This window comes from Archocentrus centrarchus, chromosome 20, assembly GCF_007364275.1.
Source record: "Archocentrus centrarchus isolate MPI-CPG fArcCen1 chromosome 20, fArcCen1, whole genome shotgun sequence".
Classification (NCBI taxonomy): Eukaryota; Metazoa; Chordata; class Actinopteri; order Cichliformes; family Cichlidae; genus Archocentrus; species Archocentrus centrarchus.
The window spans coordinates 27,207,674-27,259,362 of NC_044365.1; the positions used below are offsets into that span (position 1 = coordinate 27,207,674).

The 51,689-nt window shown below is 40.3% G+C and overlaps 2 protein-coding genes across 3 annotated transcripts; both read right to left on the minus strand.

The window, feature by feature from the left end:
• Positions 1–32,183: 32,183 nt before the first annotated feature.
• On the minus strand, positions 32,184–33,737 carry msc (musculin (activated B-cell factor-1)). 2 transcript variants are annotated; one of them, XM_030757146.1, is made up of 3 exons: positions 33,619–33,737; positions 32,647–33,086; positions 32,184–32,396 (listed from the first exon to the last, which is right to left on the minus strand). In XM_030757146.1, exons 2-3 carry the CDS (start codon positions 33,067–33,069, stop codon positions 32,319–32,321), a joined length of 501 nt encoding a protein of 166 aa, XP_030613006.1. In that variant the 5' UTR covers positions 33,070–33,086; positions 33,619–33,737; the 3' UTR covers positions 32,184–32,318. The 2 variants fall into 2 exon arrangements, with proteins under 2 accessions (XP_030613006.1, XP_030613005.1); XM_030757145.1 differs by lacking the exon at positions 33,619–33,737 and having other exon boundaries at positions 32,647–33,263.
• A 2,705-nt stretch (positions 33,738–36,442) lies between these two features.
• trpa1b (transient receptor potential cation channel, subfamily A, member 1b) lies at positions 36,443–50,551 on the minus strand. Its single transcript, XM_030757020.1, is given in 29 exon segments — positions 36,443–36,683; positions 37,033–37,151; positions 37,244–37,345; positions 37,568–37,636; positions 37,829–38,011; positions 38,223–38,352; positions 38,447–38,616; positions 38,933–39,022; positions 39,195–39,351; positions 39,508–39,578; positions 40,751–40,843; positions 40,951–41,010; positions 41,162–41,252; positions 42,250–42,416; positions 42,643–42,757; positions 42,872–43,036; positions 43,847–44,022; positions 45,065–45,165; positions 45,249–45,348; positions 45,841–45,889; positions 47,218–47,354; positions 48,081–48,226; positions 48,703–48,811; positions 48,965–49,072; positions 49,575–49,649; positions 49,652–49,752; positions 49,883–49,978; positions 49,981–50,044; positions 50,456–50,551. Coding segments are annotated over 29 exon segments (3,354 nt in total). The 3' UTR covers positions 36,443–36,469.
• Positions 50,552–51,689: the final 1,138 nt, after the last annotated feature.

Genomic DNA, 51,689 nt, shown 5'->3' on the forward strand with positions numbered 1-51,689 from the left:
AAGACGTGGGTCTGTTGAGGAAATGATTGAAATGGATCAGGAGTACATGTAAAAATCATTGTCACTGGATCCACAATTGCAAGTTAAAACTGTGCAATGCAAAGAAAAAATAACAACATAGAAATAAGATCAAGAAACGTTGCTGGCTTCTACAGATCTGACCTCATTAGAGATGGACTAAGGCAAAGTGAAAACACATCCTAAAGAGCAGAGGGAACATCTGGCTAGTTAGAAATGTAAGACTTTATAACCATCACTGCTCCCAACAAAAACCACAATAGCCTACACAATGTAGGATAATATATAATATACTGTAAATAGTCCGGCACATCATGCACATTGTATATAGTGTTATTATTATTAGTAGTATTAAGGTTAATATTGTTTGTTGATTTTATATATATTCTTTTCTTAATAGTGTGAATTATTATATCTTTATTTATATTTATAATAACTGCGGCTGCTGTTACACCCAAATTTCCCCTCTGTGGGACAATAAAGGCTGTTTCTTCTTCTTCTTCTTCTTCAAAGTATCCATAGTGGTGCATTAGTGCATGTGAGTAACCACATATCTGTGAAGGCACCATTAATACAACACAGAATGGTTTTGGCACAACATGTGGGGTCATCCAAACAACACCTTATTTATGGAAGGCCTTACTTATTTTAGCAAGACACTGACAAATCACATCCCATACATATTAAAAACAGCACGGCTCCATTTTAAAACAGTTTGGGTTAAGTCTAAATTGGCCTGCCTGAAGTCCAGACCTGTAATCTACTGAAAACACTGGCTAGATTATGAAATAAATAAAATACAACAAACGAGGCCGCTGAGCAGCTGAAACCCTATACGAAGCAAGAATATATTTAATCTTCAAAACTATACTAATTGCTCTGCTGAGCTCTTGAATACTTAGAATAGATATTGTGGAAAGATGAAGTGATGCAACACAAAATGTGCCTTTTCTGAAATGCAGGCTTTACACAAGTGCATTACAAGCCCAGCAACACCTGTTAAGCTCAGGAAGATTTAGTGTTTTCTTCAGATAAAAGCAACAACTGTTAAATTAGCTAATGTATTTTATTGGTCTACTGTTCCTGTTAATTACACATAGAGGAGCTCAAGAATATAAAAAAAAAGTTTAAAAAAGGATTGACTGACCAGGCCAGTGTAAGACCTTAATACTGTTTTTACCTGTTCAGGCATTAATTACAGTGAATTAAACATTCATCGCTGTGTGTGAACTGGATTAATGTCACTTAGTCCTCTCGCTGTCTCTCCATGATGAAAGAGGGAAATAAACTTCTCAATCTCCCACTTTCTCTCTCTCTCTTGCACCACTGTGTCTGCATAGAAGTGGTGAGGGCTGCACCTATACGCACTATTATTCAAGTCGCACATATTTTTCATTAAAAAAAAAAACTCAGTTTCAGTATTTGATACATAGTTTTTTACAATGAATTAAAAACAGGTTTAAATGATTTGCAAATCATTACTTTGTGTTTATTTCTGTGTACATTTTACACACCATCTCAACTTCTTGAGAAACAGAGTTGCATTTATAATATGTGCTGTAATTCATATATTTTACCTAAATAGTTAATTGCCCCTGATGTTCTTGAAGGAGCGGATTACAGTAATTGAAAGTCCATACTGCGACAGAAATAACTGTTCTCACACAGGGGCTAGACCCACTGGTGCCTTTTGCTGTCTGTTGGCAAGAACTAAATATATTTTCTGCATTCTGAATGGCATTCCACTCTAACGCATATGTGCCAGTAGTTAACAGTGGATGAGAATAAATAGCTGTCTTAGCCAAGCCTTGAGACATGTCAAAGATGAGTGTGAATGTTTGACATGTACACAAATTGTTTGTAGGCTTATTTAATGTATTTAAGTCTATTAGCAAAATATACAAGTATTTTGTGTCAGTATTTTTGCATGTATATATTTTTCCATTAATAACAAGTCAGATACACTAAAACTTATACAATATGACAGCATAATAAGCCTTCTGGCAGAATATCAGGGCCTAATTTCTAAGGATCATAACAGTAAGCCAGAATTATGTCACCCGGACCACCTGTTCCCTGAAAACGTCACTGGTTTTAAGTAGTTCCGGCATGCATCCAAAATGTGAACTTCTGAACCACAGTGCTTACTTCTCATTTGTGCAGAAGCAGGAGGCAGCAGTGTGTAGCAACAGGCACTCTAATTTCGTGGCAGTAGAGGGAAGGTTTACATAAGAGATGTGCTGTTCTGTGGCTGTCACTCAACCTGCGTCTGAATGGCAAACACAAGAATGAGGCCGATGCTGTTTCATGTCACCTGAAGGCTAATGAGAGATTAAACATCAGCAGCCAAAATGCTAATTATTGTTCAGTAGCCCAGTAACATATCCTACAAACCCATATCCTTGGGGACACTCTATTACAAGTTTAATGGAAAGAGCAATTATGATAATAGGACTATTCAATAATTTTATTTTTGCCTTATACAAAGAAAAAATGCAAATTAAAAAAAATCATCTGATGCTCACTTACATGACGAATGCTCCATATCAATATTAAAGAAAAATATAGAAATAAAATAATTTCTCTGCTAGGAGAAAAAAGTGTTCTGAACTGCACTGCAAGTGAAGTATAAACACTGTATATTTCTTTTGGACTGAGGTTCTAAAATAGCTGTGCAAGCATTTGTGGACCACACACAGCTGTTGGTGGTGTGGTTCTGCGCACATCATTGGAGTTTATGCCAATTAGCTGTTAAGACTATTTGCAGGGTGCTGGTCATAAATGAAAATAGATGGACCATCCTCCAAAGACATGTACCAAGCACTGTGCTTGGTATGACCGGCAATAAATGTGTGAATTTATTTATAAAGGTTTAGGCAGAGGCAACAAATTTACAGTTTTGTAAATTTTTTTTTTTCTTTTTAATTACTGCTTCTGACCAAAAATACAACTAAACAAACTGACAGTAGGGATCAAGGCAAAGTTATTCCAAGGCTCCTGCCACTCTACAGCCCAGTCATGACCTGTACTAAAGGTTGATAAGCCACAGACACAGTGCCACACAGACGGCCTCTCCACACTGTGGAATATGGCAAGTCATTTAGTTTGTGGACAAACAGCACAGACACTGGCAAGCAGGCAGAAGAGGGCACTGTTTTCAACACTGTCACACCGAGTGCACAGAGTACAGTACAATGATAAAGGTCTCACTCAACCAACACTCTCAAAATTCACCTAGAGAATAACAAATAACGCATATTTATATTACTTTTTTAAGGATAAGAGACAAGTCTTTCTGCAGTCGTAAATTTGATGCATTCAAGTGTGCTTTTCTTATCAAGGCAATCACTGTCTGTCCTGCAACCATAAAGAGAAGTAGCCCTATATGCGCTCCATTTGCTCCACGTGTTAAGGTGTCTATTATGTGTGAAACAAGCTATTTTTCTTTAGCTGTGCCTTTTTGACTCTGATGACATAATGCTGTGAGGAGAGCTGGTACTCGGGGAAACTCTCCGCTCTTACTTTTATACACCTATTTAAGAACAGCAGCCTTTCACACCAAGTTCAGCAGGAAGAAGCAGTAAAATTAAATGGGAAAGGCCTACAGTATTTCATAATTAATAGGCAGCAGTGAGAGAAGAACAGTCCACGCTGACGTAAAAAGATCAACAACATATAAAAGTGATCATTCATTCTCCAGAAAATCAGACAAAAAAACCTCCAGTGCCTTCTGTTGTTCCTTTAAAAAAAAAACAACCAAAATCATAACAAATTTGAAATACGTGCCAAGCTTTTTATAATCTTTGATTGCTTTACTTTATTTGGAAGTCCTGTTGAGCCTCTACCCTCCTTGCCTATATGATCTAATTTGTTACTGAGGTGGTCCACAGCTCATACCAGGTCACCACCTGCAAGCAGTACTGTAAATTACTTGGTGGGCCTAATTGCCCATGTCCGCTATGTTACTATAAACTACTAGTGCTGTGCTAACTCTATTGTCAGGTACTTAATCAAGGCCACCAGATTTATTTCCATGCACTAACTCTGGGGACAACTGCATGCAGGTCTGAGTAATTGGATCTTTTTTTGCATCTAAAATTAACCACCTATTCTTGGTGAGAACTGGAGTTTGGAAATGATAACAATAATGACATCAACCAAAACCATATGAGGCCTTGCCTTTCATACTGGGAGCTGCATTATGCACAATAGACCCAGATGTTGCTCGGACTGACCTTACCTGGGGGGGTATGGTGCCATTATGCCAATCACACACTGCAGCACTTTAAGTCACAGACCTAAGGCGGACTGGAGAAACTCAATTATTCAGGTTCTTACCTCACACATACAAAGCAGTAGCAACGAGTTTAGCTTAGTTCTTCCTGCACCTGAAGCAGCAAAGTACAAGAGAGAAATGAATAACTGCACATGAACTCAGAAGAGAATATGCAGTACATTTGAAGAGAGAACCTTTCCAAGTAAAACTGCTGTTTTTACTACTATCTTTACAACCATTTGACTGTATTTGAGACAAACTACTTCAGAAGGAATCTAGAGACTGATATATTGATTCTACAAACACACTTTATCTAATTCCTAGCAGCAGCTAAAGAAGACATGCATAAAAAGATTAGCATTTAGTATATATTAGTACATACATATATAGATTTAATTGGATCATCTGCCAGTTAACAGATTACTTTATACTTCAAGAACTTTTTAAGTGACATATCATCTATTATATGGAAAAAAAACATTTCAAAATAAAGTAAAACTAATAAAATGTGAACAATTTCATTAAGATGAGCTGTATGGAATAAATACATTTAGCCTCTAATAACAGAGTCTTATATGTTTTCCCATTTCAGTTTCTTTCATTAAGTGACTGCATATAGTACTGTGTAATATAACTCCTTTCAGTCAGTGCAGCAGGCGAAGAAGCAGAGGGTGAGAGAAGAGTGAGCACTGGGCAAGCAGAGGGGATGTGGTCTGTGTAGGGATGTCAGAAGCATAATGGGCAGCTGAGTCATAGGTTATAAAAAGCTGTCATTAGGGATTTCTGTCCTCAGCAGCTCATCACACAGGACCTGTGAATTATTTATTACTCTGGAAACTCAAGTGCCCCGTTACTCCACACCGCCTGGTTTACTGCACTTCCCTTTTCTTGGGCTTGTTAAATAAAAGCATACCATTCAGGTGCTGTTATTAAAGTCTTTAATAGGATCTAATATAAAACAAATTAATTTTATTAATGTGACTATTTTGCTGATTTTTATATAATGGATATAATAAATTACCACCAGTGATTGCTCCTAATGAGAGCATTTATTTACAATTAAACTGTTTGGATTATTAGGATGTGCCCTGTATTTGTTCTGCCCTCAGTCCAAATGACCACCTAATTAGCACTAATGCAATGCATTAATAAGAGTGATTGTTATGATGTCTGTTTTTTTTTTAATAAATCAAAGAAAAATCCCACTAGCAAAAGTCTGCAGTCTTGAAAAGAAACGGAACAAATGGAAACATGACAACCACATTAAGTTACAATTCCATTTTTTTTTTTTTAATATGTCAAACTTTTTAAGCCATGAAGTAACATACACCATCACCTACATATTCCAGAAATTGCTAAAAATCTACTACCCCGCTAAATCAGTCTCACTTAATTTTTTTTCCCCTTGGTTTTTGATAGCAAAGTCAATGCAAATCAGCTCAGGCATTTTTCCTCACTTTGTTTTGTTCTCGGTATATGAAAATGGTTAAAAATCCCATGGGTCAGTGAAAACGATCCCTCCACTCCAGTCGCCTGCTCTAAGTCAGCCAAAACATTCCAGACTTCAAAAGACGGCTTTGCCTACCAGGGCCATTTCAGTGTCCCAACCTCCACGGCCCAGGAGGACTTGGTTATTTGGATAAATTAATTTCTGGAGTCTGACTGAGTTGCAAAAACAACCTCCTGCCTGACAGCAAATTAGTCTAACTGAAAAAACTAGAAAATATATAAGGTTAAAGAGAACACCCACCTTTTTTTCTTTTTTTTGCATGTTTACTGACAGCTCTGCTGTGCTCGTGATTTTACATGTTTCTGGAAATTTTAATAAAAGAATACAAAATACTGTTGAATACATCTGTAAACCTATCTGTTGGCAGGTGAAGAGTTTCAACAGTCAGCATCAGCACAGAGGCTGTAAACCATACTGTGTACTGTGTACAGTCAGTACACAGCTGACAGGCTGTATACCATAAAACAGGCTCGTGTAAAAGTTTAACAACTGTCAGTGGTATTGAAAAATGATATAAAACTGAAATCTGCTGAAGACTCAAACATTTGTAAAAGAGAATAATATAAACCTGAGAGCACAGACTGTGAAAATGGGGGAGGAAAGCGGTTACGGAGGAAAAATTATGCAAACAGATGAAGACAATCCAGAATTAATGGTCCGCAACATTTTCAGGCACTCAAAGAGCTGTCCAAGGACACCATGGGGGAGACTGCATGGCCCCAGTAATAGGAGGAGCATGTAACTTCAAAAGTAAGGAGAACAGACTGAAGAACTTTCCTCTGAAGTCAAGTCTTAAAGAAAACGTGAAGCACATGTACAGTACAGTGGGGAATCTAGTACATGTGTGAATGAAAATTGTTCTACTCATTGCTGCAGACATGATACATTGCAGTATTTCTACTGCAGTGTCACACTTTAAAAAAGTGATGGATGTCTGAATTCAGATCTTTGGGTTGCAGCTGTTCCACCTCAGGCCACTGATAATACATAATCCACCCCACCGAAAAAAGAAAAAAGAAAGAAAAGAAAGAAAAGAAACTGGGTCAAAACAAAACAAGATATTCCACAATGTCAATAAATGTGTCCATAAAATACAGTATTCAGAGGATGTGAGATCACCCTATGAAATATAAAAAGCTATAAAAAGTATTGACCGCAAGTCACAATAAATATGTCATTTACCATGTTGTGGATTTTGACCATCTTCCAGATTCTTCTTATAAGAGATGATATTTTTGAAGGGCAGTCCAAGGAAGTTAACATCAAACTGTGGCTTTGACTAATGATGTAACCAGAATATGAGAAGAATATTACAGAATAAGGATAAGACAATTAATCAGTTAATAAAATGAAATTTCAGTTATTTTGATAAGGGGCTGATTGTTTTAATGATTTAGTATATTTTGAAGCAAAAATACCAAACGCTGCCTCTTTTTACCCTTTTCATATGTGAGAATTTGCAGCCTTTCTTTAACTGAACATTGGGTGTTTAATTGTGCGTTGATTTAAAGAATTTTATATGATCTTAATTTGGTGTGAAAAAAAAAACAGTAGGTTGATATCAAGGTTGAATGTCTGTACACTGAAGGCAAAAATACAACAAAACGACAGGATTCAGGACATGTGTGAAGAAATTCAGTTTGATTATGAACGTCATGCGGCTGCAAGCCTGACGCTGATTGCTGGGTAGATTGTGTGGAGCAATATTTATGACTGCATTAGAAAGATGCATGCAAACATCTGTGGCTGTTTGAATTCTCTACATTGGAACTGCAGCTCCTTGTCTAACCATGGGCCCATGCACGTATCAAGGCAATACTCAGCAGTATATGGTAGCTACCTGAAGTGATGCACAGATGCTTAAAGACTACTGATATTTGACCACCTTTGTTCTGCATCACAAAGTCAACCACTGAGTCGGGGAACAGCCATCTTTGCACAGTTGGGTCAAGAGAGATGCTTGTTTAGCAGGGCAGGACTAGCAGAGGGCCTACCTCTGCAAAGACTGGAGTCATGATGGCATAACGTTGACATAACCTACACTTCTGTCTTGCTGATGTGATTCAGCCATATATCACAAAAACTCCAAGGCAGAAGAAAATGAAGACAAACTGTAGCATACAGGAATGGGGAAAACAGAGGGGAACACAATCTTTCCAAGAACACCATGCATGCTTCAGCCAATCCAACATACACTACATGAGGAGAAAATGTCCATTTTTAACCTGTTATCCATCATTGTCAAATGTGGTGCATGGTTTAAAAAAAAAAAAGGAGGAGGAAATAATTAAACAGAAAAATGACTGCAGTCTGGGGCAGAATGGATGAGAGCAAAACCTAAGTACAGCTTCTGTCAATTTAAGCAAATGATATTTTAACAAATGTCTCTTGAGCAACTGGTACGTAAAAACATGTTTTTTTCATATGTTACTGAGGTGAGTTGACAAATGCAATAAATCACTACACAACGCAGGGGCTGACACAGGTCTTCTTTACTGCAAACTGTGGCTTGGTGCAGCTATTGATATATTCAGTTAAAAATGTTCAAGAGTGTTCATACTGCTTGAGACTATTTTAGAATAACAATTACCCTAATGTTTTACAGAAGGATAAACGCTTTAATTAAAAGAAAACTTTAAAACGCTAAATTGCAATTCAAATATTTAAAATACATAACTAAAATAAACAAACTGAATTAGTTACCCGAAACTAGCCGCAGTTAAGGGAGCTTTAATTTTGCACCGAGCACCGATCCTTCCGCAGCTCATACTAGAGGACTGAAGCTGCCTTACTCAAAGTAACTCTGCTGTCCCCGCCCATTCTGGAAATGCCTCAATATCACGCTGTCAAATTCGCCACACAAGTCAAACGGATACAGAGCAATTGCGAAGAAATGGCCAACAGAACACAGACAAAACGCGAAACGAGGGGGTCTGGCTGCTGCCTACCTTGCTTGTTATGTATCTCCGCTGTCACCACATGCAACAAGTCCCCATGTCCATAAACATAACGCCAGAGTCGACTGGCCCGTCAACTTTTTTTTTTTCTTCCCCCCCGCTTTGCTGGCTGGAAAATGTGTGTATGAGAAAGCAGAAAAAATGGTAAGGGAGTTTCAGTCACGTAAAAATGCTTATCATTGTCCGTCATTAAGGCTAAACGTTTTCATGGCAGCGGAGTCGGACGGTTCCAGGGAATTGACGAGATATCCGCACGCGTCTGTGCGCGCGCGCTGCTCGCTGGTATCAAATGTAGCAGGCACGAGGAAAGCTTACGCAGGGTATAATTCACTTCATTTTTGCCTTCAGCAAGAGGCTCTTACTTGTCGGTGCCATATAATTTCATATTTTTTAACCTCAGTTAATATGAGTAAGTTTGGCCATCACTATTTGGTTTGATAGTCTAGTTTTAAAATAAGACAGAAAAAATACTCAAATGTATTTTATACATGCAGTTTTTAAAAAAAAATTACCTTGCTCCGGTGAGTCATAACGCGATTCTTAGTAGTTTACAGTAATCGTTATGTCTTCCACACTTTTTGGATATGAATTAGAGCGCCACCTACGGGAACTATATAACCACCAGTATTCGCTTTTAATGTGCGTAATTTTTTTTTTTCCCTTTTCCTTTTTTTTTTTTAAATATATTGAGTCGATCCGGAAGTATCCAGAGTTTTACACTGTAATGATTTTACAAGAAGAGAAAATAAGTAGAACAAACATAACTGTTTATGCTCTTTTCTTCTGATGTTATATTGTTCCTTTCGAGCCTTGTAAAATAAGTCGCACTGAATAATCTATAAGGGATGTATACACTACAGTTTATAAGGCATCATAAGGATACATATCAGGGGGCCATAGGTTTTTTTTTTTTAAACTATTGTATAAACTATTAGAGTGGGGCCTTCATCTTTCATCTTAAGACTTCCAAAATCATCTGTAATATAAGGAAATAATAAGAAAGCTGCTCTTAATCCAGCATGTGTTGGTGGAGTTTTCACCTTTAACTGAGTGTTGCAAAATTCCAGTTCACTGAAGTACACAGCTGGTGATATAAGGAATATGTTTTTCCTGCACTGTAAAAACAGTTTCTGTTTGAAACTGTAGCTGAATGAATGCAGCATTCATTCTTGAGTGAAAAGCCTCCATATAGTAAAGCAATTGTCATTCTGCTACTTTGATGATATCAAGTAATTGAGCTGGATGATTGGATGGACAGCCTGTAACAGCCTTCAGCAATACATCACAAGACAATTCTGATGATTTGTTGCATCAATTGACTGTTCACATAATCTCATTTGGGTCTGAAAATGCACTCATCCAAAGGTTCCAGTCCAAGCCTTCATTTCAGCACAGCAGCCAACACACCTTCAGATAAAGGGATGCGAGTGGATGGAGAGTGCCACATATCCTTGAGAGCATTTTTTAATTTCTTGGTGCTCCATCTGTTGAAATGATAAAGTGCAGCTATAATGGAGTGCAACAAGATTAAATTAATCAGGTTTGTCCATTATACCGCCGCAGGCTCTTCACAGATGATTGCAATTTTCTCTGTCAGGCCCATTATTGTAAGATCTGTTTAGTGGGTTGATGCAATTAAAATGGACTTAATGTAAATTTAACAATACAAATAACACTTCTGTCTGTGTATGTTTAAGAGGGGTGCGGCTGGAGGGTCCTGAAGTGCAATGGTAAACACCCACTGTAACCATTTTTAACTTCAAACAAACTGAGGTGCTATTTGATTAGTGTGGACTCTGTGATCAATAACTATGTTTCATGTTTTCATGTTCTCTGTGATGTCAAAGGATCCGGTTGCACAGACCACCCTTGTCTGGACATCAACTGTAAGGAACACAACACCTTCCAGAGGCATATCATGATGCCCATAGATCATTAGAACCTGGAGAGAGGGGAGTTTAATGGAGTCGCTCTGATGAAAGCATATAAAGTGAACGCCTTTAGTCTTGCATATGAATCTCATGGCTCAGTACAGTAGGTGAGGCCGACTTGAGAGAATTTTATTAATTTTTCCCGGAGCTGATCTAATATCTTCCTGATTGGTTGTTTCCTCCTGCTGGATCAGGTCACTGCCATGGGACAAAGCCTACAGGATGTGTACTTAACAGGAGGAGATCTCGGCCTAGCGCCACAAAGCTCCTCACCACCACTTAAACGCGGGAATGGCGGAACTGTCACGCTAAAAATGTCAGATGCTTTTATTCTCAGCACTTCTATAATTTTTGATTTATGCAAGACAGTAAAACATAACAACACACCCGTGCTTTGTCTTCACCGGGATACTCTCCCGCACATTTGAGGACCAGGTTTTTGGTGGTACCTCTTTTTGCGAGACGCAGTTTTCAGGGATCCATCTAGAACCTCACGTCAACCACATCTGTTTTAAGTGATTTCACTGGATTCGTGGTGGTTGAGGTTGGGGTTATTGTGACTAAATGAAGAATTACCATAACCAATCAGACAATGCACTTTATTACATTATATGCAGCATTTCATTTTGAGGTCAGGTGTTTTGTATTATTCTCCTATCACATTACAGGCAGGGTGAAATAACCTACACCTGAAGAAAAGCACATATTTTCTTGATTTTTTTCTTCTTGATTTTTTTTTTTTTTTTGTCTTCATTACCCTTCCTTAAGCACACAATGAAATTTATAATACTCAGAGTGCCAGGCAGGTAACCTGAGGAGGTATGCACCAGTGTGTTTGTTGGAGGCACCTTTCACACGAGATGCATTCCAGTGGTCATGGCAGGCCGACAACAAGTCAATCAATCACATAGTGTGCACCAGTAATTCAGTAGGTGTCACATTATCTCTTTTGTTAGCCACAGGACAGCAGGGTGAGTCACAGAAGGAAGAAACAACAAAATGCCTTTTTGGAAGTCTCTCAAAATCAGATTATGAAGCAAACCCTGCAGTTTGATTAAATAACTGAACACAGTAAAAAAAAAAATTATGCACAATTTAGGACAGTGACATATTTTCATAGTTGCTATTTAAGTTAAAGATCCAATCACTGATTTTCATTTTTTGACTCTGTGCGCTCTGGCTTCACCTTATAAATGGTGCCTTTGAAGGAGAGTTTTTTTTCTTCAGAAAGAGTAATTAATTGCCATCGGTAAATTTCTATATTTCGGGTTTGACTGACCTCCAAATATAAAAAATATAAACAACCAGAATACTTTGATTCATTGCTTTGGTGTCTGATATGGCCTTGATGTAAAAGCTGTTCGTTTGCCAAATCAAATAACCCCGCTGGTGTGCAAAATGCTGAAAAACGCAGTTCAATCTGCCTTCTCTCAGAGGTTTTATTTGAGAAGACGTGTGGCCGGTGTTTGAAAGCACGGTGCTAAATAATGAGCTGTTCAACCCAAACCTATGAGCACTGGCATCAAATGCCAGAATCTTCCACAGAAAGAGCTCACAAAGCAGCGGTCCAATGGAAGAACATAAAGTATGGGAAATTTGTAGTCAGGGGAAATCCTCCAAAACTGCTCAGTACAAATATTTGGTATGTGTGGATTCCTTTTAATAACTCATAAAGTAAACTAGCAGTGAATGCCAAATTTCTTGATTATTTGTGAGACATCTTTTTTAAATCAAACAAGGATCTCCTAAACTTTGACAAAGATGGCTAACTTTTATCATACAGAGCCTTTTCACCAGTACAGGGAGATATGTTACCTGTTTGAATTACCGTCCTTGCCAGAGTCTTTCTGGCTTCTAGGAGAAACCACATTTGGAAGAAATAATGTACTTGAAGGTTAAAAAACGTCATGAGGAATTCCAGAGAGGGGTTACCTTATTGACTCTTCTTGGGTATAATACGATTCCACTGATGCTTAAATTCTTAAATCTCACTCCTTTCCTTTATATAGACACCATTTTCCTCCAGGTTTGCCTTACATATGCGTGCTTCTAATACAATAACTGGTAAATTCCAAGAATAGCCACTTATTGGTTCTAGCATGGCAGTTTGCACCAGAAGGTTGTATTTCATGATGATGTTATAATTTTCTTTTTAGTGGGAAATACATCTTCTGTCTTTTTTTAATGAAAAAAAAAAAATAAAACTCAGAGACATATGGTGGGATTGACTTAATCGTATCTACTTTTACTTGGGTGTGCTGAAAACATCTATATCCTAAAGTGGGAAAAATACTGGATAGAAATGTGCCTCATAGCAATAGGTCAGCAATAGGTGTGGCTGAGTCCTGCAGACGGATAGTGATCATGTGGATTAAACTGCATTTAGCCACACTTGTCTCATGGGATTTTCCTTGGCTACATGCAAGCAGACACTGAGCCAAAGCCCAGCTCAGTATTTTGACAGCAGAGCCAGAAAAAACAAAAGTGTTTTGCTTTTCCGTTGAAAAAAAAAGTGAGAGAGAAAGAAAGGAAGATGTAGTGGAGAGAAACGGTAGTCCCTCAGCCACTGCCTTACTCAATCCATATGCAAGGCTTAGAGGCAGGAAATACCCACAATTCAGTGTAATCAGGGCAGAGGCCGCCTACCCCATTGGAACGGACCTGGTGGAACTGATTGGGCACCATTAAGGCAAGCAAGGGCTGAATATGCATCACTCCGAAATGTTTCATTTTCATGCACAGTCTTAAGTAAAGGAAGGGAACATTTTCTATCTCCCACAAAAATTAAAGCAGAAATGGACCGGTGAAAGCTTTGGCCGTATGAATTTTTAGGTCCACCTCTAATGTAACAGCTGCCAAATATCTATGACTCTCTTTTTTTTGGTTTAGAATGACAAATTTCCAAGTTACAAATGCTTAACATGAGCACATTATGCAAAAAAAAAAAAAAAACTTGATTTCAAATACTGCTGCCTCCTCTCTTTGAATCGCAAAGGCGCATTTGTATTTTGCTCACTTGCATTGATTATTCACCAAAGTGATTCTTTTCCACTGACCACAAGTAGGACTTCAACAGTAAATGATAATGTGCTTTCCTAGGAAGTCAACAGTTATTTGACAGAGGGGTTGGTTTGTTTCATGATGAGGGTGAACTTCTGGCATGTTAAAACCATAACAAGAATCCCCTCCGCAAACTCGCATGCTAGACACAGCCCTAAGACGTAACCAGAACGGAGTTTCCCAGTTATACAAACAGAGGCTGGCTGACTTGTTGCCTGTGCAGCTTGACATTTATGGAATTTGAGGAGTCTGCATGTTTACTGATAGTTGGTTTTGGTTTGTCCCTTTTGAGAAATAATTGAGGAGGCTGGAGGAAACAAGGAAAGCGACAGCTGATGTGGTTAGGTCAAAGGGAATGAACATCTGCCTTTGATTTAATGAGTGGGCCCAATAAAGAGCCGTGGTGCTGGTGCAGAATCTGCCTTTCTCTGTGTCTCCTCTTAGATTCTCACTCAGACTTTTTCCTCACTCTTTCTTTTGCATGTGATTCAAAGAGCGTCATAGCCACCACATGGCTCAGTGCTTGAGTTCTTGATTCTTTTCCTCACTGTTAGTGTCAGTAATTTGCGAACCACTGGCAGCCCAGTCAAAAAGCACAATCAAACACTGGCCTATACCATTCTAAGTTGGACAGAGCAGGAGTAGTTAAATCCTTGATTTGTACCTCTCAAAACTCTCACAAGTCCCCCGTGCCCCTCCACCCCCACTCTCCACCTCCCACACAATTCCCAGTTCAACAGAGCTCTCAATATGAGGCGCGTCTGGTCTACTGTGACAGCATATGGTTATCCACTCAAGGTGTCCGGAGGCACTCATTCTTCATACACTGAGTGCTGGGCTTATTCAATCAAAGCGGGTACTGCATTCAAAAAACAAAGAACCTGTCCGGCTTTGCAACACTTTAAAAAACATGTTCATGGTATAGCAAAAATCTTGCTCGCAATCTGGCAAGAAACGGTGTATTTCTCATTTGTTATGCTGATATGGTAAATTGGATTTAACAATTTCAGTCTCTCTCGTTTTCTCTCTCGCTCTCTGTGCAATCAAAGTAGCCCCCACCCCCGCCCCGTCATTTAAAAAAAAAAAAAAAAAAAAAAAGCAGTTTGGTTTGTCTGGCAGAAAAAAAGAGCCGTGCTGAATGCTAGCGAAGAGTAAACACACCAAATTGGACACTGATTACATCATATTTTAAAATGGGGGCTTCAGTGGCATCACATGAATTTTTATGAACACTGTCAGTTACCTTAAAAAAATACAGTCACCATGGAGATGATGTTTACTTTACGAAAACATTTTGCCTGTTAACGGCACAATTCCTTAAGTGCTCAGCAGCTCTGCACAGATGCTTGTACTGTAAACACATAGTGAGTATTAGAATGGCATAAACCCAGATATGAAAAGATGTCTGCAGCCACTTACCACCTCCACTACTCTGCTTCTTCATTTGTAATATCTAAGATTTACAGTAAAGCTAATTTTACTCCATTACAGTGTGTTCCCTTTAGCAGATTTGACATACACCATATGTTCTCTGATTGAAAGATAGATACACATTGCATTGCTTGCATTGCACGGCGACACTGGCAGGCATGATGGAGACATGGGCTTTGAGTGATAGCATCTCTGAAAGGCAGCTCCCCTGCGTTAATGGGGGAGTTATCCTATTAGAGCCCCTCCTGTGCTCCACTCCTTTCTACAGGAGAGCGCCCATCACTGCCTGGTCTGTCCTGCACAGGGGAAGAGGCTAATGGCCTCAGCTGCACACAGTGCTGCCCTCTCCTCCCTCTCTTTATCAGCCTCCTGTCTAAAAGTCTCTGTCTCTCGCTTTCTTTCTTCATCTCTTCTTCCTCACTCATGATTCCCAGGATCAATATTTCTCGACGGGTGCCCTTACACTTCCCTCTCAACATGTTGGTTCATAAATCACCCATCGCTCTTCTCCGGAAGGAAGGATGCCTCGGCTAGAAAGCATCTCAGGCAAGCTCGGGTCAGGCGAAGAGGCGAGGACAGCTTAACGGACTGTCCCCAGTAATATGCCATCTTCTATTGCTTTCACAAAAGAGGGTTTTTTGGGGTTTTTTTCCCCTTTGGTCCTGAGTCACAGGATGGGTGGGGAAATAAATTAGGAAGCCACATTAAGCTGTTACCCAAGACTCTGAACCCATACAGACTTTTCACATATGAATGGGCTTTTCAGAAATACAAGTGAGCTACTTGTACAGCTTGAATTCATATTGGGGAATAAAAAGCCTGAAGCAAAACTAATGGACACACTGAGATTTCTTGGTTTTAGAAGTTGTGGTGCTTTTCTTTATTTGTACAAAAATTCCTTAATAGCCTGAGAATTGAGTCTGTCAAATGTGATTTTTTTTACTATTATTATTGTATGCAGCTACTTTATTCACAAGAGGTTGCCACAGCAGGTACGTCCACATGTTTGCTTTGGCAGGGTTTTTAGCTCAGATGCAACCCCAAAGGGATTTGTGGCTCCTTCCAGGATTGAACGAGAGAGCGTTCACTTGTTAAGGCGAGCGTGTAAACCACTACACTATGGAGCTTTTACTGTACAGTGGTGCTAATGAATACACATTAACGCATTAACAACAGCCTATAAGGCGCCTGAAATGCAAGAAACAACAAAGATGGCACACTTTAAAATCGCCTCTTCCGCATTCCGTGAGACATATTCAAAAAGGATCATCCTCTAATTTAAAGATAACCACTGTGTGAATCACACTGTCACCAAATCAGACCCGTCAAAACATTCTTACCACAATCAGTGGCAAAAAAAAATCTTTAAAGATTTCAGGAGTCTGCATCTTTGTTCCTCAGGCTATTCACTTCCTTCACCAGAGCTGCTTGCTGTTTTTTCTCCCCATGGCCCCTGAAGGCAGCAGAAAGACATTGACCTGGGCCTCTGTTATAGCCCCTTGGTGGCCATCCAGTCTTCTAGGGTCCATCTTCAACATATTTGAGTACTGAGGCACATGACATTTTTATGCAATTGAAGCATATCAGCGGGGTACCCTAAGATATTACGGAAGTGAGAGGGGAAAAAAAAACATAAAAACATAAAGCACGGTCGACTGGGGCCTGCCTGAGGTTGCTGCGTTGAAGCTTGGTTCAACAGTAATTACAAATTGCACTCCAGTATCTCATGACATCAAAGGGGGTATGGGGAAGGTGACACAAGCTCAGTGGGAAAGGTTGATGATATATGGTGTGGGGAGAGAGGCAGTATGAGCCTCATTGAGGGGCTCATGCGGAAACATCTTGGACAAACTCTCACTGGAATGTGTTTGCCCTTGTGACCCATATGTTTCTGACAACATTCAGTCAAGACAAAAAGAGAGATGCTGTTGCTTTTCTTTGTAAAAGATGCTCAGAAGCCATAGAACAAAGTCAGGAAATGGCAATGGGCTTAGTTTATACTGTAGCCATGAGGGATTTAAAAAAAAACAAAAAAAAAAAAAAACAGATCACGTTCATCTTTAAGTCTTCCACCGTTTTTACCACATGTTTTAAAAGTTATCATATTCAATGGGCCATGCATGAGTTTTTGGGTCTCAAGTCAACCTCTGTGCTTTTTTGTTTCTATAGGAGCTCAATGGTGGCAGAGTGGAGCCAAAAACACACAAATAGTTCAAAGAGCGTAAAGTTTGATGGGCTTTTTGTGCCAACAATTTATGATTTAGAGTCAAAGGTATTTCTAGAAGAGGCCAATGTTTTTTCCTACCAGACTATAACTGTGCTGATTTACACCAGCCGCCACAGACACATTAAATTTCACCTCCTCCCTTTTGCACTAAACTTTGTCCTTTACTGCAGCACAGGTAGGCTATTATTCCCTTTGCATTACGATAAAGAATAGATAAGTGGGGACTCATACCAGACAAAGGCTTTTCTATTGCAAGTGTGGGTAATCGTCTTGGGGAAGGAGGCACTGTGTTTTGGCAAATTGCACCAGCTCACCATTCATCTGGCTATAGGCATCCCCTTTCCTGCTCTCTCCTCAGGTTTCCTCCACCCCATCACAGTGCGAGGGCCTTATCACACTGCCCACTCTCAATAGGCAGGGCCGACACTAAGATTTCAGATGCCGGCCAACCACTCTGAGGAAACAGGTGTCCCCTCTGTCTGCCTGTGGTTAAGGTCCTGCAGTGGAAGCATGGGAAAGGGCAGCCACCGCAGAGGTTCTACCCCAGCGGACAGGTAACAGTGCGCCTTTCAATTCAGCCTGATTTCAGCTAAATTGGCATCCTTTTAGGAACTCCGGGAAGCAGTTGGAAGTAGAAAATAAAGAGCGGAAATTCGCCCAACGATTCCCAGTTGACTTGAGGAGTATGGTTTTCTCACAATGGGAAAGGAGAGAAACTATTTTGATGTGTAAATGAGATAAGAAATAAAGGAGGAGTTAGCAGGGATTGCTTTACTTTGTTGCATACCTTAGAAGAGACGTGACTAATGTGTTCGTCGCATTCAAAAACATAATGCAATTAAACATTTCTGGTTAATGTGTGGATTTGTTTGACCAGCTGTGCTACGTCTCTGTGTGGGCAAATTAGTGAGCAGAGATTTCAGCACTGGGTGTCATTTCCCCAGGACAAACTCTTATTTTTAGTCTATATGAGTCAAGAGGGATTTCGAGCCTTGAACGGGTCATTTTGAAAAGAGATCAAAAGAGCTGCAGCGAGAGCAGCCCTGAAGCATCCAGCTCATCACGGTGACCTTTGATCAACAATGCAGGTGTGGAACTTTAACTGATGTGTTTATTACTACTCCAATTCTTCTTCTTCTTTTTATTATTCATAGTTTTGGGAAAATACTAATTTATTACTTAGTAATTAAGGGAAATCACCTTTGGTAATGTCTACTCTCACTGACAGCACATTCACCCATCATTCATACATGCAGCATACCACAAACAGTTAGATCATCAAAGTCAAGCATAGCCTCAAGGAAGCTCTGGGGTTGAAGGTACAAAGACATTTGCAAATGTCATTTTAGGACCTCTACGCCCAAATTCAGCAGAGTGATAATATATCGATGGGAATGCCATTAAAAACAGTTTCAGGCTCCTCCTGGATTCATTTGCGCTGACCCAGAATGCAGTATTTTCTTAACACAAGCAGCAGGCTGCTTTGATGTTATCTCCCTATCCAAACAGTGAAGGGCCGGCTGCCCCTGCCCCGCCTGTGGCCGCGGAGGACGGCGTCGATTAATCACAGTGAAGCCTGCAAGAGCGCGCTCATAAATCGCCTCGGCGCTCCTTAAACAGGAGAGTCCCAGGGCGCAGCGCCGTCATTTATCAACACTCTCCCCTCCGGATGAGGAGTAAATAAAACTCTGAATATGTAACGGAGGGGAAATGGAGGGGGGGGGTGTGATCCTGGGATGTTGAGCATATGCACTGGTGTAATGGTAAATAAAGAAGTGGCTAAACTTTGACCTCAGAGCAGTCATCAGTGTATTGTGTTTATTTGTTGAATATTTTCTCCTAAATCACGTGCTTCCTGGTTACTTTTATGTGGACTGTACGGTAAATTAACATCACTTTTGCCACATCAAAGTTTCATCAGAGTTTCATAAAGCCCATAATGTGTGGCAGTTCTGATCAAAGGGATAAACTAGCAAATGGACTAACAATCATTTCTCTGGGTTTTAATGGCTTTCTGAGGCCCGTTTGAATACATTTCTTTAATCTGATTCATCCACCTGCCAAGTGGCAATTAAACAATTAATAAATTATTAATTTATTAGCCGAGAAAAATCAAACAAACCAGAATGGCTGTACATAAAACTTTACAAATCTTTTTCTCATCAGCTGGATTCTTATTCTGTGCTGTTATGTAGAGAAAGAGAGAGAAAAAAATGGGCGCCATGGCTGAATCATGTTTCTCTCAGTTGGAAATTAAGAAAATTGCATTAGCCTGGTAAAGCACATTACAGCTTGTGTTTCTGATGCTGTGTTATTTTAGTACCTGTATACAAGAGTTATGGAAAGGCAATGGCTGAGAAAGCTTATGAGTCAGATTTTCTTTATTTCTTTTTCTTTCTTTTTTTTCATTTCACAACAGAGAACAAAAAACACACAGATGCAGTTATGTCAAATTTAAATGTGCAAACTTGCGACTCCATTCCTTGGCCGAACATCATAATTTAGACTTATCCCTTACAATGTACAAGGAAGAAGACAAGTCAGACATTTTCCCAGGATTTCTCTTTGGTATTGGCTGGGGGTGTAAACATTGCTCCTTGTGTCCAGCAACACTGGAGTCCTGTGAGAATCTGGGAGAAGCAGCGGCAGAAAGAACTATCTCCATCATCGGTGCTCACCAGGCCTGTCCTCACACTGGCAATCCCACAAAGCCTGCCCGGAGACAGATGACAGGGCCACAAAGACAACACAGGTGGCTGGCTGTAGACCACCTGGAGCAAAAAGGCCTAGCCACACTAAGAACTCTGGGAGACGCCACATAGAGGGGAGTCTGGAAACAGGGGAATCAGAGGGACTAAATATTGAGGGGGATGAGGGGGACTTTAGAGAGCAAAGGATGAAGAAACAGATTTTTAAAAAGGTATTATTCTGAGAGAGACAAAAGGACTGGACAGAAATGGCAGGTGATGCAAGGTTACAGGCCACATTTCACCTTTTCTTACTGAGCGTCTGAAAAACTCAACATATTTTGTAAAATTTGCTTTCTTGGACTTGCTCTTAAGAGTTAATAAGAGAAATAATAGCAGCGCAGTATTGATACAATAGCGTATGCATGAAAAAATGGGTTTTACAAGAAGCTGATAGGCTATACGGAGATATTGGCTAAGAGCAGCGACCTCTTTGAATTGACAGTTGTTAGTTATACACTTCAGTTTTATATGGAGTAAAACAATGTGTATTTATATGCTGTAAAGGTGCTGGTTGATGGATTTAAAAAAAAAACATTTGGTCAGATCTGTGCGACCTCAAAAGTTTTAATTGTTATGGTATGATTAGGGAAATCCTGTTGTAATAAAACAGCTGTATTTGTCTGAAATTGTTTTCAGACCTTTCTCCTCTGCAATAACACATAAATTACATAAAATACCTCCTTCCCCAAAATGACATCCAGCTCCATGCTGTTTTTTTTTTTTTTTTAAAAATGATTGATAAGCTCATCAAAGCTAAACCTAAATCTATCTCCAGCATCTGTGACAGGCTCGTATCAAATGTCACAATAAAGTGACTTACATCAAAATTGACCTCTTTCTCCTATTTCCTTTAACAATACCGTTTAATAACGATATGGTCCGTCACGCCCCATAGTGCAATTACATGCCCTGCTTTCAAGAGGTTTTCTCCTAACCAAGATGAATCTCTCTTCTGGACTCACGTTCGTGCGCACCTTTGAACTGAGGGAGATACTTTAATGCCACAACCTCAATCCACCCCCCCTTAGAGAACACAGGGAACTTTTATCCAGATGGCACAATCCCCTCGATTAAATTCTTCACCGTGGTGGAGAATTTCTTGAGCCACCATTCCTTCAAAGCAAAGATGGACTTCCGAAGAGCTAGAGTGGACTTTGTAGAACGTAGGTCAAGCTGTCCTGTGCTTGGCATGACAGAGACAGGAGGTGAAAATATGAAGCAGTATAAAGTATAAGCCAAAGGTCTGCTATTCTAAAATCTGTATTTTCTTTGGAAAATAATAATTACCCTAGTTCATGTGCCAATGCCTTTGCAATCCAACTTTTTCTTAATATCTTCTTAATATCTTCCTTTTTGTCTTTGTTGTATGTTTTCTCTCCATTGTCAGCTTTAGTCTTCTACCTCCCAGACTTCATTTTCAACCTCTTTATCTCAATACTTTCCTGCTTTTTATGCTCCACTCTCACCTCATCAGTAGCGCTTCCCTGTGTGCAGCCTCCTGTGTATCTGAATGTCTTACATCTGGGTCCAGACCTGCTTGCTGGGAGCCCTTCACCTCCAGTGAAAAGGCCTGCCTGTCTTCAAGTCTCCTCAACAGCTGTCATGAAAACCAAACAGACACTCTTAATTGGTGTTCCAGACTCAAGGAAACTGGACTAAAATATTTGCATAATTTTGCAGAGAATGGAGGAAATTGTTAAAACATGTGAGCCAAGGCCCTGGTTGTTGTAATCCTACCCCTTCAGGCCAAGCAGCTCTTGGGTGCCACCCAGCGCCGGCGGTGCCAAGAGGGAAAGGGGTGGGGGGGTGGGGCGGGTTTTGAGGAAAGAGAGGAGGGGAGTGAAAAGGTCATTCGAGCCGATCCTATCAATGTCTCGGCTTCTCGCACTGCTTAGAGCCAGAGAATCCTGACACAGTCAGAGCCAAGCGGGCAGTATCATATGAACGCAACACTGGGTAGTTCTTGTAAGGGCAAATGACATTATTTTTTATAAGGCATAGACATGGGTGTTGAATTATTGGAATAACCTCTCTGGGCCCCTAAAAGTTATTCAAATTAAACTCAATCAAATCAGAATTTATTTGCTTGGGTTTAGATCTCCTCTGTGCATGTATGCCCACAGTATGCATCTAACGTTTCCAGTAAAACTTATGTTTAGATCATAGATTATACAGTAGCTAGAATAATACGAGAATTATAATTTTATTCCTATTATAGGAAGATAAAGTCTATGGAAAGCTAATCCAAGTACTTGTACTCTTAAGAGAAGAGAAATAAGGGGAAAACAACTGTAAAGTGTCTTAGTAACATGTTGGGCCAACACTGCATCTTCACATTGATTCTTGGAGTCTCAGGGAGTCTGCTGGAGAGATGGAAGGCTGCTCTCTCCAAATATTCTCCAAAAACTTCATTTAGTGTTTTGGCTGTGGTGGTGGAAAGTGCACTGCCCCATCTGCTTACTGTGAAGGCCATACCAAATTATTTACATCATTTTTAAACTCATCAAACCATTCAGTAACCCCTTGTGACCTATGGATTGAAACACTGTCATGCCAGAAGACACCATGCCCACCAGGACAGAAATCATCATGTGTGATCACTCTGAACAAATTTGAACAAAATGCCAGCAAATCCCACACACACTGTCGACAGAGCCACAGGATTCCTTCATTATAGTGTTCAACTTGATGCCTTTTTGTTAACATACTATATGACTACATACAGTGTTACGCAGCTTTGCTCTAGACCCTGTCCACCTCCGTTCTAGTTCCCACATAGTCAGACAGAGAGGTGGGCGTGCAACAGTTACAGCTGAGGCAAAGCTGAGTAATTAAACTAGTCTGGGCCATGTGGAAAAGACATAGAGCTTTAAATGCCCCCGCTGGAGATAACATGAGCACCATGCAGATAGATCGCATGGGAGCTCCCCGTTTACTGGAGATGCCAGCTGCACAGAGACACTGCAGCGAGCTTTGTCACCTTGTAAATGAAAGGGGAGAGACAGAGAAGCGTGAGGGAGTCAGTGAACGGCAATGCGGTGTGTCTTTTTGTTGCACACCAGAGGCAGAGGAAGCAGAGAGGAGAACATAGGGTCTGAAATTGCAGGGTGCTTAATAAAAATGTGGAGAAGGCTAGTATGAGACTCATGAAGTAGCTCAAACAAGCATCAGGTGTCTCTGGGATTTCAAAGGAAATTTCATGCTGCAAAACTGTATTTTACGGTCCTCAGCTATGAGAGATTGTGAAACTCAAGCCTGTGATTGTTGACATTAGATATCATTAAGTTTTCTTGTTTGCAATATAGATGCAAATGAGCCATCACCGTTTGTACATTTCAGTGTGCCAAAAAAAAGGGCCAATTAGTAATCGACTAGAGTTGCAAGTAATTATTATTTTTTTTTTAAAAAACAAACTCTCTATTACTGAGGTGTTATTAGATCTAATCAAGTGGGGATAAAGTGAGTAAACACATCATTAAACATCCACTCCTTATGAATACAACATAATTATTAAATGATTATGGTGATTACACACCCACCAGGGTTTGCGGCGTGTCTTCATTATCACACAGATTAATCAAAACCACAGGCTGAGGCAGCAAAGAAAGAAAGATTCATAACGATATTAAAAACTAGAGCATGCATGACTGTCTTTACAAAATCTGAACATTTAGTCAGAACTACTGCAGGAGCGTGGCACATACACCTCTCACTATTTAATGTTAGGGATGCAATGATGTATTCTTTTCCATAGATACAGTTTAATCACTTTTGCCGGACTGCATCTGAGTTTTGATACAGATCAGAGAATTAGAAAATGACAAGTGCTCATGTAATGTTCTTTCATGGCATCCCAATGTGCCTCCATTATTCAGCACCAATTAATCAGAGTCACAGGCCCAGAATATAGGAGGACAAAAAGATACCTGCATGCGCAGATAGAGGACGAGAGAAAGCCGAGATACAGAGTGTGTGTGAGAGCATCTGAGTGAGTGTCTTTCCATTGTCGCGAGGGAGGAAGAGATAGTGAGAGAAACACTGATCGTGTGTCTTTTCAAGTCTGTGAGCATGTCTCTCTATGACGACAGAACAAACGGGCTCCTCTGTCATGCGTGGCCTTGAAAAACCTCTATGGATTTAGGGCTCCATCAGACCCAGGGGGGAGGGGGTCTCTGGCTGTCCTTGAAGCTGACTGTTTGTCTCTTTCCACACCGCCGACTAGCCAAACAGCAGGATCCTCCACCTCTCCCATGGGTCAGGTCCCTCTCAACTCCCGGCGTCTTTGATCTGGCCGACAGAAGAAGGGGGGCTGAGAGGGCTTTGGGAACTATAAGCTCTGTCTATGTGTGTGATGGGGTGGTAGACTGAAAGCCAGGGGGATGGTTAGGGTCAGGTGGGGTCAAAGGCCGGTGTCCATCGCCACTGTCCTCCTGTTTGTTGGCTATGGCCTGCTCTCTCTCTCTCTCACACACACACAAACACACACACACACACACACGCTCACACACTCAAGAGCAACAACACATGCTTAAAAATTTATAAAGAAAAACAGAAGTTAAAACTGCTAAAATCAACATTTTTACCAAAAAGGTAAAGGTTTCTGCTTATGCTGAAAACCACTGAAAGAATTATCACCTGTTTCCAGGAGCTCCTCACAGCATCTTTCAGCTAACTGCTTTGGCTTTCCAACCTTTCATTGTGTTGGTTTACACTCTTATCATCTGATTGCCCTCAGAGGCCCATCTCTAAAGCTAATAAATAGCATTTATGTATTACATAAATGCTAAAGTGGTGGCTATTTAAAATAGCCACCACTTTACACATCATATGGAATTATCGTGGGATTATGTGAGCCACAGAAATCTTGTTCTCTCTATAAACTGCATTGTGTTAGTCACAGAAATTGCCACAGCTCAGTCACATTCCCAGAAGAAACAGCACAGAGAGGAGAGCCGTGGCAGTTTTTCACATCTGTCTTCTCGTTATGATAACCTCGCTGCTCACCTGTGCGAGCACTCACCCATCTGCACGATGAGGCGATACACATGTATATCTCCACATGTGCCCCTCATCTCCACACCTTTTCCCCACGGGCAGCCTCTCCTGACCACCGCACAGCCATCAGTCCTCTACTCACTTCTACCCAGGACAGCCCCCTTTTGAAGGCTGAGTAATTAACGTGCCATCTGATACACCATCCGGCCACAGAGGCTCTCTTGGGGAGGGGGGGTGCAGAAACACACACATTCACATAGACACACGTACATCTCATACACACACACACACACACACACACACACACACACACACACACACACACACACACACACACACACACACACGTGCACTTGCGAGCTTACATGCACAGGTAATCAATCACACAGTGTTAACTGGGCAAGTGTCACTGTCAGCTGTGTCTTATGTATGATGGGGTTCACCCATAGAGACCGTTTTGTGCAGTAATGATGATCCCCACTCCAGCAATTTGGATGTGGCTGTATAATAAAACTAATCCTAAATGTATGGTGCCTAATTGAAGGTCTCTAACATTTATTCATTGTGAACACTTTGGTTATAGGGAACACGAACCTCTGATTTTTTCCTTTGAAAAACTTGCCACAAATACACAGAAATCCAAACAACTGCATCCTCTGTGACATATCTGTGACAGTGTGCCTGTTAACATGAGCATGGTAAGTGGTTTGTTAGTTTCCCAATTTTCTAGGTTAAATCAATGAAAGCATGCTGTAACTTTATTTTCTCAAAAAGTATCAAAAATGTTTCTAAAAAGGCATTCGCAAAGTTAAAAAGAGTGTAAAAAAATCCCTCAGACCTGAGTAACATGTGGCCGATGATGCGGTTCGCACAGATGGAGGTCTGCCTGTGCTACATAACTCCATATTAACAAAGGAAAAACTTTTACCAGCATTTAAATGAGTAATAGATGTAAATACTTTACTGTTCTGTTAATGTACTACTACAGTAACATAAAATTCAGATATTAATCTCTCTTTTTTTGAACTTTGGCGTTGCACCTGTGCAGGCTAAGCCCTCCTCAGAAGCATTAAACAAGAAAATATTGCAATAAATGTCTCCTTTCTATTTCATTCCATTCCCATTTTTTTTAGGACATCACGTTCCGCATGATGACCATGAAATCGCTTTGATTTCTGATGTGGTCATGAAAAGTTCAAGGCTCTTAGGGAAAAAAAAAAAAAGGTTGGATTTGGGATTTAGTTGCTGGGATGTGGCAGTCAAAGACGCTTGACAGAATATTTTCTCCTTGAGGTTAAAGGTGATGCAGGGATGTCAAAATAAGACTGATGCCTGAAAAAGATAGCCTTCCTGACATTTATTTGATCTCGTAAAAACACTCAATGCACGTAAATGGTTTAATTAGAGTCGTTTTTTGAAAGAATATAAATTATTTTAAGATTTCAATATCTACTAAAATTATGTTTGTTTTTTGGGGGGTTTTTTTGTAATTTCACATAAAATAAGTTTGCCTGTATTCTCTGCTGTGCCACAGTGAATTAAGGATTTTGTTTTCTTGTCTCTTAAAGATGCCTTTTGATCTGGACAGCACAGCCATGGGCAATGTGCCCGGAAACAAAAAAAAAGAAGAAGAAGAAGAAAAGACAAGAGAAAACAAGAGGAGAGGAATGTGAAAAAAAAAAAGTTCTAATCCATAGTTGCAGGTGTGTTACATTTTTGTTGCCCCAGCAAAGGTTCACAACAGAGTTGATGACAAAGGGTCGGGCCCCATGCAGCCTATTGTGGCCTCGAGAACAATATGAAGGTTGTGAATGGCTAATCCCTCTGGACTGCTGACAGGTTGGGCCTTTAAGCAACCTGGGGACTCATTTCTCCACTGGGCTGGGCCTCTGTCTGACAGGGATGGGAAAACCCGGGCTACTTACTGAGCCCTCGCCCTGAGCAGATAGTGGGAGCCATTGTAAAGGAAAATATTATCTCCATTGTCAGGTTGTGGCCATCTTTGTAATATCAGAAGATGAACTCTGGGAGAATATGCCACCAGGGGGGAACTGGAATGGCGATGGAACCAGCTCAGACTGTGTGAAAGCTACTCAGACAAGTGAAGAGGTTTTTAGTGTGAATCCTTGTTTCAAAAGAAAAACTTCTGACCTCGTTAGAATTACGCATTAATGCCAGTGATGGAAATGAATCAGTTCTTTAAAAGGAGCTTTTCCTGGTCATTAGTTTAAGTTACAGTCCTTTAAATTATTTATATATTTTTTCAATATTATTTTATTTCTTAAAAACAGAGCATTCAATGCAATGTTTGCATGTGGGATTGTTTTATTTATTTATTGTATTTACACCTATTATTGGGCACAAGTGACATGATTTTTCCCTTAGTTTTTATGGCCCATACTAGTGTACATGTCTGCAGAGCAAACCACGGAGTGCACCTCACCAGAAACTCAGAGACAATAGCAGAAAATGTGCAGTCAGTGTGGACATAAAACAAGCACAATGGAAAAAAACCCTGGTGGTGTTAATCTCTTTGTCAGAGAGAAAGGTGAGGACAAGATAATACGCCTGGGGGGCACCGCCCAGTCCTTGTAAACAGGGCCTGGACTGCTTCACATGCCCCGAGAGCAAACACAAATATCTGTTTCTTCTGGGCTCCTGTTTGCAGGAACACTGGAACCAGGACACCACCCAAGAAGCTCAGCAACTCTCCCAGTCAACAGGCAGGAGTGCCGGACTGATATTCCTGTCCTGTCACCCAGTTAGGAAGACAATGGTGAATGAGGCCAAGAGAGGGCCGCGAGGCTTGCGTGGATGTTGTTTTGTCAATCCACCTTGAGCTCTCTTTACCCTTCCTTGTTTACGCATCTTTTCTGTCATCTTGTTCTACTCTTTTATTATTTGCTTGCATCGACCTTCCCTTTCAGAGCGTCCACTTCATCCTGCCGCACAGAGCCTCAATTCTCTCCTGAGAGGAGTCTACCGGCCCTGCGCTGTAACCCAATCATCTGACAGAAGAGTGTGCCATCTCCACAGAGTAACAGGAAGTCTTGTGCACCAGACAGATTGCCTCGCTCTACGTCCGCCTCTATCTCCACTTCACACTTACACACCAGAGAAAACAAGTACCCCCCCCCCAGTTCAGAAAATGCCAGTGATATTTTATATTTTTCTTTCAGTTAAAAAGAGGAAAATGAAAGAAGAAATTCACTGAAATGACACGAAATGACAACAAACAAAAGTTTAGTATGCTTTTATGTGAAACAGCTCCAAAATTACCACAAATATCTTTTAAAAACGTAACAATAAAGTGTGCTGTTGCACAGTGTGACATGCTTCTCAATAATGAAGAAGCTGGGCACTTTAGTAAAGTGTGCCAGCCTCATGTTAAACATTCACTGCATGTCCACCTTGAGAGTCCCCAACAAAGCCCGTGCGTACTCCTGATTAACATTTGCTAAAACTTACACTGAATGGCCCAGCCATACTGTATATGCAGTTTATGGATCCTGCAAAAATATGCATAGAGACACACAAACATCCGTCACAAAGACACTCCAGCAAAAGCACCATCCTTGACTTACTGCTAGTGTCTATAAACTTGTGATTCTTGAGATGTGCATATTCATGGAGCTGTTCAGTAGAGGCATACTATCAAAGCTAATGAGAATACAGCTGTTATCTTAAAAACTAATAAATTATAATATTAATTATTAATAATACTGCAATTTTTAGAAAAGAAATCACCTCAAATTGCTTTTTTTAGGCTGACAATTGTAGGTTCAAGTATCAGAATTTTCATATCTGGAAAGAATTTGTTTTCTAAACAAAGCTTGGACACAGGAGAGGAACTGATCTCCCCACGGAGAAGCATTAGGCATGATTTAAACCGTTGGGGATTAGCATATCCCTGTTCTCATTAGCAGGACTGACCAACTCGATGCTGCCCAACAAACATGCTGTAAGTGGTTATGAAAAGCTCAAAGCATGTAGATTGGGATCCTGCAGCCTCTAAGACCTAAATAGTGTTTTGGGGGGCAGCTACAAAGACACCCTCACTGAACCCCCTTATGTTGGCTTTGGACTTATAGTTCCTTCCTGTTCATGGAAATTCTTCTACAAAAAAAAAAAGCTGGACTGTGTTGAGCTTTGATGGCTGATGAAGCAATTTTATATCAGAACAGCGTGTTCAGCCTGAATTCATTTAAGACTGAATTAAAAAATTAGATTAGAAAAAATATAAGGACAAAGAAGAAACACATTTCAGTGTGGAACGCATACAAGAAGCAAGAGGGCAAATGTGCTGCTTATGTGTTCTCATTCAAATAAGTGTTTTTGTTGTAAAATTTAAGTATGGAGATCATGCGAGTAGGAAAAATATCAAAATATCACTGAAAAAAAATTTAATGTCATTCTAAAAACACTGCACAGGAGCGCAGTCAGAGGTTCAGTCCGTTGTCACCATGTTGCCTTATGTGAAGATGTGCTGACCTCTGCTGGACATAAATATTCACGATTGTTAAAAAAAAAAGAAGTGATCTAAAGTTGACTCATATCAATCCATAGTTTACCTTAAATCCATGGATTTTTAACCATGAATGACTTTATATTGCAAAGCCTGATTTGCAATACAACAAGGAAAATTTGTGGGGGAAAATTTCGCAAAAGAAGAAGTTTTTTAATATCCACGAGAACACTTAGGTTTGAAAGTATTTAAGTGAGTACCCTATAGAGGGTTAAAGCGGAGGTTTATTACATTAGAGACAGTTGAAAATCAGGTAGTTTTTATTGACTTCTACACACTTGGATTTAGTTTTAGAAATATATTTTCTGTGTTGCCCTATTTTGAACTTTAACACCTTTTTCTGATCTAAAAGGATTTTTTTTTTTCACAGCAGATATTTTGGCTCCTTTAAAACAGCTAAACCGCAGATGTTACGATATTAACAGTGGCTTTTTAAAGTCCACGTGTCCCACTGTGCCAGCGTGAACAAAATTAGCACGCAGAAACTGAAGCAGCTGATCCCAATGACTGTTAATGTTCCAACTGACAGGCCTGGTTTTACTCTGTGACATACAGAAATGCTCTCTGATGTTTGGGACCTAAAGAAGCAAACTGTGGTGACAACCCTACATTGTCCTTATACCTAGAAATGATTATGGCTCAGTGTTGCGCCGGCAAGGTTGTAAATTTAAATAAATAAATAAATTGGGTTATTACACAGAAATTATGGATTTTTCTGTACACGAGTGAAGCTTATTCCAGTCTACAAAGTTATGGAAATGGACTATATCTAAAATATACATTTAAATCTTTTTTTTCTATCACAAATATGATTAAATTAAACTCATGAACGCGTTAGTAACATGGTTTCCTCAAACTTTGTTCACATTCCTCGCCACTAGATGTCACTCATGTAACATTTACAAAATGCATGAGCTCAAACGTGGCTTGCGTCTGATTAGCAGCAGAGTCATCACTTACTCTAGCCAATGTTGCCATAAACTGAGAGAAATTATTAGGTCTGTGGAAAACAAAAAGCTTCAGTCCCAGGAAACGAACTGCTCACTACATGCAGACCAATCCCAAATCAGCATTTTGTTGACGTGCCATGCTTTGATTAATGGCACCTCATTTGCAGTTCAGTCAAGTTGCGCAACAGACATTTACAAGATGCTCTCCTCTGGTGCCACATTTTAAGTAGATGGTACGAGAACAGAGGCAGAGTGAGTGTGAGAAGGCAGCTCATTAGCTGCCCGGGTCCAAGAGAGCGGTCGGTTTCTCCCAGGAGAGCAGTTCAGAGTTCTGGGAAACTCACCAACGCAGCAACAGCTGCAACTCTACATGAACCTGATGAAAACTCATCCTCGCCTCTCTCTTTCATTTAAACCGTTTTGTCAGTCTGCCCCACCAGACTGTCTTGGCTTGGATCTCAGCCCATCTGTACTCACATCATTTTAAGGGGTTTAACTGGATAAAAGGACTCCCGGATCAAGAGATCACTGTTATCCAGTCTCTCTCTGCCAACTAAGCATGAGTGCGTGTTTGTGCGAGAGGGATGTGGAATGAATAGTGGGGTGCAGAAGGTTACTGGGGAACTCTGCTAGTGACCTTTAGTTTTTCACTGAATTTATGACCACTGCTTTCTGAAGGTTTTTTTTTTTTTTTTTTTTTTTTTACATTAATATGAAAATTTGCATTGAGTGTTGCTCAAGATTTCCAGACAGAAATGAGATGTCATGTGGTGCAGCTCAAAGCGGCTGAGCTGAGGGTTTGGAGCAAGTCCTTTAACCTCAGGACTGCCACAAATTTAGCTTCTTTTTTCTTTTCTTTTTTTTTTGGAGGTGCCACTTATTTTGACCTTTTATGATAGAACTGGAGATTTTGCTACATTTAGAAATCATTATGGAGCCTATATGTGTGTGACAAGTATAATATCTGCACCAGCTTTATAGCAGCATTTTTGATTTCAGTGCATCTGTCAAAAATGTGTCCATGCACGACAGATAATCGATAATTAAACAGTTTTCATGTCTTTCTAAAACACATATTTTTGCACAAGTGGCACACATATATCCCAAATTTATAATTTGCTTTTCATTACATACAAATGATGCAGCTTAAGCTCCTTCTGATGTTCATCTTCTGCAGATGTACCAACTCATCCACCAGTTTTCCCACCCTGTATTTTAAGTTGGAATACAACCTGTGCTTTGGTTTTAATGCATGAATACATACGCATGGCTAAATTTAAAATTCACTCATAGTGCAGAATGAAAGAATCAGACTGCGACTGGATATCATGCACAGGCTGAGCTGCCAAAACTGTTTAATGTATGAAAAATGTGTTCGGCCATATAACAGTTGAATGGTGCTGTGCACAGATTGATAAGATGACAGGTATTAAAGAGGTTTGCTAAATCCAAATTCAGCCTTTTTAAAAAAAAATAAAAAATCAAGCATAAATGAAGATAAAATGTTACACTCAGTGTAAATGTGACTTAATACTGATTTCAGCAAACATGCACACAACAAAATATTATGGTTTTGAATCCAAAGTCATTGTTTAAGGGTCAAACTGATGTAGTTTATTTAAAGATGTCTTTTTGCTCTCTTCAGGTTCCAGTCAAAGAACTTGAGCTGGTGCATGAAGACATGTCGCCTATGCTGTTGCTCCACAAAGTCTTATAGTGGATGAGATGTCCTCCTCTGATCTTCCTGTCATCATAAATGGCCAAGTCTGTTACAAAAAAAATACAAATTAATTAGTGAAAAAAAATCAATTAATTAAAAAAATTTAACGCTCAACACTAATGCTCAGAATTACAATAGAATTAATGAAGAAAATTTTTATTTTAGGAAATACTGCATTCTGTCATGTCAACAAAGATGACATTAGGGTCCATATTGAAAGTTAAATTGAAAGGAAAGCTTAAGCATAAAAGAAAAAGTTGATTTCTATCATGACTGTAAAAGTTTGACATCCGTACCAGACTGACTGGGTGTGCAAATCTGCTCTCGAACCGGTCATCCTGCAGAAGCTGCCTAAGGTGGGAAATGTAGCTAGAAGCAAGACGAAGCGTGTCCAGTTTGGAAAGTTTGGTGTCCGCTGGAACCCAGGGCAGGCTGGTTTTCAGTCTGGAGAAAGCTTTGCTCAGCACTCTCATCCTTGCCCTCTCCCTGGCGTTAGCCGCGTTCCTCTGTGATTGCCGCGTTTCCCTCTGGAGCGCTTTGGAAAGTCTGCGCTCCTGCTTGATCCTCCCCTCCACACCTTCATCTTCCAACTCCTCCTCCGAATACCGGCTGGGATTATAGCAGGTGACTTTCCGAGCGGTGTTCTCCAAGGGGGTGGTAGTCCTTCTGTGGCATGTCTCCTCGTCCTCAGCATCACTTGCAGCAGAGCCAGTGGACATGGCTGCTCCACCTGCGCCTGGGGAAACAGAGAGAAGTGGCACCTTGGACGCAGCACTGACCGAAAATCTTCCAGTTGACAAGAGTGAAGTAAATGACGAGAGGCTGCAAGTCAGCACCCCTTTTAAATTCCCATTTGGTAACCCTATAACTTATTTTCCCCAGAAGCCCTAAAATGTCAAAGCTTGACAACACTACAGCACCATCTGCATGAGCTAAAGACAGCTCTCTCTAAAGAGACATGGCTTAGCTACCCCTCTAATTTAAGTGTCATGGACTTGGCATCTGTACAGTTTTTTTTTTTTTCTGAGCATTTCTCCTCCCACCCTTTTCTCCAAGCGACCATGACCTCAGTGAGACCACAACTCCATCTCTTTGTATAAACTGTTAAAGACAGAAGTTGCTCATTTGCAATCTTAATTAAATTAGTCTCTGTGAATTAAATGCTCATCACTGTCAATGATAGTGAAAGATGTAATGAAGTTCCTCCAAGGCTCTTTGGGCATTAATTTTACCAAACTTAGGAAACCCCTCAAATATGCTGAACTTACTGCAGTGCGCAAATTCCCCGATTGAGGTCCAATCCACTGCAACAAATACAAATATCTATATTCAATAAACAATCCTGCAGTTTGTGGTCCCACAGATGTGTTTTAGAAATGTCTTGAGGACCTTATCAAAAGTGTCTAATCCTTTGCTGCGTTCACAGAGGGATTGGGTTTCTGCAGATGGAGGAGGGCTTCACACGCAGCCTCTGTGTACCAGCCCCAGCTGTTATTGGTTCCCATGACATCTGGAGCGTTGGCATGACATGGGTGTGGCAGAGGCAAGGAGGCATCATCTTCATTCTCATAGTATCACAATTTTGTTTATTTTTTTACTGTGCATCTTGGCTGTGTTTGCATTTCCTTTGCGTCTTGGTGTATATCAATCATGATGGGATATGAAGACTGAGCTTGAGAGCAGAGGGAGAGAGGGAGATTGCTCCGGGCATTAAAAGAAGTGTTTCTGTTGAGATACCATGGGAGGTTTTAAAGAAAGGTTTATTTTGGACCACACTCACACAGAATAGAAATTGATTTTTGGCACCAGTGCAACCAAAGTTTTGGAAAAACTTGAATGGGCACAATTTCTCTTAAGGTTTTTGATTCATACTTTCTCTGCTCGCTCATGATATTCCCAGAAAAATCCCAGGTCCCTGTTTGCTATTACACCACATAATATGTGTGAAATTTCAATTTTTTTTTTTATGACAATAGCCAAACTCTGCCAAGGATTACTTAACTGCAGCTGAGATGCATGCTTGATTTTGGTAGATAGCCATGCAGGGGCCACGAGAGAAAAAAAAGGGAAATTACTGTACGGGACTGGGCTCAACGCCGTACTGTACTCCAACAGTTCCCAGAATGGCATGAAACTTATTCCAGCATGTTGGCCTCGAGTCACACCTTACTGAACAATGAAAATATTCAGTTGTGATATTTTTGTTTGTCTCCTGTTTACAGCGATGTTCCAAAAGTGAAGTGCTCTGTGATTTTCTGCTGCTCAGACTTTCCTCTTTCATGGGACAAGAATGTTCCTTAATCCAAGGACACATTCCTCCGCTTCCCATAATCCTGCTTTTCCAAGGAATTTCAGCAAAAGCAGAGATCAGCTGGAGCTTTGAGGGATTCCTTTTCTTAGCACACACCCTGGACGTGTCATGACTCTGAAATATTAGGTTCCACTTGTGCTGGTAAGACAGTCAGAGCTTCAGGCGTGCTGCCAACTCATCCTCCGTCACTGCATCCATCAGCAAGGTGAGTGACACTCTTGAAGGTGCAAGCTATAGGACTCTGCCACCTGATTTACTCCTCTTTTTACAGCGTGTCTTTTTCTTTTTAATCTAACACGAAAAGATATTGGCTGTATGACACATATTTCAAGTTGCAGCTTCATTCAGTGTCACCGAGAAACACGCTGAGATAAAACACTCTGATCATTTGTCATTCTGTGCATGTAGCGCCTCAAGACTAGAAAAAAAAAAAAAGAAAAAGAAAATATTGTCCAAAACATCAGTGTAATGGATGGTTACATGGTTATTGTATTTGACCTGGGAATAATTACATTCAGGGCCGGCAACAATAAATAACACTTAAAACTTGACTTGAAAGGAGAGCAAGCATCTGTCTATCAGCAAAGACTTTCAGGGGTCTTGACCTCTATCAGGGCCCTAAGCTGGAAAAGCAGAGGGACAGGTGCAGGCTCATGATGTCACAGGCCTTTCTCGCTTTCCCTCCCAGCCGCTTATGATTCCCATGATTGCCTTTGAAGCAGCTTGCAGCACATTATAAGTTGCTGGATGAAGCATGCAAAAAGTGCAGAAATCAGAGACAATAACCATCAACAACTCCAACCCCTTTGATTTATTATTGTTTTATTATCATTATTGTTGTTGTTATTGTGCCATTCATTAAGTCGTGCCCAAAACTCTGAGAAAATGTGTACTGTAAGCGACAGATGAAGCAACCATGTATATTTGTGTACCACTTTACAAGAGCAGATGTCACAAAGCGCATCATAACAGTGACATAACGGGGGGTGCCTGTAGTTCAGGAGGGAGAGCAGGTCATCTATTAATTGGAAGGTTGGTGGTTCGATCCCCGGCCACTCCAATCTGCATGCCAAAGATACTGAACCCCAAATTGCTTTGTGATGTGTTCATGGGAGTGTGTGGATGTTACATAGAAAGCACTTATAGGCGTAGAAGAAAGTGAACTGGTAAATGAAGACATGCTGTATGAAGCCCTCTGACTAGAAAAGGGCCATGTAAGAACCAGTTCATTTACCACAAAATGATGGAGCAACAGAGATTAAAAGCACACATTTCAGATGGATGATGCATGCATGCATACTTTTACTGTAGCTATACAGATCTCAATCTGATGAAAATCTCGGTTTAATGATGGTGAATGCATGAACTGGATATCAAGCCACATTACAAAAACTGCCTGTGTAATAGTAATATGTCAATATTGCTTGCACACTAAGAAGTAATTTATCGGCAGCTCGGTGGTGTAACTTAAAAGTAGCCTGCAGGATAAGAAGTGTTACTTTTTCACCCAATAATGAATTATTTTATAACAATACCATTAATATCATTGTTTTAAGTATTTAATGTTTCAGTCTTTAGTTTCAAGAACCACATAATAGTTAGGCCAAGCCAATTAATAACAATTCAATTAACTTTTCCTACTGTTACAACATGTATATAATGCATTCAGCTATTAAATCTTTGTATGATTGGTTACATCTATACCTATTTAATAACTTTTTATAACATATAGTTGTAGGCTTTGATAAAATATCAACAATTCACTTTGAAAAATTGTTTGGTTGTTGCTGTTGTTTGTTTTATCGTCTTCATTTTCGTCTCGACTCGATGGCTTTCATTAGTGGGACCCACCGAGATGTAGTCTGTCTACCTGGCTTAGCCTGACCTAAGGTGGGCCACATGCTGCGTCTGATGTTTACAGGGCCATCATATTCGTCAGCCTCAGAGGTGATCTCCATTTTCTGGATGATGAGCTTCACGAGGCAGTGCTGCTTCTCCAGCAGGCATGACATCTCTTTCATTCTGTGGAAAAAAGAAAGAAAGAAAAACCCCACAATCAGTTCAATTAGTGACAGACTTCATTCACCCTTGGCTAGATTTATAAAGAGACAGCTGGAAGGTCAGACTCCTGAGTGACCTTATCTGCTGACTATAGAAAGAGATACAGAGAGCGATCTGTAGGGGTCGCTCATGCATCAGAAACTCATTTTACATTGCTTAAGCCCCACTTTAACTTTCTGCATGCACAGTCTAAATCATTGTGGCTGCAACACAAATTTTAGAGAGCCTTCTTTCTATTAATTTAATAAAAAGCTTGCACACTTTTATAATGTTAGGAAGGAGAAAACTGACTTCCACTTGGACGCTTTACCTCGTCTTCTGCTTTCTGAGCTCATTCTCAATCAAAGTGCAGGCCTTTGATTTGGCTTGCAGATGATTCCAGACTTCATTTGTTTCCTCTTCACCATAGAAAAGTTTCTTTAGAAAGTGCTGCAACCAAAAGTGTGCAGATTTACTAAAAGAGGAATACTTAACTTACACAAGTGATAGAAGTAAATCATCATGGTTTACACTGAACTCACCTTGGAACACCTGAGATTGGGGTAGATGGTAATAGAGTTTTTGTCAACTCGTTTCATAAACCAGTAAGGGAGCTTATCTTCCAGAGCGGTGTGGAGGTCGATCTGGGGTCAGAAAGACTGATATTTAGAGGTGGGTGCAATTTTGGGGGAATATTTAATTGACAAGCTCGTTACGTGTCATTGTTCCATGTGTTTTGTTAAAAGGCCTCAAGAACAAAACACCACAGCACCAAACACAAATATGCTGGATAAAAGATCTGATGTATCTTTTATTTTTTTCAAAAAGTTGAGAGCGAAGCACTGAGAAGCTGGTTTAATACAAACCTGCATGGCTATACGTTTCAGGGCAGCATTTCTTTGAACCTCAGCAATATCTCCAACGGCCAAACCGATCTACAGCACAACCAAAGACAAATAAGAACCGCTCATTTAGTTTGGTCAGAACTTCTGAAAACACAAAGTTTATATGACCAGAATGAAAATGCTGTAAAAGTAGTGGAACAGATACTATAGAGCGCATTCAAAGCCAAACGTATAACCACATACAGTAAACTGCTTTACTCGGGACTATCAGGGTATGCTTACCATCAGGTTCACGAGCAGTATTGGCATGAGCAGAACAAAGACCACAAAAATGAAGTATGTCAGGATACCAAAAGGCAGCTGATGATTCAGATACTCATCCAGGAAGTTATTCTGGTAGTTCAGTTCCCCGACCATCATCACAAAGGTTTGTATCACAGAGAGCGGCACGCTGTTAAACTCTCTCTAATGATTAAAAAAGGAAGAAGAACAATTTAGTAACAAGTTTGAAGTGTAAAATGATTACCACAAGACTTTTTTTTCCCAAAGTCAAGCATAAATACTTTGAGGATTATTTTAAAAATGAGTATTTTGATGGTCTTTCATCCTGCAAAAAAAGTATTCAAAGAGCCTTTAGAAATGCACGGTTATAAGCGTTACTGCATTCTTCTCCTACCTGATTAAGCATCAGGGCATGGAACGCCAAGCTGAATGCTAACATCAGGTAGAAGAACAGCAATACAATGCGAACCAGTGTCTTCATAATCTCCCCAAACATCACAACATAGATGCCAATGCCATCAAACCTGGGAAAACAGGAGATTAAACAGGTTAGTAACCTCAACTTCACGAGAAAGACACCACACTGAAATGGAGCGTTTAAGTCAGAGTGAATAGTACCTCTGGAGATAAAGGAGAAATCCAACCCAGGAATTTAAAACTGCTATGGCCCCCGCTTGCCAGTGTAAAGAACCCTCTGCATTGAGCATGAGGGGGACGACGAACAGTATAGAGAAGATGGCTGAAATCCAGTCGCTCTGGTTGGAATAATCCATGAAGTATTTCCAGCGCTTTTAAATATCAAGAAGAATAATGTCAGGTAAAATAAAAGGCAGTACACTATTTTAAAGAAAAACCTCTTGCTTGACATGTTAAATGCATATTAATAAACCTGTGATGTGGGGTTTTTTTTTTTTTTTTAACAGCTAAACTTAAGCATAGAGGTGACATTCTGACTTTTGCTATTCGGCGGGGCTGTAAATCTAAATCAGAGGGCGCTCATCCATCACACCTGATTGCCTGTGTGTCCACACAGACCCGGTGCTGCACAGATTTATGGGCACATGTTTTATGTGAGGTAATGACACTTGCATAAAAGAATGTTACCTGCTGTGATATCTGCACCACTTCTTTTCCTATTGAGTAGATGTTCATGACCAAGACCATCACCATGCAGAAGGACAAGGACACACTTTGCTGTGAAGCAAATATTGAGACTTGCTTTGAATGGAGAGACTGCATCATTAGCACACCTTTGTAATAATACACTTTTCTGTATATATATATATATGTATATATTTGTTTTCTATTATAATTTCCTTATGATGCTGTCAGCATCCGTATTATTTATCATCACTGCCATTAGTACCTCTGAGAACGATACGGGAACCATGATGATACTCTGCTCGCTCGTGTTTGTAATGTTCACAGAGGGTCTCAGCACCACTATAAGGTGAGTTAAAGGCAGTAGCCCCAGCAGATACAGAAACATGTTGAGCACATGAGCTATGCTCCCATAAGCAACCCTGTGGACAAAGCAGAAGACACTTTGGACCAACATTCAAAGTAAATCGTTCACTGGCACTGGAGTAGAGTGAATCAGTCTGCTTTCATTAAGATCAGTAGTTCTATATGAAAATGAAAAAAATCATCTCAAGGGTTAAATCGCCCTGAATACACACCACTTCATTGCCAGATACTTTTTGCAGACAGGATGGTTGAGGAGCTCGATGCGGTTGTACTGCACCATGGCCTGCAGGAAGTGTAACAGAAAAATAATCCATGGTTAGTAGCACATTTTCCACAAGCAGTGGTTCTCACTGTTGAGCTGGAACCAGTACAGTTCCACATCTCTGGTGTTAGGATTAGGGACAGGGAGGGAGAGTGACTGCCTGTATAGGTGGAGCTGGACCGGACCAGTGGCTCTGCAGTGAGAAGCTTCTTCAAGTAAGATCAACCTGAGATTTGAAATTATAAAAGTATGTTATTGATTGTCACTGGCAAAATGGAGGGTGGTATCCACAGATGGAAATGGGCATGATATTTTTTATTTTTATTTTTTGTAACATTTAGTGAAATATTCTTGTGTTTTTTTCCTATGCCAAATAGTGCATAGTGGAGGACTAGAGGAAAGATTTCACAGTGTATCTTTGCCTCAGTGATTTGGCGCAGCCTGTTATTAGGTCTCTGTAGACTTGGCCACTCACCAAATTTGTGAACATTTGCATGCAGATTAAACCTCTCTTGAACTACCCTCTGGTGGCAGTTTATGCAGTACAACTAGCTGAAATTAATGCAGATGCAACAATTCAACAATACATCCAACCTCCGTGAAGGTTGTAATTTGGAGTTTCCTGCTGAAAATGGTTTGCAGACCTAAACTGTTTGGTCATTTTGAAGGCTGCAGTCAGTCTTTCTCTTGAACTGTATTGCAACACAAAAAAGAAAAGAGCGACTGAGTCATAGGCTGCAGCAAACAGTGGGCTTTACTCTAAATTTAAGTCAAAACATCCTTGACAGTTTCTTTTTTTTTCTGTTTGGCAACAACCAAAGGAAAAAGAACCCAAGGGCATAACGAACCCAAACTTTGCTAAAATAGGGCATTAATGAAGTGTCATTTTCAGTAAAGTATGTAGAGGATGTAAAAGCGTCCTGAAAAGGCCACACACTGTGGATATGTAGTTGTCACTGTCACTTTCAAATAATTAATAGAGGAAGTGTCATCACAGCTCCTGAGGATGAATAGGCAAATCTTGATCCCATGAGCTTACCAAGGCAATTGGTTACGTCTACAGGGCCTCATTAGAGAGTGATGCATGGCTGAAATAGAACTTGAGTGCTTGTAAATCATGTGGAAACACAATATTTGGATTCTACTGCACCAAAAAATTATAACTGCGGATGAGAATAAATGAGGTTGCTTACGTTGAGTGCAGCTAGTGGCTGGATTTTATTTGCATTGTAAGTCTGTCTGTTCCCCTCAAGCGGAGCTTGGAGCCATCTGAAATCATATTCAATCTACACCACATAAAAAGTTGTTTAGTCTTTTTCCTGATCAGCGTTTCAAACAGTATATATAACATATGTTTTGTTTGTTTTGATTGTGCAGCTTGTAGATAAATTACATGGTAATCAGGGCTGTTGTGGTCATCATCGGATTCTCTCACACAGCGGTCCAAAAGATGCTGTTGACAGAAACGGCACAGTGCCGGGGCATTAAATCCTTGGCAAATTACAAAAGTTTACACAACAGAAAACTGCAGCAAGATATGAGTTATGATGACCATATACACTGATTTATGATATGGATGGAAATTTTTTGTGCCTGTGGCAAACCTTGTAGGTTTCAGGCAGAAACTCAATCATGTCTAGTATGGGGCATCGCTGGCTAGTACCAGGAGTGAACAGGCTCAAAGCTTCAGCACACCTGTAAGAAGAAGAAGAAGAAGAAAAAAATTATTTTTTACAAACACCATTATACGCAGTGGATTTTCAAATGACTTTGGTGTTTCACAGTGGCAGTATTTAAGAATAAACAGCTGCAAATAGAAATTCACACTGCTACTCACACATTTAGATTGCATGGCATGACATGGCTCCAGATAATGACCAGGGATTTTGAATTTCTCATATAAACTCGAGAATTAAATGCTCCTTTATTGCTTGAGAAATCTACCTGTTAAAAAACTAATTAAACTGGACAGCCTGAAAAAATCATTGTCACAAAGCCATCAATCAACAGCTGACATTTGGGAGATCTGAATTGCTCACTCTCAGGAGGTCAGTGAATTCCAGCGTGGTACTAGGATAGGATACCACCTGTGCAACATGTCCAGTCGGGAAATTTCCTCACTACTAAATATTACACAGTCAGCTGTTAGCTTCATAGAATGGGTTTCCATGGCCGAGCAGCTGCATCCAGGCCTACACCGCCAAGCACAATGCAAAGCGTCAGATGAAGTGATGTAAAGCACGCCGCCACTGGACTCGAGAGCAGTGGAGACGTGTTCTCCAGAGTGACAAATCATGTTTCTCCGCCTGGCAATCTGATGGATGAGTCTGGGTTTGGCAGTTGCCAGGAGAAAAGAACTTGCCTGGCCTGCACAGAGTCCTGACCTCGACCCGACAGAACACCTTTGGGATGAATTAGAGCGGAAACTGTGAGCCAGGCCTTCTCATCCAACATCAGTATCTGACTTCACAGATGCGCTTCTGGTAGAATGGTCAAAAATTCCCATAGACACACTCCTAAACCTTATGGAAAGCCTTCCCAGAAAAGTTTTATCTGTTATAGCTGCAAAGAATGGGCTGACATCATATTGAACCCCACGGATTAAGAATGGGATGTCACTCAAGTTCATATGTGTGTGAAGGCAGGTGGACAATATAGTGTACATTTTATATGTTTTGTATAAACAAAATACCTGTCACTGTCAATTATAGCATTGACCACATCTTTTTTCCCATTCTGCAGAGCTTCATGGAGGAACGATGTATGATTCTTGTTTAAGACCATCTCCGCCCCCCTAGCCAGCAAAAGTCTGACCGCGGCCACATGTCCACCTCTCGATGCGATGTGGAGTGCAGTGTTCTGTCAATGCAACAGGAGACAGCTTCTGACATTTATTATAGTACTGGGATGACCGAGATATTCCGAACAACCGGTGATTATTTGTGTTTTTACGTTTAACTTCTTTTTTAACTTAGAAATGAAATGGAAAATAAGCCTTGCACAAAAATTTTGCAGCACAAATTAATCAATGCATGTAAATATTTTTTAACCACAGCAAACTTTTTGGAGTAACAGCAAACTATACCCCATCCTCATCTGTTTTATCCAGTAGTTTGAGATTGGCTGATAGTAGGATATCCATCGTTTGTGTGTATCCTTCCGATGCAGCATGGTGCAGACAAGTCCAGCCCTTGTAATCACTGTGAACAACACATGGAGGAATCACAGACTTTATATACAGGTGTGTATGCTGTAAAATGTATGTCCTTTTTATGTAGATGTGCATGTTTTCTGTGCACGTGAGTTTACAGTACCTATGAAAGAGAGCTCCTTTGCGCAGCAGCAGTTGTACCACCTTTGTGTGCCCCTCTTTTGAAGCCAAATGGAGTGGGGTCAGGCCCCGCTCATCACCTTCATTTAGCAGGCGAGAGTCGGTGATAGTCTCTAGTAATCGTTGACATGTATTGATGCGGCCATACCTGTAAAAATAAGGGCGATTCACTGGGTTGTGGAGAAACAGCAGAGCATAGTTTCCTTTGACAGTCTTATACTAAAACACTCAGGACTGCTGTTGCAGGGATTGAACCTGTAGATAAAACAGGTTGTAGGCTGGGTAGCAATACAGATTCAAGGTGCTAGGGGCTGTAAGAAGACAACAGTAGAAGTGACATATTTAGTTGGGAGATTGTGTTTCTTTATCTCTGAAAATATAAGAAGGTCAGCAGCAGTGTCTGTGCAGTGTTCCATACATTAGTGGGGAATGGGAATGAGGTGTCTACAAGAGTTAAGGTATGATATCATAACCTGGCCTTCATTTGCCCTCTAGTTCTAATGAAATGTGTGGTAATAATGTTGAATATCTACCCACTTCACACTGTAACACTTTCTTCACATGTGCCTCACTTACTGAATTCTGTTCCTGTGATAGCTGCATGATATTTTAGGTATGTTGCTTGAATTAATCTTCAAAAAGCTTTTGAGTGCATGAATTCATCAGTGTTTTAAACAGCTGAGCAGTGAGGTAGGTTTTATTTTTCATCTGTCTGTTTGCTTAACTACAGTTAAGTGGATCACAGGTTAAAGGCTTCTGAGTACGAATTTGTTTCATTAACTTTTGTATATCCAGCTACCTTTGAAATTCTGTGTGGATGTAACAGCTAAAATGTTTTACAACAACACTGGGGTTACATGGCATACAGTACTGGGAAATATTCCAGTTTAATGTTGTATTCTAAATTAATTGTATTTTAAATGAACAAATAGAAACAATGTGGCATGTAAAGTCTTACTGAGCAGCAAAGTGCAGGGCAGACTTCTTGTCCTTGGACTTGCATGCAAGGCCAAGTTCCCCCGAGAGGCCCAGCATGTTCTTCACTGAGTCATGGATTCCCAGTCTGCAGGCGTAGTGCAGTGGGGTGCAGCCCTCATTATCCTCGCAGCTTAAGAGTGCCTTCACACTGTTAAGCTAAAATCAGATGCATTATGAACACATTTTCTTCATTCTTGCTGTACAATTAACAGGAGCTCTACACTCACCAGCCACTTTTTAGGTACACCTGTTCAACTGCTTGTTAATGCAAAGATCTAATCAGCCAATCACATGGCAGCAGCTCAGTACATTCATGCATGTAGACAGGTTCAGATGACCTGATGAAGTTCAAACCAAACATCAGAAGAACTGTGATTTAAATGACTCTGAACATGGCAGATCAGCTGGTCTGCGTATTTCATAGACAGATGATACCAAGTGAGCATGGTTTAAATACTGTACCACAGCCCACCTGAGTACTGTTACATGCCCATCCCTTTATCACTACAGTGTACCCATGTCCTGATGGCTGCTTCCAGCAGGATAACCACATCAAAAAAGTTCACATCATCTCAAACTGGTTTCTTGAACATGCCAATGAGTTCACTGTACTCAAATGGCCTCCCCAGTAATCAGATCTCAGTCCAAATCAATCAATTTCCACGTGCAGCTGCAATTCTGCAGCAACTGTGATGCTATCATGTCATTATGGACCTAAATCTCTGAGCAGTGTTTCCAGCATCTTGTTGAATTTGTACCATGAAGAATTAAAGTAGTTCAGAAAGCAAAAGGGGGTCAAACCCGGTTCTAGCAAAGTGGCTGGTGAGTGTATATTGTGTACAGTTTATAAAAAAGGCTACAGTTATATGTACTGAAATAGAAACTCCATACACAAACATTATATAAAATTTACTGCATTGTAATCTTTCCCATTAATACAACGTCTTTGTGCCTCATTTTGAAAGCTGTAACATTGTTGTAGCCTTAGGAAAAACTTACAGTGTTTAAAGGAGTATTTGGCTTTAGTGAGCGTGTAATGAACTTCATCAACTGGCTTTGAATGCATGCAACTACTGAAGGCTCAAGGCAAACTGATCAAGGACAGGGCCGTAATTAGAGTCCAGTCACTTAATGACATTTTTGTTTAAGCAACATTCAGTGCATTTAATAAGCTCCTGACTACACTGATTGGCAGTACCTGCAGCACTTCTTCTGGGAGGTTTTTCAGTCCCTTTGGCTGCAGAATGGCCAGGTGAAGAAAGTTGCAACCACATGTGTCCCTCACGTCAACATTCACCCCTAAAAACACAGTGTTCACAACCTGTATTATCAGGCAAATTACAGGAGCATTACTGGTGGAGAAGTCATTTACTTTACTTCACCTTTTGACAGCAGCAGAGCCACAGTTTTCCATGCTCCACAGCTCGTAGCCAGCAGCAAGGGAGAGTTTCCTTTACAATCAGTGCTGTTAACGTCTGCGCCCTGATGGTAGAATGCATTACAGCTTTAAAATTACCGCTTAAAATTTAAATTGAAAGCATTGCGTGTTCATTAGCAAAGACTGTATGTGAACAGGATTCTCATCAAAACAATACTAAAGTTTATCTCCTGCTTGCCAAGTTTGCAGGCAGAATTAGTAGAATTAGTAGAGTTGAACTCCACTTCCTTCTTTAAGAACCATCAAAGTGCAACAGATGGTGACAGATGGTCCACAAGCAATGGGCAGCACCTGTAGTAATTACTCAGGCGCGTATTTGAAATAGCAAATATTGTTAAATGGTAGCAATAGGAACAAACATAGTAGAATGGAAGATTTTACTAATTGAAATCAGCTGCTGCTTTTATAGTGTTTGTGTCAGTTTGATGCACAGAGGGATTAAAAAAAAAAATCAGTAGGAAATAATAAAACTGGACATGTCCTGTGTATGACAGCTGCGTGGCATTCATGTGTAGTCACATGTGTCTCTTATTTACCAGAGAAATTAGGTACTCTGCCAGCTCCATGTGATCAAATATTGTAGCCCTGGAAAAGTAAACACAGTTGTTGTAAACCAGCCGTTACACGCATTACTTTGAGTCAAGGTCTTACTCATGCTGTCATGTAAGCAAGGGAAGATGATTTCATTCTTATTCTGCAACATCACAGCCAGATTTCCCTTTATGGTCACACTTTTAACTTCAGGATTGTAAGGATTCCCTTTGATGATACAGGTGAATGACAGATGATTTCCACAATAAATGATATACCAAAGGATAATTTAAAATTCAGATATTGAAGTCTTACTGCCCTCCACGTTACAGCTATGGCATCCAAATAAGAATCAAAATACAGAGTAGGGACCTTTGTCCTTTACTGTGCTACTGTCAGTCCCATCACAAATAGCTTTTAGATAGCATCTATCTGGATGGGAAGCATATCAATATTACATAATTATATCATTATCACTGTCCTCAATAAGGCTCACTGTTCTGTTTGCCATACAAAAGGAGCTGATATCTAATTATCTTGTTTGCAGATGTGTTTTAGTGTTGATATGATGCAGATAAGCTGAGCTTTAGATAGCACGAGCAAACAAATGGGTAGTAACTGCATTATTACATATCTACACAAATTCTGTGCTATCGCAACTAAGATCAGTTTAATTTAAACAATGCCTACTAATAAAACAGTGAATTAAGATTGTGACATGCTGGAAACTTGCCCTTCTGTGCTCTCAGTCACTAACCGGTCAGCACAAGGGAGCAGAATTCTATATATACACACTACGTAGACTGATTTAAAATTGGATGCTGAGATGCAGTTAATAAGGTGGGATTGTTTTTTTACATTTTGGACTCTCAGCAACTCTCTGCTCTCTCTCACAGGTCTGCATGGTCAGGCTGCTTTGCATTTTGTCAGCATGGAAATTTGAATTTCAAAAAGGCACCAATTTAGAATTCTACATAAAAGCAGTTTGCAAAGATGTTGCTTTCAGAGTCTATGGCTGAGCGGCCTCGGGTTCTCGGTCCGATCTAGCCCTCACACTTGTGACCAAGACCAAGATGCCAAAGCTAGTCACGGTTTTGAAACAAAACTTTATAAACCACTGAGTATGTTTTGATGATGGCTCATCTTTCATGCACAATTTGTGATGGCAACTCTCAGGAATGACCTGGCTCTTAACAGAAAGGCAAATAAGCCTATTTCCAAGACCCTATTTCCAAGAACCCAGAGGAGAAAGCCTTCAAAACCACATGCAGTTACACTATTTAACGATACTACCAACAGATGTAATATTATAATCACTTTCAGTATCATATGATCAATTAACTCATTTCAGCATCGGAACTGAACGACAGGAGGAAACCCACCTGTGCAGTGGCGTCTGATGTGCCCCATCAGTGAGATTGATGATGTCTTCTACTCGCTCAACAGAGGACAGCATCAGTTTGACTACCTCGAGAGCACCCTGGGTGCAGGCCAAATGAAGCGGTGTAGACCTGTCGTTCTAGAGCCCAACAAACATGGATACATTACAAGTGATGAATGCCTGAACAGAATGCGTATTTACAAGTTCATTAGAGACAGTTGTGTCTTCTGCATACAGAAACACTGTGGAGACTGTTATAAAACTGGAGCGATGTAAACAGACAGGTATGAATTAGTATGCACATGCAGATTTTACACATACTGTGAGCTTCCTCCTTGTAACATTTAGCAAAGTAACTCCTAGACTTCTTGGCTGAACGCTGGGAGCTGTAACACAAGCCTTTAATGAGATAACCAGGACTGGCAGGAGGAGGCCTGTGATCACTCCACTTAGCTTCACAGTGTAAGTGGATGTAATTTGTATCAATTTAGCCAACCGAAGCTATTACTGTACTCACTATTCCTGATGTAGCTCTGGCCACTAGCCCAGGGCAGGATATAACGATCACTCCCAGATGGGTATGATAAGAGTGACGGGCTCTAACAGTACAAAGACGGTGACCTTTTGGTGATAAATTGTTTTACAGGTGTAACCAGTTGAGATCCAGCTTTTATTTTTAAAAAGCAATGCAAATCTGACAGAGTATGGGTGAATTGCAAAATTTGCAATATGTATGACTATGGCATTCTGATTAGTAGGTAAAATCAGTGGTGAAAATCAAATGAATGTTTACCCTGTCTTGTTGAGAAGGTTTATGAAAATGCCATGTAGCCATTTACATGTTATCTTTTGTAGTGGAAGTACCTGTTGCTGGTCAATTTTGGCCCCAGTAGCAATGCAGAGACGGATAGTCTCAATATTCCCACCACGTACAGCCAGATGGAGGGGACTGCTCTTGGATTTGTCTAAATAGTTGATGTGGCACACAGCTGAGTGGCCTAACTCCTCTCCTGCCAGGGGAGAATTCAATAAATTGTTTTTAAAATCTTGAAAAATGCAGTGAAATAGTACAAGGCCCATAATGACAGTTTCTTTTGAGCATCTCCTACTTTGACTTTTAGGGATTTTCTTGAGTAGTTTTTAGCAGAGGGAAGTAATGAGTAATTGTGTACATTCAAGACGGGTTGTGTAAAAAAGACAGCACACAAATGTGAGTACCCATTCATCTGCTTGCTTGGCAATCACGCAAATATCCTAAACATTTTAAGCTCTGACAAAACTTTGTCCAAAAACACAAAATTTACCAAGCAGACCTCCCACTGTGGATAAACACACTATCAGTTATGACGTCTAGCCTAGCACAAGCACTTTTCTGAAAAGAAAAAAAAGCTGTCTATCAACTTAAAGTGCTGCTTGGCCTTGTAAAATGCTTTCTGTACTTTCAGCACTTTCAGTTGTTGATGATAGAGTTTTCGCTTTATCATACCAGCCTTGAGAATCACTTCCATGGCTTTCTTCGCTCCTGCGAAGGCAGCAGTGTGCATGGCATAATGTCCAAGCTTGTTCTGCCGGCAAAGCTTCGCTCCATGCTTTAACTTTGATGGATACACAAATGGATGAGGAGAAAAACAGAGACAATGTTTCATCAGAGGCAAAGCTGCAACATAAGGAAGCTAGATAACAAGTTCGCAGTTATCTTTTATAAGAAGGTGTAGGATACACAGTCCAACATGAAGCCTTGTACACACCAACATGCTGAGAGCCTCGCAGTTATTAAGGGCGCAAGCGAGCATCAGTGGGGTGTTTCCGAGGTCTCCCTTCAGATTGCAGTCTGTACTGCTGTAGGACAACAGCACCTTTAGAGAAGGGAAATAAAAACAGTAAGCTTCATCCTGTCCATACTGTCCTCAGCTTTCTTGCCTGTGTGCAGTATATGCTAGTGTCATTAATCCTACACAATTCATGGCATGTTTCAGTTTGAGGACAAGAGTCAAATGCCGTGGTGAGGAGACGATGAGGTCTTTTGAACGGAACGTTCAGTCAGGTTTTCAGTTTTCAGTTGATTTCACACAGAAGACTGATTTATTTATGTTGAGTAATTTCACCCAGCAACAGGTGACGACTATGTGCTGAATACCGTTTGCACCTCAGTGTTGAAATGCTCTTCAGTGGCACACATGAAAGCAATTTTATTTTTATCTTCCAAATAATGAATAAAGTAGAAAATTTGGGACTCCACCACCATATAAAACACACACTAAGTTTGCTGAATTAAAAATTAACAGACATGTTCCACTCTGACCTTGTTATGCAAACATACTTCCTATCCTGTAAATTGAGCAATATCAGCCCTCTTACCCCCAGCAGGTTGTTGTGTCCACGGCTGACAGCCAAGTGCAGGGGGGACAGGAGGGCAGTGTTTGAGGATGTTGGGGGTCAGCCCCCAGGTCCAAAAGAGCCTTGCAGCTCTCTGCCTTGTTCCTCTCCACTGCCCAATGAAGGGGCACATTGCCCTGCTCATCACAGCTGTTCAGAGCTGAGAGAAGATATTAGAACACACAGAGGGTTGTGAGGCAATGCTGACAGTTTATACAGTGTGTATAAATTATATATAAATATAAATCAGCTGCATCACAGCTTGTGATTGGTGACTTGGGCGCACTTACCTTGTGCATCTGTGACAGTGGTGATGAATTGGATGAGGGTGACGTGGTCCCCTGCGGCGGCATGATGAAGGGGACTGGCTCCACATTCATCTTTTCACTGAGGACCTCTGGGCTCTTCTTCACTAGGTTCTCCAGGTGAGCCAGGTCACCCCTCTCAGCCAACTGGATGATATTATATAAAATAATAAAACGGAAAGAAGAGAAGTAAATTAGACATGCAGATTTTCCTTCTTTCCGGTTTGTTCCAAGCTTATTTTACCAAAAACACACGATGCCAGAAGGCATTTAAAAACTATTCTTGGGTTTTTTCTGATGTAATCACTGAAGTATGATATAACTGCTCTTTGTTAGTTTTGTATAATCCCAGACATTACAATCCAGTTCATTGTAAATACTGAAAGTAGCATAATATTATTATATAATACTAGAACTGTCTAGGCCTACTCCTTGGGATTAATCCGAGTTACATAAACCTTCTCATATTGTGAATACTTGTGGTAGAAATGAGTCAGTTCTTAAAAATGCTTTTCACAGACGTCTGTAATTTATTTAATTTTTAATTCTTTTCCTCACCTCAAATATATTTAACGTTGTCAGGGCTGGATCTTCATCCTCTATCACATATGTATAACAGCTGGTTTGCCGGGCCACATCCCTGCTGAAGTTCATCACTTAGCTCACACTCTGTGACGACAAGCCCTAATAAAAACAAAGAAGGCAATGACACATGTCTGCATACAAACCCTGTGCACACACCTGTGCAAACTGATAACAGTACGCACACAACAGCAAATTTAAAACACGGATAGAAGTACGCCGTAGATTCAATCAAGATGTGCAGATGTGCATAAAAAGTAGACCTTAGAGTGTTATGTGACAGATAGGGAAGATAAAAACCTTAAGCCTCAGGCTTCTATTGCTAGGAGGGGACATGGGCACAGGACATTGTCTTTACCCGGAAGGGCGTTCACATCTGCTGAGTGTTTTGGGTTGAAGCCCTGCACTTGAAGAAAGCAATTATGTTCTCCGCAACTGGGGGCCAGCTTGTTTGAGTCTGTCACGGGTGTCCTTGTGTGATCCTGGGAGAGTGAGATTGGGGAAGACCTTGCAATTGTATTGCTCTCAGTCTCAGCAATAGGCCAAACCATAAATGGCATTTTTTTGGTGAGCAAAATACTATTGAGATTTTTCATTGCAAATCCCCTTGACCTACTGAAAGCAGCACTTTAGTCGCTGTACGTTGATGTTTCTCGGGTCAGAACAGCAGCTCCGTTTTACTCTGTGGGATTTGCTTTTTGGAAATCACATTTTGTTGGTGTTTCATGTACACACCGTCAGTAACAACCTGCTACAAGCATTTAAGATATAAAACATCAATACAGAATTTCAAGTATCAGGCAATAGCAAGTCAAAAATGATCACTGAATTAATTTCAGAGAGTATGAAGCAGATAATTGTGTTTAACTTACTCAATTTTTTTTTTCGTACATTAACAGTGTACTTAGTGTGCTATTGATATATCATGAAGAGCAATTACTAATAAAGAATATTGAAATAGTGTAGTCCCTGTGACAAACTGCCTCTTGACCTCACCTCCTGTGGCAGCTGGGATAAGGCTGCAGCTGGACTAATGGGTGGAAAGATGGAAGGGATGGATGGCTGAAATAGTGCAACTTAAGAAGCACTTAGGATATGTAGACATATGCAAAAATATTCAGCCTGCTATTTGTTGCTTGCTTTTTCCTTTTTTTTTAATAGTGTTAAAAAGCACAATTAAGTAAGGACATTTCAAATACCTTTTAGAAAC

Bases quoted from the DNA above. Each gene is read 5' to 3' on its own strand.
- msc (XM_030757146.1), bottom strand. From the start codon at position 33,069: ATGTCCACTGGCTCTGCTGCAAGTGATGCTGAGGACGAGGAGACATGC. The intron at 32,397-32,646 runs GTACGGATGTCA...TTTTTGTAACAG, and splicing joins TTGCACACCCAGTCAGTCTG to ACTTGGCCATTTATGATGAC.